This window comes from Bactrocera tryoni, chromosome 1 (genome assembly GCF_016617805.1).
Source record: "Bactrocera tryoni isolate S06 chromosome 1, CSIRO_BtryS06_freeze2, whole genome shotgun sequence".
NCBI lineage: Eukaryota > Metazoa > Arthropoda > Insecta > Diptera > Tephritidae > Bactrocera > Bactrocera tryoni.
In genome coordinates this window covers 55,420,648-55,492,736 of record NC_052499.1, presented here as the reverse complement: position 1 = coordinate 55,492,736, position 72,089 = coordinate 55,420,648, and the positions used below count along the sequence as shown (strand labels likewise).

The window sequence follows — 72,089 nt, the reverse complement described above, 5'->3', positions numbered from 1 at the left end:
CGACCATGGTATATACATTAAGGATAACGGTTTATTCTGGAATGTTCGGTCTCTTATTTGGGAAAGAGTCACAGTCCAGCTGGTTGATGTTCTCGTGAAAATAAAGGCTGACATCACCGCCGTCCAAGAAATGTGATGGACGGGACAAGGATTGAGGCGAGTAGGTCTTTGTGGCATTTACTATAGTGGTCATATAAAGGAGCTCAAATTCGGTGTGGGATTTGTGGTGTTAGAGAGGCTCCGTCACCTAGTACTAGCATTCATCCGACGTCTAACCCCAATCCGCATCAAAGCGAAGTTCTTCAACGTATCGTTGATTTGTGTCCACATCCCGCCGGAAGAGAAGGTCAATGTGACCAAATATGAATTCAATGAGCGCTTGGAGCCCAGCTATGAGAGCTGCCCCCATCATCTTGTCAAAATCGTGCTTGGCGACTTTAATGCCAGGGTGGGCAAAGAAGGTATCTTTGGCACAGCAGTCGGTAAATTCAGCCTCCATGAGGAAACAGCCCCAGATTGGTTGAGGCTAATCGATTTCGCTCGAGCCCGAAATATATTTATATGCAATACTAGAGTACTAGATTCCAGTATAATAAAATGTATCAAGCTACCTGGCTGTCATCCGACCGAAAGCCACCAACCAAATCGATTATATTGTGATAGACGGTGGACACGTCTCCAGTGTTTTAGACGTACGTACGCTCCGATGTTCGAACATTGACTCGGAACACTGTCTTGTCAGCAAACACAAAGAATTTGCGGCATCGAAAAGCTGCAATCACAACAAACAGCCGAACGATTTTTTACTCGACTTGCACTCATGCTCTCTGAAAACACTCATCAGCAACTCGGTATAAGCGTACGGTGCGACGGCATTTCAAACTTCTGCAAGCGAAACCATTGGTTTTCGTAAGGGTCGAAAGAACAGCTGGTAAGATGAGGACTATCGTGTCGCAGTAGAGAGAAAGCGGGCAGCCTACCTCGCAATGTTGCGATCGACCACAACACAAGAAAGCTGGGATAGATACCGAGAGCTGAGGAAGAAGAGGGAAGCGAGACGACAGGGGTAATGCTTATAAATTCTACGAAAAGAAGCGACGACTTACAGAAGGTTTAAAGAAAAGAGCATAGCTCCTCATGCGGATTAGTTGGATATTTATTTAATAGGGTGTCCAACGTTGCCTTCTGGGCAATTCTTTATGCGTTGAAAATCTTCTATTTTCATCCATAAAGCAAAAAAGTCGTAATAGTCAATGTTTATAATGTTGAATATTGTTTTAATTTCTCAAAAATTTATCAAAATCAAATTATATTAATTATAATAGATATTATAAACATCATATGTAACTATTATTTATAAAAATGTGCTTTTCCGGCCGATAAATACAATAAAAGCTTCCTGGATTATGTTTGAAGCTTTGATTTTATAAGTAAAAGCTTTGCGTTAAACTCCTGATGTCACTGTCAAGGAAAATAAAAATTTCTAAAAAAATACAAAAAACTAAAAAAATATATTTTATGACGTCAGCTATGTCCATTGGCGCAATATAAGCTAGCTTAGCCCATGATTCTAACCCTATCAGGGATCTCAAAATATAAACGTGCAAATCGTTACAATAGTTTACTGAAATTTATGGATTTTTTATGCATTATTATGCAATTGCATATAAAACTACATATATACACACATACGTACACACACTTTTATTAATTTTTTTGTTGCATTATTGGCGCTCTAAAAATACGCCTGCCCTAGGAAAACATATAGCCATATAAGCGATTTCATACAAATGCATATATGTACATACATATATACACAGGTGGATGTATTTTGTGGGCATTGGTTTGTTATTGAATTGAGCAAATGTCCTTCGGTTGAGGCGGCTATGTCGAAACGTCATAAATAGCCGCGAAACGTTTGAGAAATATGGCAGCGTGCAAATAAATCAAGCAACCAGGTATTTTCCTCAAAATGTATTTGTGCATATTTCGCTGCATTTAAGGCCTGCAGATTATTTATTAATATTTTTGCTTGATTTCTTACAATGTATGCAAATACATTTCTGCAATAATGCGCCTAATAATTTATATGCTAGGCAGTAATGCATAAATAGAAGATATTTTCATTTATCACGAAGCACACATGGGTGCATATAACATATACATATATGTGTGTGTGTATCATTCGCGCCACTTCGTCGTCGTTGATTTCAAGTGATTAATTAATTATGTGCGGCATGAATTTGTAAAACAATCAGTCTGCTGGGCTATTAGCCAGCTAATTGAGCAGGAAACTGTTGAGCAGCGCAGATTTCGTATGCACAGATGGAAGAAGGAAGCGAACAAAAATTATGGGAAATATATTTGAGAAGATTCGATTTATTTAATACACAATTGGTATATCGATTTTTGATTATTTCTAAATAATTATATCTAATACATATGTTGATTAGCTTGGGTAGAACTTAAAATGAGCAATAAAAATAGTATTAAAAAATTTATTAAATTTTAGGAAAAAAAGGACTTTGTTATTTAAAAAAATATATATGTGTTGTTTTTAGTGTTAGACGATAACACATTTTATATTAACTATCCAATAATTTAATTTAAAAATTAAATTTTGTCTTAAATTTACTAACTCTATTTGGAAAACATAAAAAAAAAATTTTGATAATTTTAATTTTCAGAAAAATAACCGTTCTTTAACATAAAACATAAATAAATTATTAAATTTTTATTTTTTAGAAAAACACCGTTGTTCGTTAAAGAAGTGAATAAGGAAACGCACAAAACAAAATACAAAATTTGTATTTTTAAAATAATAATAAAAACATAAATTATTAACTTTAAGAAAAATACAGTTGCTCGTGTAAAAAGTACATAAAAAAATTATTTTTACTGTTAAAATGATAATAAAAACATTAAAAAAAATTTAAGATTAAAAACCGTTGTTGGTTTAAAAAGTGAATAAGAAAAACTTAAAAAAATATTTAATTTTTATTTTTATAAGAATAATAAAAGCATGAAAAAATATAAAATTTTTATTTTTGTAAAAATACCGTTATTCCAGAAAAAGTGAATAAGAAAAACATAACCGTTGTTGGTTTAAAAAATCAATAAGAAAATCTTAAAAAAATTTGCTTTTATAATAATAATAAGAACATAAACAAATATAAAATTTTTATTTTTATAAAAATATCGTTGTTCGTGTAAAAAGTGAATAAGAAAAACATAAAAAAAATATTAAATTTTTAATTTTAGAAAAATACTGTTGTAAAGTGAAAAAAAAGATTTAATTCAAAAGAATAAATATTTTTATAAAAATATAATGAACAAAAATGTAATAAAAATATTTTTAATAATTTAATAATTAAAAAAAATTATTTTATTAAAAATATTTCAAAAAAAAATATTATTATTTTATTTTTTTGTTCAATCCAAAGTGTCTCAAAATTTTTTTTACCAACATTTCAATGCTTAGTTTGATATAAGTAGTTAAGTATACTCAAATATTTTAATGCAATTTTCAGCATTTGAAAATAAGAAACATATGTTTTCTGCTGATCGACAGCTGTTGGACGTCGATCGCGGCGAATTTGCGCTAATTCATCAGAGTTGACAAGCAGGATTTCACATTTCTAAGTGTGTATGTAGTGGTGATGAAACAATGGTTGACCGTTAGACAGCATGCTACATATCTACGTTATATGCGCGTATGAGCAAAAAAAAATTTTTTATGTGAATGTGTGCATGATTATATGTTTGCAGCTGTAGAAATGAAAGTCACTCACATTTTTCGCCGACATTTTGACGTATTCAAATGTGTTTTTGATTCTTTTCTAAAAATACGCTATTTCTATTTTATAATGTTGTTGTTGTTGTGCTGCCGCTGCTCGTTGTTTCGCTTGTTTTTATAGGTGTTTCGGGTTGTTTGCAACACAGGCAAATTGCCGCCTGTCAGGTAAAACACGTAAGTGTATTTTGAAAATCGATGTTTTTAGTTAGACAAAACAAGGACATGCAGGTTTAAAATTATTTGTAAAGAAATTTTTAATTTTGAAAAATTTTTGATTTTTTAAATTGAAAATTTTGAAAAATTTTTGACTTTTAATGCAGAAAAATTTTAATTTTGAAAAATTTTAATTTTGAAAATTTTTAATACAGAAAATTTTTTAAATATTTAAAACACACAAACACAGAAGGTGGCAAGCGTTTCGTTAAGTTTTGTTTAAATTTTTTTCGATTGCTTGCCGTTATTTCGAATTTCACTACCTTTTTGCACTTCTTGGTTTCTAAAATACCGATCTCCTAACGGTAATTACTTCACAGCACTTTAATTTCACTCGATGTTTAGTATTTGCTACTATTGGTTGTAATTATTCTTATTCTGTTAGCTCTTTGCGTCTACGATTAGCTGGGTTAATTGCTTGTGGACCAAACGTTTTATTCGCGACAATATCGCCACTCAACTGAATTGCATACAAAATTGCTGTGAAACTTTTATGCGAGTTCTTTTTCACATTCCGTTTTACATCGCGCTTTCTTGTTGATTTCGGCATTCTACAGCGTACTATTCATTCTCGCCGAGTTCGGCTACTCGCCGCTTCCAAGTGCGCTCCCGAACGCAAGCTTATGTATGACTGCTTGTTTGTATGTGTGTGTGTGTGTGTGTATGTTTCGTTTTTATTTACAAATATTTTTATTTTTAAAATTTGATTTCCTCTTTTTATTTACATCGCTCTTTTACTTTTATTTTCGTGTATTTGCTTTTATATACATACATACATATTTTTGTTTTTTACTTCTTATGCTTTGCTCTGCTTTTGCTTTTTGCTGACTTTGATTTGCTGTTTACGGTTTGTTGTTTCAATGCAATTGACGGTGTTTTTATTTTTATCATTGATCGCCGTGTCTTAATAAATTAGCGCAATTTTGGCTATCGATGTGCTGTTTCTCTTTCATGCTTTTTACTTTGCATTTTCGAGTACTTTCTGCTGTCATTTGGTGCACAGCTGATTTTGCATCGTCTTATAGCATGCTTTTGTAGATTATGCATTGATCGCTGTATGTAGTATAGTACACCAATTGTCGAATTTTTGGAGCCGAAAAAGAGTAGAAAGCTCCCTTATTCATAACTTTAAAAGGATTTATTGTAAATTAGTGGAATTAAATAAATACTACTTAAGAATTCCTTATATGCAGGATATTACCCAAGAAACATGAAAATAATGTTTCTCTGAATATTGAGAGATTTTAAGTTACTGTCAAAAATTTTCCATAATTGTCAGGTTGATTATCATGAAGTAGGCAGTAGAGCTTATATTTTTTTGACTTTTTGAGTTAGAAAATATCAATTATATTGCATGCAAATTTATAAGGATTTTTACATTGTGATAAAAAAGTAGACGGATTTTGTAAGTAAAACGTATAATATTAAATTATTAATCAATATTTATTTTGTCGCCCTCAAAGTAATAACCACCAGTTGTAATATACTTATGCCAATATTTTTTTCAGTCCTCGAAACACTTTTCATAAGCACTTTTTGGAATGGCCTTCTTGAGCGAATTTTGTTTTGTCTGTTCGATCGATTGAAAAGGGGTTCCACGGAGCGGCAATTTCGGTTTGGGGAACAAGAAAAAATCACACGGAGTCAACTCTTTTGAATACGGTGGTCGATCGATGGTAGTCATGGCGTTTTTGGCTTTAAATTCAATCATAATCTTGGCTCGATACGTAAGTGCATTATCATCGTGGAAAATCCATTAATTGTTATTCCACAATTCCGGTCGTTTTCGACGGATGTTCTAACGCAAACGCCTCTAACCCTCCGGAACGAATTCATGATGCACTAAACCACGAATATCAAGAAAACAAGGAGCATCACTCTGATTTTGTTGCGACTTTGACATGGTTTTTTAGTTTCGGCTCTTTTTTCTCTTCATTCCGTTGATTGTTGACTTGTTTGCATGTCCAATTCATAAACCCATGTCTCATCGACAGCTATGTATAATGCTCTCCATGAATATGGGATCGGAATTCGCACCATCAAGCTTGTCCAAAGGTACCTGTTTATGGTACTCTTTTTGAAACCAATTCAGCTTTAAGAGAACGAGTCGAGCAAGAACGCGTTTCATATCCAAGATATCCACCAAAATCATTCGAACGGACTCTCGAGAGATGTTCAGCTTTCTTGCCATCTCTCTAACATTTGCCTGACGATTTTCAAGCAGCATATCCTTCAATTTGTAGTTTTTTCATCGATTGAAGAGGTCGAAGGTCGTTCAAAACGAAGCATGCCTTCAAGGATCGCTCACCGTTTTTGTAGGCTTTGACCACTCGTAGGCTTGTGGTTTTGATAAAACTGAATCAGCGTACGGCTTTTCCAACATTCGCAACGGTTATGTTATGAACGGCTTTATTGAAATAACACAGATCACATAGATTAACCCCACTCTCATCTTCGTTTTTGAACATTCCTAAACCCACATTGAATTTCAGCATGAGAATTATAGTATTAATAATTTAAGAAATAGCTAACTACGAAATAATATTTCTCTGAGCTTTCATACAGATATCCAATATAGTTTTCGAAGAATTGTTCGCAAGTTGGTTTTCATGCATTAATCTCTCAAGTAAAGCTCTAAAATTTTTTTGAGTTGTTATTGATTATCTTCACTACACAACTCCTCAGTTCGACAAAGCAGCAATGATGCTTTAAGAACCCTCTTTCTAAAATTCAATTTCAAATATCCAATTTGAATATATGAAATCATTAAAAAAAAGTCAATATGAAATATACTAAAGTCAAATAATTAATTTTGAGTGTCGAAAGTTCATAGATTTCTGCTGGTATCTTCTATATACCAGTATACCATATGTTATAACCATTGTGCGTTAATTTGCACCATATAGGCATTGTTCATCTGCTCTGTTGTATGTTCTTCGGCATTATTGGCAATTTGCACCATTATCACTATGTCTACATGCCCCATTAAACTATATTGTAATGCTTTGCTATTATAATAAAATGTTTATTCCTTGTTAGCTGTCAAATTATGAGTGCAGGCGCATTTTGTTTGGCACTTTATGAACTCATTTAAGGCGGCTGACTCAGCCTTTGTGCAATGCCATGCGCCTTTAGCTCATTCTGCAGCTTATTGTATATACAGCTGTTGACAGCTAATTAGAAACGCTCCCTTTTTGTAAGGTGCTGATGAGTATAGTGATTAGATATTTTGATACACCGTTATTTATATTCCTAAAAACCTTACATTGTTTGTGTTACTCTATATAGTACTAAATTCGCGCAGTTTTGTAGTTGCACAGTTGAAGTTCTGTTAATTTTTGCCCAAATGGTAAATGCGTTACGATATAGAAGGTGTAGAAACAGTTGTTTTAAGAATTAAAATACCTTTTGGTGCTAATTTTTAGTAATAATATTATTGATTTCTGGTAAGGCGGTAGGGCAGCACGCAGGAAACCTCTTCTGACCAAAATTTAAAGTAAACAATGCGTAGACTTTTCCAACTCTTATTGATCTTGGACAACAAATCAATGGCAGTATGTTGTTTGGCGCGATGTAACCAAAGTTAATCGCATAGATCGTGATGGTCGAAGGTATGTTCGCCGACCAATCTATCCAGAATTCAATCCTCGCTATGTTTCACGCGTAGTGAAGCATGGTGGAGGATCAATCATGGTGTGGGAATTTTTTTCCTGGAATGGTGTAGGTCCGCTTCATACGATTGATGTAATTTTAAAAAAGGAGAAACACGTCGACATTCTAAAAAATGTCATTCTGCCATGGACTAAGAAGGAATTTGCCTGCTATACGGAAATTCCAACAAAATAACAATCCAAAGCATACGGGATAGTTGACACAAAAGTTTTTTGTTAAAAATTCCATGAATGTTTTGGAGTGGCCTGAAGGGCACACATCTGGGTTGATGTTTAAAAAGCTGTAGGTGCCGAAAATATCACAAATATGGATGTCCGTTTTGATGAAATTAGGACGGCATGGCAAGCAACACCAGTGGTGCGCTGTCAGATTCTTATAACGTTAATTCGCAATCGATATGAAGCAGTATTACGGGGTTTTCTACTTTAGAATTTTGAAAAGTTCGATTTTTTTCATATATTTAAAGTTTAGACCCTTAAAAACATATCCTCGAAAGGATTTTTAAATATTAAAATTATTTTAAGAGCTACAGTTACTTTAGTGACGCAGTACCTAGCCCGGTTCGGCCGTATCGAATTTTTAAACGCGTTTTTCTCGAAACTACTTTTTTCCACACAGTACCGGCATTATCTCAAGTTCTATACAACCGATTTACTTGAAATTTTGTGTGAACCGTCTTTATATAATCCTTTAACGTTCTTACCAGCATCGTGTCAAAATTTTTGTTTTTAATATTTTAAAAAAATTCAGGAATTTCAAAAAAAAAAAACGTAAAAAATGATTTTTATTTTCAGGCAGTCGCCATTTTTCAAAAAAAATTGTTTTCGTGTTCCCTGAAATAGGGACTATAACAGCATCTTTACTGATTAAGAATTTCTTTTGATTTTTTTTTTCAGACCACCAGGAGAGTCAAGATCAATGTCACCAGGATGCGCCATTTTTTTTTTACACCTGTCTCTCCCCCCCTCTAATTATATTAATTTTTAATATTTTTTTGTAAAATTTTTTTTTCTGTATTCTTAAGATATCAGTAAAAACACCATAAAAAAATGGATAGTAAAAATATTAAATGCCTTTGTTTTTACGACACTTTAAAAATTACCTGAAATTCATGCTTCTAGAGTAGAATACCCCCTTAAAGTAAAAGGGTTAAGTAACAAAATACTACCTGAAAGTAAGCAATTTTTTTTAATAACAGTATTTTTTGCTTATAAAATATTTTCGTTCCTAATTAGTCGTCGCACTCCAATCATTGATTCCACACATTTTTGTTAAAATCTTCAAAAAAAAAAAAATGATTTTTATGTAGCGTTTCTAATTAGCTGTCAACAGCTGTACATATGACAATGTACAGTACCAGCAAACAAGATTTGGAAACAGCAGTTCTTGTTATGTTTGTTTGTGAAACCGAACATTTGGTATAAAAATGTTTAACAGCTGGAATAAAAACTTTTATAGTATGTATAATAAAACAGGCTGCAAAATTAAAATTTTTTAAAGAAGAAAGTATTTTTCGTCAAAATTAATAATAGCTTTCGTGGGCAACATGCATACAAGGCTTCGATGCCATATTTGTAATGCGACCTTTTTTTCTGTCTGTGAGCATAAAATAATTAATTTGGCTCAGTTTCGTAGAATAAATGACTTAGCGATTTGAAGCCAATAAAATACCAAAACTTGTGACAGTAAAAATCCTATATATTAAGTTTAAGCTTTGGAATGTTTGGATAGAAATTTTTTAAAAACTCCCTCTCACTATAATCACTTTCTTTTATTTATATAAATCTTATTATCTCTCCCGCTGTATCTTCCTCTTCTTGTTGACTCTATCTATCTTTCTCTCTCATACTATATCTCTGTTTCTTTCATTCTCTCTCACTCTCTTTCATTCTTTTACCCACTGTCAAGCCGATTGCTATTCCTTTTTGACAAAGTTTAACTTTTCTAAGTCAAATTATTTACTATATGTTGAATTATTACATTTATGAATTAATTTATTAATATTAATTAAATATATTTCCAGCATCTATGTCTATACATTTACAAATGTATTTATAGCACTGCAATAACAAATTTGAAAGACGTTTTCCTCATCTCAAAACACCACGAAATCCCAAATAAAATTTTAACAATTTATGACTCCTTTTAATGTTTATAAATACAAATTCACAGGTATGCGGTCACCTCAATCATAATTATACAAATTTATACCTGCTTAATCATCAACAATACATATAGGCAGGCACATGTGTTATTTCGCTAACAGTTCTTTTAATTATTAATCTCACACAGCGAAAAAAGGAATATTGAGAAAGTTTTTTTTGAAATTAATGTTATTATTTTTGAATGTATGTGACTTCCACCATTCATTTGCCAATGAAAAGCAGAGAAAATGTTTTTAGTGGAAAAGGTTAAGAGTGAATATGGTTTTGTTCTTATGTCACTATGCGTTTTACTTCTAAACCGCTAATGAGTGAGCAATCTTAACTTACAAGTATGTTAAATCTTAAATCTTGAGATGAGTTGTGTGTGTCGTAGGTTCGCTAGATGGTTCAGTAAGTTTATTTAGTAATAAAAATAACTTGAAATATGAAAATTGTAAATCAATTTATTTAAATATATCTCTTATTTACATTTATCTTTTTTTTTTTTTCTTAATTGGCGTAGACACCGCTTACGCGATTATACCCGAGTTAACAACAGCGCGCCAGTCGTTTCTTCAACATTTATCTTTACAAATATATAAAAAGTACGTGCCATGTTGTTGTTGTTATTGAAACGATTTTATTAAAGTTAAGCACACTGTGTCCAGTTTGAACCAACTTAGAAGATAGGATGGTAAAAACAATTCGTAAATAAAAAATACAGTGACAGCTCTATTAAAAGGGCATCTCCATTAACTGGACAGAAAGGCTGGTAACCAGACATTTAAGAGGGTATTCTCATGTAATCACTTCGAAAAATCGATTTTTTTATTTTTATATTTTGATAGTAACACATATTGAAAACATGCTGTGAAAAATTAAGACCGAAATTCATAGTATTTGATAAGTTACCGCTCATAATCGCCGACGTGTCGTAAGCGACTGTCTACTAGGCGCCATGACAAGTCTGCAGCTGGTACGTTTCTTAACGCATTTTTCTCGAATCATAATTTTCTGAAACTGTCATGGTCCTAAAAAACAAGTATTCAGCCGATTGCTTTAAAATTTACATAAGTTATTCTACTCATTTATAGTTATCGTCCCTACCAGAATTGTTTATTTTCGAAAATATTTTCATATTTTTTTATACGATTTTTAACGAAAAAAAACAAGATTTTCGTGACTTTTTTTGAAATTCGACATTTTTTTTTTGTAATGAAATTGATTATATTTGGTAGGGACGATAGCCGCAGAACTACTGAATAATAATCCATTCGATTTTTTTATTTCAGACAACATGAACAGCCGCTATCACCATTACCAGTGAACTACTTTTTTTTGTTGGGGACTACTTTGATTTAAAAAAAGAATATATTAAAAATGTAAGAACCGAAAAAATTATTTTTTTGTATAGTACATTTCAAAATACAAATAAAAATATATTAAAAAATTAAAATGATTGAATTTTGTTGTCGCATAAAAAAAATTTTCCTAAAAAGCGGTAAAATGTATGCGTTCACATGAGAGTACCCACTTAAAAAGCAGCCTTAAATTCGTTATTTTTTCCAATGCAATTTATTTGTATGAACATATTCAAAATTAAACCACAAGTGCAATTTCTTGCCTTTATTCGTAAATAGAATTTTCACTGTATTGAATAGTTTATTATACGAATAATAGTATAAATGTATACCACTGCAACGCGTGGCCGGATCCCCTAGTAGTGCTATATAATACGCCAAATGCAATCCGTTATTTCATACTAAAGCCATTGATTGTCGATCAATACTAATAAAATATTAAGATCAAACTGAGTTGCGCCTATAAATATGCTTAGCAGATTGCCAAAAAAATGTGCGTTTCAATAGAATGAGAATAAAATATTAACTAACCAATAACTGACGACTAAAATTTTATTTTATTTTTAGTTTTTAGAGAATGATACTTAAAATAAGCACTATAAGCAAAGAAAAACTTCGATTTTTTGAAATTTGTTGATATTTTCCTCTAAAATTTGGGGGTAAATAGGTGGTTCACCGAAGTTATTAGCAATGTAAAAAAAGTTATTAAAATTACAATAAATGTTTATTGCCTACAAGTGCGCAGATCTGATCTTGGCTCCTACTCATTACCGATTATATAATCGAAAATTGTAAAAAGTTCTAGCTAACGTTGCTGAAACAAGGATTTCTAACAAGGAATTTCAATATTCACATTGTATTCATGCCAATATATTATAATTTCAAAACTTACTGCGAATATTTATCAGAACAGCTGAAGATCAGCTGTAAAGTAGCTCAATTCACAACAATATGCTTTTGTTTCGTACATTTCATTATTTGTAGATTTCTCCAAATTTGGCATAGCCAAAAATATTTCTACTTGGTTTCGAAGTAATATGCCAATAAATAGAATTGAGCCCATAAAGGGCATATAAAATTATTTAAATTCTGTTATCAATAACTGTACACGCAGTTCAATATGTGAACTTGTCATGCAAGACAAATTTCTGTAATTTTCATGTTACGTATACGCCAAGGCACACGTGCGCATAATCCAACACTCTCCCCGCAATAAAAAGTCGTAAATGTTTGCTCGAATTATTTTTGTATTAATCTAAATTTGTGTAAGAATAAAGCTTATCACTTTTTATGCTTGATTCACTTCGTTTTGATTCACCCAATTATATTTAGGACGCAATAACAATTTCATTTTCGTAAACAAATAAATGTGATGCGCGATGCACTTGAATGAAATGCAAATTGCCAATAACGCTCTACATATCTCTTGTTTTTGTATATAATTGCTATAGTTGCATACATATATGTATATAGTATATATTAAATTTACGTTTGCGCTAAGGCATGCAGAGCAGATGCGCTAATCACTTGCTATTAATTCGCATTCGTAATGCCAAATAAAATTCGCTAAAATTAACGAACCAATAAAATGTGACTTTCGATGAGTTTGGCATAGACTGCAATCACAAGTGACGTTTTATGTGATGATTTTCTCGAAGTAATTTTAGTTGCACTAATGATAACAATTTTAATTAAACATAAATTCGTTTTCATGGTATCTATTTTTGTCGAATTAAATACAAAAAGGAAAGTGAAGAAAAGAAAGTGTGATGCATGAACAGTTACTTTATTTATTATTATTATTATATATAATATTATATATAGTAATATTAATATATTCTTAAATTGTATCACTTTACTTATGCTTTCTGTAGAATTTCCTTTTTTTTTTTGCTGCAACCTAAGTGAGTGAAGCTTTTTATTATTTTTATACCCTGAACGGGATATATTAAGTTTGCCAAAAAGTTCTTAACACCCAATAGGAATTTTTGGAGACCCCAAATAATATAAAAATAAACTGAGTCGATTTAACCCGTACACCAGTTTAACTCCATTTGTCTGTGCGCCCGTTTGTATGTGCGCGAACTCCCTCAGTTTTTGAGATGTCAATCTGAAATTTTGCACACTTCCCTTTTTTTTGCAAGAAACTGCTCATTTGTTGGACCACTATAGCATATACTTCGCAGCTGCCATACAAACTGAACGATCGGAATCAAGCTCTTGTGAGGCATACCGTGTATTTGTGAAGGATATTCTAGCTTCGGTAATAATATATAAAAAGAGGTGCTTCAACTACAAAAATAATACAACAAAATCAGACACCAAGACCTTTAAAATTTTTTAAATAACAATTATTGAATTTTTATTTTTGATCTTCATCAAATCTTTCGGATCTCGTTCTTGCATCTATATTCTCCGAATAATTTGAGGAATACAGCCCAATCGAAAGCTTTCCGTTCAATAAAACGCTGATCACTGACAGCCGATTGTCATAGGAGTGCTTATGTAATCAGACGGATTATACAAGATAAGATTCTCAATATATTTAACATAACTTTTTATATACGTTCATTAGATATGGTTTTTAAGTTTTCTGTTACTTTTAAGAACGAATTGCTGTATTAGGAATTTAATCATAACAATTTATTTCTTTAAGACGAAAGCTACCGAGCTACCGCTACCGATCAAAGTACAATATAAAAGCCTAGTAAAAATAAATCTAATATTTTAAGTTTTCATAATCTGTAACTTTTTGCATAAGCGCGATTGGTTAACGCTAAATTACGTTAGAAAGATAAGATTTCGTACTAAAAAGATCTTAGACAGTATTGTGATGGCTTGACTCAGTATTGTTTGGTCAACGCTTCAACAATGGACAGCCGCAAAAAAATTATTTTTATTTCGCACTTTTTTTCCGAAGCACTTTTTTACCCTTCACAGGTGCATTTCTTTTAGTAGCTATGCGACCAGTTTGTATGGAAGCTATATGCTATAGTAATCCGATCTGAACAGTTTCTTCGCATATTACATAATTAGCTTAGAGAATAACCTGTGCAAACTTTTGTGAATATATATTGTCAAATGTGAAATTTTTCCATACAAGCCCTTGATTCCGAGCGTTCAGTTTGTATGACAGCTATATGTTATAGTTGTCCGATATCGACAGTTTCGACAAATGAGCAGCTTTTTGAAGAGAAAATGAGATGTACAAAATTTCAAAACAGACGGACGGACGGACTGACAGAAGGACAGACAGACGGACATGGCTAAATCGACTCAGCTCCACATACGAGTACTGATCATTTATAAAGTATATATACTTTATAGGGTCTCCGACGCTTCCTTCTGAGTGTTACAAACTTCGTGACAAACTTAATATACCCTGTTCAGGGTATAAAAATAAGAAAATGCCAATCAGGTGGCTGAAAATAAGAATAGTACCTATGGCTTCTAAAGGGAAACAGCCATGATGCGCAATTTTGATATCGTTGATACCATTCCACTGATATTTATATCAAATATACAAAGTATTGATGTCGAGTCCGACCTTCGAATTGGCCAGGAGCTAAACATGGCGCAAAAAGTCGTTTGGCACCTTTTAATTAGTTTGGATATAAAGAGAAGCTCCATGTATGGCTGTCACACGAGTTCACTCAAAAGTAGCTCAATAAATACTGAATTTCAAATTTCGAATCAATACTAAATCATACAAAACCGATCAGTTTATAAAGCGTATTACTACTGATCATAAAAAGTGTATCCCTTACTATAAAATCGAGAGAAAATTGTTGTTATTGAATCCCGGTGAGCCGTTGTAAACGATGTACAGGTTCGTATTCATTCGGCAAATGCTCAATGCGGACCTGTACTGTCAATAATTGCACAGCTCAAAGGAAGCAATAGCCCAGACGCAGTCAGGTTTATCCAATAGGAAAGACCGTGTCACATAAATCGATAGTAACTCGGCATACCTAAGCTTCTGGAGCTTGGTTAAGAAGTTCTTATTTATTCATACACATTATTCTTCAAAACAGCCACCAAATGACTGCTAGGAAAATTCCAGTTGATGACAATTGTTTTTGCTGTTGAAAAATTCGCTTTAAAAGAAGATAGAGAGTTTTCCCAATAGTGACCTGGGTTTCTATGAAAGCATCCTTATGAAATTACTCTCAAAATGGCAATAAATTATAGATCGAAACGATGCATATTAAGTCAAATTCGTATCGTTTTTACTATGTTAAATAAAACTCTCACATTTTATGCATAAATAATGCATTTATTTTTCCTAAGTCTACTTTATATATTTTCCAAAAAATGTAGATGTGAAACAGAAAAATATACGAAAACTATCTTACGCTACAATGAACCGGCGTAAAATTTATAGCGCTCATTTTATATGCTCTTTATTTGATAAACACAATGAGAATTGTAAGCAATGTAAGAAAATAAAGAAATAAATGAAATCAACAACTCATTTTTCACCCACTAATATTTTATAACACGACGTCTGTACGCATGTAGGTGTATGAATGCATCTACATATGTACAAGTATGTATTTAATGCTCTACTAGGAAATGTGAAAAACTGCAGCAAAAAAAAACACACACACACACAGAAGTAAATATTCATTCTTATTATCGAAATGAGAAAAACGCCAATCGGCATTTACGTACGTTAAGAAGCTACGTAATATTTAAAATTTTAAGTGAAATGTATATTGTTGGGTTGAAAAGAATCATTAATTTCCAAAAAAAAAAAAAAAATATTAATCAATTTAATTTTAATTAATTTAAAAAACTAATATGTTGAAAATATATAAGAGTAAGTAATATCCTCTAAAACATTATTTGTTTGTTTGCTTTGTCATTGAAAAAAGCGTGAAGGACTTGCATAAGAGTTTATGATCTACAAGATGATCTACAAGAGTATCAACAAATTGTAGAAATCTTGTTCAATTCTTTCCTAAGTAAAGAAAACCCTTTTTTTAATAACGGCTTACAATTCGGGGGATTATATATAGGAAGTTATGTAAGCTAATATAACGGATGATCTAAGCAGAGGTACACTTTTCAATAATCTTTTTTGACAGATCCCGCGTCAAGTTGTCATGTATTATGTATGTACGTCAGTATTGTTTGGCATTTCATCATGAAAAGACTTACGCCTGAACAACTTTTACGAATCGTTCAACTTTATTAGGAAAATTCACTCTCTGTAAAGAATGCGTTTCGCTCAACTTATGATCAACAAAATCGGCCTACTAACCGTACTATTCGCATCATCATAATCTTGAGACTCAACATTCATTATTGGATAATATTTCACCGAATAGACTACGTCCAGCATACAATGAAGAAAATATAGAAGACAGAGCTGAGAGTGAACACGAAGGTCGTAGAGATTCGATTCGTGGACGTTCGCAGTAACTCGGACTGGCGTATGAAATGACATGGGATTTTAATTTGAAAGCGCATAAAAACAGCTTGTGCAAGAACTTAAGCTTCTTGATCTCCCTAGGCGACATCGCTTCGCTATACAGGCTCTTGAAAAGTACCAAGAGATTTCCGACGTTTCCCAGCCAAATTTTGTTCAGCGATGAGGCTCATTTCTGGCTCAATGGGTATGTAAACAAGCAAAATTGCCGCATTTGGGATGAAGAACCACCTGAAGAGATTCAATAGCTACAATTTTAAGCAGAAAAAACAATGCTTTGATGTGGTTTGTGAGGCTGTGGAATCATCGTTCCACATTTCTTCAAAAGTGATGCCGGTGAGAACATAACATCAATGGCGACCGTTATCGCGACATGTTAACCAACTATTTGAAGCCAAAAAGTAAAACTCGTGATCTCGGTGACATTTGGTTTCAACAAGACGGCGTGACTTCCCATATATCGCATCAATAAATGGATTTATTGAGAGAACACTTTAGTGAGCAAATAATTTCACGTTTTGGGCCGGTGGATTGGCCACCAAGATCGTGTGATATCACACCGTTAAACATCTCTCCGTGGGGATATGTAAAGTCTAAAGTCTATACGATAAGTCCGCTACGATTCAGGCCTTGGAGCAAAGCACACGTGCGTCTTTCGCCAGTCACTAGTCGAAATGCTCATCGAAAATTGGACTCAACGGACCATCTGAGACGTAGCAGCGTACAGCATTTGACAGAGATAATCTTCATAATAAACATTTTCCATTAAAATTAAAGTTTCTGTATTTTTTCTTCGAAAATGTAGAAAACTTCGAAATGCATAATCCGTTATAATTGTGTTAACGGTTCATTTTGAACATAGCATAAATTGTAGATACATAGTTTAAATTTTTCTGCACATGGCAGTTCGTTCTCAGTCTCTTATTAAGTTGCTTCTGAAGAAATGTTAGATATTTTACGAAATTTTCTCTTTCATAGAAAAGTAAAATATATTTATCACCACGTGGCAACCACAATGTGTGATCTATAATGGCATAAAAATTTGTAATAATTTTTTAGGTACATTTTCGAAGTAACGGACTTATGTTCAGACTTTTTAACCTTTTACAAATATTTCAATATTCGATTTCTATTTCAATAATTGCCTTAATTTGTGTTACAACACATTTTCACAGGGCTTAATTTTCAAAACATGAATATTCCCCTTAACACTTAAAAATACACATAAAAGATACTAGGCAATTTCTTATTTTTTTAATTTAAATTTTTAATTATAATTAAGTATAATTTTTATTAAATGATGAAATTTTGGAAACTTTTGTTTTCCGGAATCGCTTGTCAACTATTCTCGCACTTTAATTTGGACCACATCTTCACACCACGACACCACGCTCCATTTTACAAGCAGCTCACTTTTTGAAACACACAAATACATACACACATGTGTATATAAATGCACACATGCGCGAATGAGAATTTTGAAATGTTTTTCGTCGAACAACCGGCCGCTGCCAACAACGCCGTGCAATTTGCGTTTCCTCAATGCATTGTTGTTGTTATTGGCAGCGTTAGCTTTTCTTCTTTTTTTGATTTTTATTTATTGTGTTTTTTTTGCTCAATAAATTGCGACACACACAGAAGGCCTCCACTCAGCAACGGCGCGACGACACCCACCACACCGCATCCATTGGCAAATATATGTGCGGTGTGCCGCGTAGCGAGCGGCAACAAATTTAAATTGCACACATTTGTATATATATTTTGAAAATTTAATTTATATTTTTAATATTTCGCGTGTATATTTCATGTTTTTCGTCGAATATTTTCCATATGGTTCACAAACGTCAGCGTCAACCGTTATAAATATATGGAACTGTGCAAACGCATTGTCTGCGCTGGATTATTCATCGCCGGTTCGATATTTTATTTTTGAAAATGAACTTCTAGACTTTTCAGAAAATTCGACGAATATAATTGATATTGCTTTTCTGTTTAAAAATCAACTAAAAATCATAATTTTTACCTTTCCATTTCGATCTTTAATAATTTTTTCTAAAAACACGCACACTTTTCAAGTTAAATTGGCGTTTTCGAAAACTATTATGAAACAACCGCGTGATTTTGTTGCTGAACTGCTTTTGCCTCCTTTCAAAACTCGCACTTCAACACTAAAATTGCGCACAAATAGGGCATTTTCACAATTTCACAACTCTTTGCGAAGTCATAATTTTCTATACAACACCTTATTGTAAATACATATATATGTATATGGGTATATATGTATTTGGAAAATGGAATTGTGGAAACTCGGGCAAAAATTACACGCGCTCTGTTCGGTCTTGCGTACCGCTCTCGTAGTGGCTGCTGAAGCGACTGAGTAGTCAAAAATACATTTTTGAAAATTCAACTCAAAAAATTTCGAATTGCGTGCAGCATTGTTGTTGTGATCGTTGTTGCGCTGTGAGCAAAGAGTTTGGCCGCTGTTTTTCCATTTGCACTTGTCAAAATTTTGGTAAATTATTATGTGGCAGTGAGATTTTAGCAATACAGTGTTGTGGAAGTAAACAGCATACTTGTAAATTTGAGTGTACTTCGTGTGTAGCGAATTGTAAGACATACTCAGTACATATGCTTGAAAGTTATGGTCCATCCTCCATACAAATGCTATGTACGAAAATACCCATTGTACCATACCCACACTCTAATAGATGGTTGGAATGATTTAGCAATATCTAAATCCTTGTTATCTATTACAGGGTTTTCAATAAGAGTGGTACAAGAACGCTAAATAAAACAAGTAAGGAAGGGCTAAGTTCGGGTGTCACCGGACATTTTATACTCTCGCATGATAAAGTGATAACCGAGATTTCATTATACGTCATTTACATATTTTTCAAATACCGTATTTGTATAAAGTTTTATTCCGCTATCATCATTAGTTCCTAATGTATATATTATACACAGAAGGCATCAGATGGAATTCAAAATAGCGTTATATTGGAAGAAGGCGTGGTTGTGAACCGATTTCACCCATATTTCGTACATGTCATTAGGGTGTTAAGAAAATATTATATACCGAATTTCATTGAAATCGGTCTTGTAGTTCCTGAGATATGGTTTTTGGTCCATAAGTAAGCGAGGCCACACGCCCATTTTCAATTTTTAAAAAGGCCTGGGTGCAGCTTCCTTCTGCCATTTCTTCCGTTTTTTGTAAAATTTTAGTGTTTCTAACGTTTGTATGTTGGTTATTATCGGATTTCTTCCATTTTTGAACTGTATATGGAAATGCCTGAAGAAAAGGCTTAGAGTTTGGTTGAGTATAGGAAATTTCCGAGATATGTACAAAAAACTTAGTAGGGGGCGGGGCCACGCCCACTTTTCCAAATTACGTCCAAATATGCCCCTCCCTAATGCGATCCCTTGTGCCAAATTTCACTTTAATATCTTTATTTATGGCTTAGTTATGACACTTTATAGGTTTTCGGTTTCCGCCATTTTGTGGGCGTGACAGTGGGCCGATTTTGCCCATCTTCGAACTTAACCTTCTTATGGAGCCAAGGAATACGTGTACCAAGTTTCATCATGATATCTCAATTTTTACTCCAGTTACAGCTTGAACGGACGGACGGACAGACGGACGGACGGACAGACAGACATCCGGATTTCGACTCTACTCGTCGCCCTGATCACTTTGGTATATATAAATGACTCTTCAGGACTTACAAACAACCGTTAATAGCAACATTGTTGCGAGAGTATAACAAAAACGGTTTGGCATATCAGTGAAATTCTTTCTTCCTGTGAAAGTACATTTGATGCCATTATATATGGAACTTGAGATCTTTTGCGTGGCCACCACGGGCACGCTTGCAGAAGTCCAGACCCTGCACCCTTTTTTCGACGGTTCAAGCATGGCTGCAACTTCACGTTCGATATTCGAAAAAAAATCATCAATCGTCGCTGGCTTGTTGGCATAGACCATAGACTAGGCGTAGCTCTACAGGAAATAGCCTAATAGGCGTCAAATCGCACGACCAAAGCATAATTTTTGGGCGATGCAAGGGTGACTCATGAAGTACCTGTGAATTGCTGCCTGACCAATAACGCATATTTTGATTATTGGCGAGGCCATTCATCCAGAAATGAGCTTCATCGCTAAAGATAATTTTTCGATGAAGATCCTGATCATTTTCAAGTTGTTGCTCAGCCTAATTCAAGAACATACGACGATTATGGAGGTCAAAAGGCTTCAGTTCTTGCTTCAATTGAATCTTGTAAGGATGTAGGTCAAAATCTTTTCGCAAAATTCGCACAACGACGTCACAGAGAAGCTCAACGCTTGAGAACGACGTGTGAGAGACTGATTTGCGTCACTTATTTGACTCACTAGTACGGAAGGATTTAGAACTGTGTGTGTGGATTCAAATTTTACCACTAGACGCTCAATTGTTGATCTGACAGGACAATTATGACCACCATAAATTGGACGTAGCGCTCTTAAAGTTGTGGCCACTGACTCCGAATTTCGGTAGTAAATTTTAATAATTTCTACTCGTTGTCGGATCATATACCTTTCCATGATGAAATAACAAAACCTCAATGAAGAGAAATGTCAAAAGAGCGGAAAAAATATGGCGTCGTTTGCTGTCCGTATTGGTCAATTTTATAGCGTTTAAAGCGCGTTATCGGTAGGTTGGGTTGTGACCTGCCATTGGGCGAACCACCGTCCTACAGTAGAGTGTGAGTAAAACGCATGCGTATTTTATATATATGTATATATATGATATATGTATATTTTTTTATGTTTTTATGTAATCTTTTTTGATCGCAAAGTCTGCCGCCTGCCTAAATGTTAACTGAGTTGGAGCAACTCATGGAAATATGATAGTACAGTACACTCAAGATATCCATATTCATGGTAATACCTGAGGTTCTAAAGATAGAATCAGTAAATAGACGAATCACATGGCGATCTTAACCGCATTTATGTTTAGATGTAATTCGCCTCTTTTATATCAACTAATGAGCGTAGTTGTCTCTTCAACACTCGTAGCCTTATAATATTACCATCATGAAAATTATGAGAAGTCCATAAATGCTCTATGCCCATCAAATAATGATATTGTCGAATCCTATTTATGAGTATTTTATTGAAGTTGAGCAATTTTCATATAATGAATTTGGAAAAATAAAAGAAATTACTTGAAGAAACTGTGTTAACTGTCTTTTAAATCTTGAAGTATGGAATGGTGGAGCCCATTTTGCGAAGTCTTAATTAAACTTGGATGCTGTAACTTCATAGATAAAAGGGGTATCAGTTTTGTTTAGGGCGTTTCTTGGCTATAAGGTTCCGAAACTTAAACATTAATTATATACTAGTTCAATAATAAAATCGCGAAATGATTGGAAGCTTTCTTCGGCTCAAGCAATCGACAAATAAACTTTTTGCCCAAACAATAAATAGGAAACTAAAAAACTTGAAAAATAGCCTATTCTAATTATCAGTTCATTATAGAGTTATAAGCGACATATACATTTTGAAATTCTGAATCAACAACCTATTTTTTAAACGCTTTCAATATAATTTATGAACTTAAAATTATTTAATAATTTCAGCTAAATATCATAAAAAATATTCAAAAGTATTCTCGCGAGATCAGTAGGGGTTTTTTTTTATTGCTTTCACTGTCGTCACACAGTCCAGATAGCCACATTTATTAAGTGAAAAAAGTTTTTATTACGGTCCACACCTGAGAAGTCGCTCTGTGGCGTCTATGGCCGCAAACTGGCACACAAGCTTGTCAGCAGCCCAGTACACGTGTGACATATATCGGATGAGTCAACAGGCGATCGTCAAACGTTCGGCCGTCAGAAGAAGAAGAAGCAAAAAAAGTCCAAAAGGAAGTGTTTGGCTGACAGCCAGCTTTCGGAAGAAACGAAATTAGTTGGCAACGAAAATAGGCACTAAAAACAAAGAAAAAAAACACATACGGTAAGTGGCGTTAAAATTGAGCGATAAAATGTGAGCGGGTGAGAGTGTGCAGCATAAAATTCCAATTTGAAAAATAAAAGTTAAGCTAATCCAACTAAAAAAATGTAATTAATTAATATTAGGTTTAATTACATGTAATCATTGAACCATCTTTTTTGGAGCTATCACGCGAAACGGTTCAACTCAAAAAAGCTAACAATTCTTAATTATCGACTTGCATCAAAGATTCAACTGAGTCATCTAGGCAGGCGCCTAGTGCTCTCAGGAGCCATTCGCTCAAATTTATGCCCATACATTAGTCTGTAATGGGTGATTCATTCAGGTGTTTAGTTTCGAAAGTTCAAAATAGTACAAAATGTCGAAAAGTTTTTCGGAATTTGTTGGATCAAGTCTGTTAAAGAGGTCATTCAGTTAATCTCTCTAGTCATTAGGAGATTGTTTTCAGTATATAAAGCAGGTAAACGATTTCAAGCCTCAAAGTCGAGTTAACTAATCAGGGAAACTGCAAATGAAATCTTTAAAAATTAGTCAATTCTATGATGTCCATCGGAAAACACGATTATTCGACTAGCTTTAAGCAGCTTTCACTGTCTAATCAATAAATGATTAACAGCAAATGTACGGCCCGTTTTTTTCTTTAAAGGCATCAGCAGAAGGAGCGGAAGATGGCGCCAGCCATTGAACGTATAGAGCGCGTGTCACGTAGCTATCACTGTCAACCTCCTCAGCTAGTGCCAAACAGTCAAAAGCGACACAAAAAATACAGTGAAGCCTGAGATCATCAGATCGTTACGTTGACGAGGCGTTTAATAGCTGCGAAGCATTTAAATTTCGTCTACGTGGTGGGACGCGCCTTGATTACTAGTCGGGGCGGTGCGCATACGATTTGTTGGTCTATTAGTGCCGTTGTGAGCTATGACGACTCAGGAGGTTTCAATAAAGTTTTGTTAAGAGCTTCTACTATGTATGTATTCATTAGTAAAAATCGTAAGTAAAGGTAAAATAATAAGTAGCGACTTCTGCTTGCTAACTATTGATACTCAATTAAAATGTGTGCCATAGCTAGAACTGTGGAACTTGTAATTCTAAGAGGTTTTTTTTATAACAACCAGTGTTATCTTTTTACGGCAAGATATTATCAGAATTTATAACCCCTAAGTGCTTGATATTGACTTCAGGTCGTACATTTTCCTTTAGATGATTGGCAGAAATGTTTATTTCATTCATTATTTTTATCACCATTTTATTGGTTGGCACGGTATTTGTATCGATGAATTGAGCATTCGTGCTTAGAAAGCTTTTTAATATTATTTACGCTAAAATAATTTAATGTATAGTATGTCTAAATTGAAAGATATCCGTTATTAATTTCGTAATTCAAAATCTTGCACCGAAGTCATATTAACCAAGGCAAGTGTTTATCGGTGGTATGGTGAATGCAACTGAAGTCGTAGATCACACGAAGGTGAATTTGTTGAAGGTTGTTCAAACTCAGTTGTTGTTCCGGAGACTATTGATGCTGAGCGCAAAGTCATCGTGAGATTTAAACAACTATAAGCATTAGTGGGACTAGCATACATTCCATCGTATGAAAATTTGATTGTTAAAAATTTTTTCACGTTGGATCCCACACAATTTGTCAATCGCTCAAAAAAAGGGCTTGTGTCGAGTGGTCAGGAGATATCTTAACAAAATACGAAAGCTTTGAAACACGTCTATGAAATCGTGAGAGATGATGACATGTGGACTTATGCGTGTGTGCCAGCTGAGGCGAATCGAACAAAACGATCGAACAAAAGTTGTTCGCACAGGAAGTACTTTCTAGCAAATGGTTGTTGAACATATCGCAACCATACCACTGGATCAACCTAAAACATTTGCTTGCCAGTTGTCTTTCAAGTAAACAGGAAAACCCACCAACGAAGACGGATCTCTATTCACCATGACAATATGAGCTCTCATACATCCCTTGAATCAACTCAATTGTTGACAACTTAAAACATCGATTTGATGAGTAAAGCACCGTAAGGTCCAATAAGCTAAGAGGTCCACGTTTTGCGACACCTGAAAAGGCGGTTGATGCGTCTAGAACGCATATTTTGGATCTACTTCAATCAAAGTGGCAAATGTGCTCCGGAAATTAGTTCAAACACATTAGTTCAAACACAATCAAAGTGTACAGATCTTATTAAAGAATATTTTGAAAAACAATTAAATGATTTTTAATGATTAAAATTTGTATCGCTCTCTAATCGCGAAATATAAAAGGCAACCTACGTACTCTGTTTTATATACAGAGAAAGATCGGGATGAGCTAACGGACGTTCTTTTAGGCTGATGTTTCCATTAATTCTACTCGTTGGCCGGTGCCAACATATTTTTCTGTTTATTACGGACAACTTATAATGCGGACAACTCTATTAACCGGATAGAAAGACTGATCCCGCCTGTGTCCGCTTATGGGAGATTTCACTGTATCACCTAAAAATATTTATTGTCACCCTCGAATTAGCTTCGCTATAGTTCCGAAAGAACGAAAAATATGCCATTCGCCGATTCGAATAAAAATGCAATAAAATAGGCCATGGAAAGCTCACTAACGCAGTTACTGAAAATTATGAGTTCCAAAGATGATGGAAAAAATTATTTTCATAACTTAGATTTTTCTCTGAATTTTTTGTTAAGGGATGGGAAACCTAGGTCTGAAAAATATAATTTCAATATCAATTCACGCTTCCCTCCCCGCTATCTGGGTACTATATATTTTTCTTTAAAGGTAATAAGGAATATTTCAAAATTTCAGCTGACTCAGTGCCACATGCAATTTTTCTATGTTTCAGTTTTGCCTTCTGCAGTGATAATTGCACACTAAAGTCCATAAATTTTATTATGTTTTTTATCAAATTTCGTTTGTTATATCTAAAGATAAGTTTTTCATTTGCGTATTATCACGCTTATCCAAAGTTTTGACTAGTTAAATGGTTCCAACGTCGCTAAACTTGCATTAAATACATTAAAGCTATACACCATGAAGGTGTTTCTTTTACTAGCCATACTTTTGTGTGCCCACGCCGAGGCCAAATTAATCAAGTATCCAAAGAATTACGTAAAAAGTACGATTGAAGGCCGTGTAATTGGAGGAACCAATGCCACTTTGGGTCAGGCGCCTTATCAAGTGTCCTTACAAACATCGTACGGTTATCATTTCTGTGGTGGCGCCATAATCTCCGAGAATTGGATCGCAACTGCTGGACATTGTCTTGCCAATAGATATGCCAGTGATATAATCGTCGCTACAGGCACCGTCGAATGGCAGAAGCCGAACGCCACTTATTATGCTAGCTCCATACATATACACTGTCGCTACAACAATCCGAGCAGCCACAATGATATCGCGTTGATACGATTGAATTCATCTATTGTGTTCAACGATAGAACCCAACCCATAGCGTTGCCGACGGAGCAGATGACGGAAGGCGATGAGGTCATACTGACGGGTTGGGGTACAACTGAGTTGTACGGTGATACACCCGACAATCTGCAGATTGTGTACTTAAAATATTTACCACACAAAAGTTGCAAAGAAATGCATGATGACGATCCATATTTGGATGTGGGACACATGTGCACATATACGAAGTATGGCGAAGGTGCGTGCCATGGCGATTCGGGTGGCCCTTTGGTGAACGATGGAAAATTGGTCGGTTTAGTTAATTGGGGTATGCCCTGCGCCGTCGGCTATCCAGATGCGCACGCGAGTACTTATTTCTATGCGGATTGGATTCGTCGTGTAACGAGCGGTACCACGAAATGTTTTAGTTGAATGAGTTAAAATATTATTGATAATATTGAAGATGTGATTGGAAATCAAGGAGAAGACTTAACAAGAAAGTTAAAAAAAAATTAAAATATGACATTGTTTTTTTTTTAAGAAGCCTTAAGTTTAGTTATAAGCGAACACCTGATTTATGTTGGAACCTTCAGAATTTTTTCAGCAAAATGGTCTTCGTCGACGTTGTTCTAATATTGATGGATAATGTTAATTTATTCTTTAAATATCTACCCATATCAATCGAGTTCCTTTTGATAGCTGTTGTGTGTGCATTGAAGTTCTATTAAAATACAGTTTCCCGGATCAGACTGTGGCTTTTGTGGATAAACCTACAGCTCCTTTTGAATTGCAACATTAATCTTTGTCAAAAAAAGTTCTTAGTTAGGGTTTCTGCTATAAGATCCTAAGCTCGATTACTTTTAATATAGTTGGGTTACCGTTTCCCAAGCTCTATGGAGTTGTTTTCAAATAAGTATTTCTTCAGTTCGGTATAAAGTAATCAAAATGGGTAGAACCGGTTTTGAGGCACGGATTTCATTGATTCATTTTATTTTGGAAAAATTATGGGATATTGTCCTTATTTGGATTTCTATTGCGAACAATAATACGTATGTGATTGTAATTAATATTTATACTTGCTTTAGATGAGCATTGTATGTAGCCTAAGAACCTAAAATACAGTGCGTTCAAAAACTAACGTTTCTCCTTTCCGCGATCAATTCGGTGTAATTTTTTTGCGAACTAACACATCACCGTGGAGTAGAAGAAGAAAATTGAAAGCTTAGTTTAAGAAATGTTTTGCAGCAACCTTTCTAACGAAGCATCTTAAAGATTCCATATGGACAAGTGAAAAATGCGAGGTAATTAAATATGAGTTATACGTTTTTGAAGAGGTGGTCTGACCATTATGAAGAAATTGGAAGCATTGATGACAAGCCATAAAGAGGGAGGATTCACAAGACATCTAAGAGTATGAATAAAGCCATTTCTCCTTTTTGAGAAAAAAAAACATAATACTCGGTCTAAGAAAAGCTAAAAAAATTTTGGTTGAAAAAGAATAAGATATATCTTTAATACAATATGGGAACGACTTTGGAGATTTGGCAAACGAAGCAGTATGTTATTGTAATCAATCGAAATACTTTCAAAAACACACATTGAAACAAGTAAGGAAGGGCTAAGTTCGGGTGCAACCGAACAATTTATACTTTTGCAACTTGCAGGAAAATATCCTTAGGTGTAAACGTCAACCAGAGGCGCGGATACCAATGTATAACTCATATGTATAACTCATACTGGCGACCTATTCGGCATAAGGTTTGTTAGAGAAACCAAAATCATATATAGATAGTAGTTGGGATAATATTGTCCTAATTTTATATATTTTTGCTAGTAACACATACTATTAACAAACCACAGACTAAAAAATGTCCCCTGAGTTTCATTAAGGTACAAAGGTCAAATACAATCACCAATCATAGGAAGAAAAGTCAGCCGAATGTTCGAAAATCCTGATTTTAGTTGTATGGGAGCTAGGTCAAGACTTCACCCGATTTTATCTAATTTAGATACAAGGATACACTGTTATGAGTAAAATACTCACTCTCATTTTCTTTGGGATAACTCACATATTGGTCGATATATGCGGTAGAAAGTCACCTTTGAGTTTGAAAATTTATATGGAAGCTCAGAGAAATATTGACCTATTCAACCAATTTTTAATATATTGCTATCTTCTTCTTCTTCTTAATTGGCGTAGACACCGCTTACGCGATTATAGCCGAGTTAACAACAGCGCGCCAGTCGTTTCTTCTTTTCGCTACGTGGCGCCAATTGGATATTCCAAGCGAAGCCAGTCCTTCTCCACCTGGTCTTTCCAACGGAGTGGAGGTCTTCCTCTTCCTCTGCTTCCCCCGGCGGGTACTGCGTCGAATACTTTCAGAGCTGGAGTGTTTTCATCCATCCGGACAACATGACCTAGGCAGCGTAGCCGCTGTCTTTTAATTCGCTGAACTATGTCAATGTCGTCGTATATCTCGAACAGCTCATCGTTCCATCGAAAGCGATATTCGCCGTGGCCAATGCGCAAATGACCATAAATCTGCTATTGCTATCAGGAAAAGATTTTCTCTGAATTTCAATTGTAGTATATCCAAAACATTGACCGATATTTTCGGTCGAAAATCAACTATAGATATTGGGGGCCAAATTTTCTCTACTTGGGAGATTGAAAAGTTTTGGTTAGATTTGAGAAATTTTTAGTCATAAGGTGACATACTTTAAAAGAATTGTTAATGCAAAATTGTTCCCCGTTATATTAATTATTTTTTGATCTTTGTACTTGAAAGTGAAAGAATCAAATGGAATTTAAAACTATGTTATATGGGAAGTAGGCGTGGTTGTAATCCGATTTCGCACTGTGACACAGGAAAATGAGAAAAATGTCATGTATTAAATTTAGTCGAAATCAGTCGCTCTGGTCGATATGTGATGCCATCTCCATCGTTAAGTTTTCAGACCGGCTCCCATAAATCCTTCTCACACCATTTCGGAGGTAAAATTTATTGTCTCTCGCTTTAGTTATTAATTAATCGCGCTTTTAGTAATCTTTAACAGTACCGTTATATGGCAGATATGGGTTATCTTCCGATTTCATCCAACGGTATGGAAGTTGGTAGGAGTTCTTATAATATTTGCGCTAAACAAATTTGATTGTTGTAGCTTTAGTCTTTTGGGAGATATGTATGTATATTGTATTAAACTTACCAAAGGCGAGGCTACGCCCACTTTTTCATAATTCGTTGCCCTTGCTACTCCGATTCCTTTCGCCGCACTAGAGTTCTATATCTTAAATGAGTGCTTAGTTATGGCACCTTCTTCCGAAAGCTTTGGGAACCTAGGTGCATGCTGCTTGGATCCCTTTTTATCGTCCTTTTCAGGCAAGGAAACAAAAAGAGGAAGCGGTGGGATGCCGGCCTTGGTTAGGTAGCTGTTCACAAGAAAGTCGGTGTGAGCTGGGGCGTTGTCGTCGTGCAACTTCCAATCGGCTGCGATATCTTGTCGGACCCGATAGACCCTTCGTTTGAGTCTCTTGAGGACTTCCACGTAGAACTTGGCGTTGACGGTTTGTCCAGGAGGAATAAATTCATGATGGACGATGCCTTTGATGTCAAAAAAGACAATCAGCATCGTTTTCACTTTGGATTTGCTCATTCTTCCGGTCTTCATCAATAACCACTTGCCCTCCAAAAAGGCCTGGTGCCACCGAAACACACCACATCTTGCTAAAGCAACATCTGAGTAAGCCGGCTTGATCATATCAAACGTCTCTGTCGCAGATTTACCGAGTTGCTCCTGACTTTCCAAGTACTCGGAGACAACTGAACAGCCGCTCGTACATTAGCTAGAAACGCCCTCCACCGAATCCAGTCGGTGCGCGCACGCTCCGAAGTACAGCCGCGGCGGAAGAAAATCAGTCCTCTTACTTTCCGGACAAACCCTGTATATATACCCCTATATCTATCTCGATTAGTTTTAAGAGTTACTTACAACCGTTAAGTGAACAAAACTATTATATAGTTCTCTGTATCAACATGTTTCAGGAGTATAAAAAGGCGTCATTGAGCAGAGGAAATCATCAACCAATTTTTGTATTGTTCAGCCCTTTACACCTGTCTATGAAATGGGCAAATTTTCAAAGGAGTCTTAAATACCTCAAATGTTTCGAAATGTTTGTCTTCTCATGGATATGTGGTTTTGTGGTGCTTCACAGAAAACTTGAACGCCGTTGGAATAATAACATTTTTATACTCTCGCAACAATGTTGCTAACGAGAGTATTATAGTTTTGTTCACATAACGGTTGTTTGTAAGTCCTAAAACTAAAAGAGTCAGATATAGGGTTATATATACCAAAGTGATCAGGGCGACGAGTAGAGTCGAAATCCGGATGTCTGTCTGTCCGTCCGTCCGTCCGTCCGTGCAAGCTGTAACTTGAGTAAAAATTGAGATATCATGATGAAACTTGGTACACGTATTCCTTGGCTCCATAAGAAGGTTAAGTTCGAAGATGGGCAAAATCGGCCCACTGCCACGCCCACAAAATGGCGGAAACCGAAAACCTATAAAGTGTCATAACTAAGCCATAAATAAAGATATTAAAGTGAAATTTGGCACAAAGGATCGCATTAGGGAGGGACATATTTGGAAGTAATTTTTTTGGAAAAGTGGGCGTGACCCCGCCCCCTACCAAGTTTTTTGTACATATCTCGGAAACTATTATAGCTATGTCAACCAAACTCTACAGAGTCGTTTTCTTCAGGTATTTCCATATACAGTTTAAAAATGGAAGAAATCGGATAATAACCACGCCCACCTCCCATACAAAGGTTATGTTCAAAATCACTAAAACTGCGTTAACCGACTAACAAAAAACGTCAGAAACACTAAATTTTACGGAAGAAGTGGCAGAAGGAAGCTGCCCCCAGGCTTTTTTTAAAAATTGAAAATGGGCGTGGCGCCGCCCACTTATGGACCAAGAAGCATATCTCAGGAGCTACTAGACCGATTTCAATGAAATTCGGTATATAATGTTTTCTTAACACCCTGATGACATGCCACGAAATATGGCTGAAATCATTTCACAACCACGCCTTCTTCCAATACTAAAGCTATTTTGAATTCCATCTGATGCCTTCTTTGTATAAATACAGAGTATAAACATTAGGAACCAATGATGATAGCGGAATAAAACTTTACACAAATACGGTATTTGAAAAATATGTAAATGACGGATAATGAAATCTCGATTATCACTTTACCATGCGAGAGTATAAAATGTTCGGTGACACCCGAACTTAGCCCTTCCTTACTTGTTTGTTAAGGGTTTAGTAAAGACAGCTGAAATGCTTTATGACAAAAATAACTATTATTGTATACTCTAAGAAGATAATGATCCAAAACATTGGAGTAGACTCTGTAATCAAAGGCAACAAGACAACCATATTCTTACTTCAAATTGGTCATCATCTGATGTCAAAGATTTCATTCGGCTACACCAGGTCTAGAGTTCGATGATACTTCTTTGGACTCAAGACTGTTCCAATATAACACAATTTTAATTTCCATATGATTCTTCGTATACAAATCACACACCAAACGATATGCTGGCTTAACACTTTGCACAAATAGAAAGATTTATTAGATGCTATCTCAAGTCTAAAATTTTTGATAAACAGTTCATTATTATTTAAGCCTCCTGATACCGTGTATGTGGACGTCTGTGTCTATAGCTGATGATATCTTATTTTAATTCAAAGATGGTCTTTTCCTTATCTAATATAAAAGTTTTCGAACTTCCGGTTGACTTTATGCAGTATATACCAGTCAACCTGCAAGGTTTCTTAATGATAATTATATCTTCTTCTGGTAATAAAATGTTGCAATACCAAAAATCTATCATACCAGGTCAAGGAGTAATGCCATATATATATTATAAGGATTTCGAGTTGGTTTTATACCGTATAAATCAGTCCTTATATTAGATTAGATATCAAAATTAAGCAAACGCATACTATATTTTAATGCTGAAAATGGTTAAAACTGGTCAATAAGTGTCTCAGCTATCATACGTTCTACAAATAATGATTTTGGTTATGTTAGCAGACTTTGTGACACATATGTATGTGGGTCAGTTTTACAAGAGTGCAAGGACTCTCCGGAATATAGTGGTGTAATATCACAAGTTAACGCAGTCGGTCCAGACCTTCTCGTAGCCCAAATATGTCCGATGTTATGATTTCTGACTTTATTGCTAACTTTTAGCTGTTTATGGGGGTCAATAATGGATGCCTGGTTAATATTTTCTTCATATACTCAAGATATTACATTTAGTCTTCTTAGCCTTATGTTAAAATAAAGCTTTTCCAACGCCTGCAAGTATTTCCCCTGCTTTGGCCCTTGTAAACTGCGAGAGTGTAAAATGTTCGGTTACACCCGAAATTAGCCTTTCTTTACTTGTTTTCAGTCAATTATTTACTAACAAAATGAAATCCCAAGCCTTTAATGACGCCAATTGACGCTTCCCTCCTCGTAATTTAAGTATACATTATCTCTCATAGGAAATATGAATATCAAAACATCAGCTGACTCAGTGCCACATGCAATTTTTGTATGTTTTTGTTTCGCCTTCCGCACATTAAAGTCCATAAATTTTATTATCCAAATTATGAGTTCAACGATAAAATTTTGTTAGTGATATCTAAAGATAAGTTTTTAATTTACGTATTATCAGGTTTATCCAAAGTTTTCTAATGACCAGTTAAATAAACTTTCATTATAAACGTTATAGCTATACACCATGAAGGTATTTCTTTTACTCGCACTACTTTTGTGTGCCCACGCCGAGGCCAAATTACTCAAGTATCCAAAGAATTACGTAAAAGGTGCGTTTGAGGGTCGTGTAGTAGGAGGAACTAATGCCACTTTGGGTCAGGCACCGTATCAGGTGTCTTTACAAACCTGGTATGGCTATCATTTCTGTGGTGGAGCCATAATCAACGAGAATTGGATCGCAACTGCCGGACATTGTCTTGCCAATAGAGATCCCGAGAATATAATGGTCGCTACAGGCACCGTCGAATGGCAGAAGCCGAACGCCACTTATTATGCCAGCTCCATACATATACACTGTCGCTACAACAATCCGAGCAGCCACAATGATATCGCGTTGATACGATTGAACTCATCTATTGTGTTCAATGATAGAACCCAACCCATAGCGTTGCCGACGGAGCAGATGACGGAAGGCGCTGAGGTCATATTGACGGGTTGGGGTTCAACTGAATTGTACGGTGATACACCCGACAATCTGCAGATTATATACTTAAAATATTTGCCACATAAAAGTTGCAAAGAAATGCATGATGACGATCCAGATGTGGATGTGGGACACATGTGCACATATACGAAGTATGGCGAAGGTGCGTGTCATGGCGATTCGGGTGGTCCTTTGGTGAACGATGGAAAATTGGTCGGTTTAGTTAACTGGGGTATGCCCTGCGCCGTCGGCTATCCAGATGCGCACGCGAGTACCTATTTCTATACGGATTGGATTCGTCGTGTAACGAGCGGTACCACGAAATGTTTTAGTTGAATAAGTTATTGCTAAAATAATATTGAAGTTGTGATTGAAAATCAATGAGAGGACTCAATAAGAAAATTAAAAAAAAAAAATAAAGTAATATAATAAAATAATAATAGTTTTTGTTTGAAGTGGCTGTGAGCTTTGTTATAAGCGTACATCTATTTTTTGTCTCTTTTTTAGAATAGAATAAGAGATATGGTCCTCGTCCATATTGTTTTCTTTCAAAGCAAAACATTGTTTACTACAAATTCGGAAACATAATTGTTGAATTCCTTTTATCTCGGGTTTTCTTTCAAAGTAATAATCACCTTTATTATATTTAAGAATGATTCCTAAAAAGTTTTAAATAAAATACGGCGGAGCTCAGGGAGCATGTAATTTATATCTTAAATATTTATATAGCTCATAGTCAGGGTTTGTGCTATATGATCCCAAACCTGACTAGTTATAACTGGTTATAATATAATCGGGTTTTCGTAGCTCTATGTATTTGTGTGCATCTAAGGAATTTATGAGGATTTTGAGATGCGGGCCTCATTGTTTCGTTTTATTTTGTCGAAAATGTATGAACGGGCCTTGATGTTGAGTTCTGTTTCGAACAACAGCATCATGTGTTTGTTAAGCATCCTTTGGATAAATTGAATATAGCTCACGTACCTAAAATAAACCAATGACTTGACACTGAGTGTTTTATTTGTTTATATATGTACTTGGTTTTCCAAATCCAATTTGTTGATTATGGCGTGCCTCCTGAAAAATTTTAAATAATTCCCAAATATCTCTAGTACTTGGCTTTCAAATACAAAGGGTCTCTGACTTTTTGTGGAAAATTTACTGAACTTAACTGATTCCCTAAGACTGTCAGATGTTTTGACTAAAAATCATGTGTAAAGAGTTACGGTCTATGGATAATGAGAAAGCTGTGAGAGACTTGAGAAAAGATGGCACATAAAATTTCTATGGAAGGAGTGATTTAATCAAATTTGGCTTTCAAGTTTGTAGTCTATATACCCAAACTAGTTCCTCAGTTTTCGGGATAATGGTCTGAAATTTTGCACACGGTCTTTTCTTTCTAAGAAGGTACTCACGGAAAAATTAAATAATAAAAACCAGATTTTTATATGAACAACTTATTTATTTCACAAGATATCTTCAAGAAATTTGGGACAGATTGTTGTCCAAAGTAGCGCTATAATTTTCGATTTTTTTTTAGATTGAACCACTACAGCATATAGCTGCCAAAAACTGACCAATAAAATGCAAGCTAAGAATATTTCTATACTACATTATGCTATAATAAAATGTACGTTTGAACGTTATTATGACTTCAGTGCAACTGAGGTTAACTTTTAACCTTGTTTTTTAACCAATTAATTACCAGAAATTTAAACAAAATATCAAAACACCAATACTCAAAACATTTAACACAACTCTCTACTGAGTGAGTATATTTTATTAAAATTTTTCCAGTATTTATTTTTTACTCCCAAATGTAGGATAATTACTAGCTTCACAGTGGCATGTCTTGCATGTGCCCGACATGACGCGACGTATCCAATCACGATAGAAGTAAACACTTGCATATGCATCTGGATAGCCCACAGCACACGGCCGGCCCCAATTAACGAGGCCGACCAGTTCACCGCCACTAATCAAAGGACCACCAGAGTCACCGCTACAGGTACCTTCACCTTCTTTGGTGAATGTGCAGATGTGACCCGCATCGAGTATCCCCTCATCCTCATATACTTCCGCACAGCGCTTGTGACTCATGTGCCGTAATGTGAGTTTCTGCAATATATTTGTGCTCGGACCACCGAAGGCCATGTCACCCCAACCGGTGAGTATAGCTTCAGCGTTGTCCTCTAACGGCTTCGACGCCAATGGTATCGCTTGCGTATATTGATCGAACACGATGGAATCATTCAAATGTATGAGTCCAATATCATTGGCAAAATCTGGATTATCGTAGTTACAGTGTGTATAAAACTCGTCGGCGTAATAGATAGCGCGCGGTTGATCCCACTCCACAGTGCCCGTTATGATGCGCAGATAAGGCGGATTGTAGCCATCAATGCAATGTGCCGCGGTTATTATCCATTGTTTGTCGATTATGCTGCCACCACACCAATGCCCGTTATATTGGCCTTGTATGGATATTTGATATGAAGCGAATCCTGGATCGGCATTTGTGCCGCCAACGACGCGTCCTTCCTGCTGAGCGCTGGCATTTACATTCTGACGCGCTAACAGACGCTCACTGGGCTTGATCAAGCGCTTAGCCGTCGTTGTGGTGATAATGTAGAGGAGTAATATCGAAATTATGCGCCGCAAATGCATTTTGGAGTTATTTTTACTGAATTTGGACTTTGACTTTCGCCCACCGAATCGGACAAGCGTTTGAATAGCTTGAGTTGAGCGAAGTGACTGAGTGGAAAAACCGCTGGTGCTTACACCGATTTATCTCATTTTGTACTGCTCATTTATGGCCGTGGAATTATATCCAAATTTCGATAAAATGTAACTCTATACACAAGCACACAATTGCATACATACATACACCTATCGGTAGTGAATTTATCTACCCAACAAGCAATAAAAATCTACTAAGGAAGAGCTAAGTTCGGGTGTAACCGAACATTTCATACTCTTGTAACTTGACAGGATCAAAAAAAGGGAATTACACGCTCTCAGCCGGTTTTTCTATAGTTAATTCTTCAGAGTTTTAATCACAGTTGAATTTCCATAACTCTAAGTTTTCCATTACTCGAACTCTTGAATTGGCAATAGAAATCAAACTCGAAGTTTTCTAGTCGAGTATTGTGATTCGAGGAAGAAAAATTCAACTTTATTAGAAATAAAATACGGTTAAGTCCGTTAAATATTATATTCTATTCTATTAATATTTTAGAGACTTAAGTGGTCTAACAGTCGATATTTTTATTTACAACAAAAAGGGAACTTGATTCGAAAAAGAACAAGTAAGGAAGAGCTAAGTTCGGGTGTCACCGAACGTTTTATACTCTCGTATGATAAAGTGATAATCGAGATTTCATTATACGTCATTTACATATTTTTCAAATACCGTATTTTTGTAAAGTTTTATTCCGCTATCATCATTGGTTCCTAATGTATATACTCGTATTATACAGAAAAGGCATCAGATGGAATTCAAAATAGCGTTATATTGGAAGAAGGCGTGGTTGTGAACCGATTTCACCCATATTTCGTACATGTCATTAGGGTGTTAAGAAAATATTATATACCGAATTTTATTGAAATCGGTCTAGTAGTTCCTGAGATATGGTTTTTGGTCCCTAAGTGGGCGACGCCACGCCCATTTTCAATTTTTAAAAAAAACCTGGGTGCACCTTCTTTTTGCAATTTCTTCCGTAAAATTTAGTGTTTCTGACGTTTTTTTTTAGTTGGTTAACGCACTTTTAGTGATTTTCAACATAACCTTTGTATGGGAGGTGGGCGTGGTTATTATCCGATTTCTTCCATTTTTGAACTGTATATGGAAATTCCTGGAGGAAACGACTCTGTAGAGTTTGGTTGACATAGCTATAGTAGTTTCCGATATATGTACAAAAAACTTAGTGGGGGGCGGAGCCACGCCCACTTTTTGAAAAAAATTACGTACAAATATGCCCATCCCTAATGCGATCCTTTGTGCCAAATTTCACTTTAACATCTTTTTTTATGACTTAGTTATGACACTTTATAGGTGTTCGGTTTTCGCCATTTTGTGGGCGTGGCAGTGGGCCGATTTTTCCCATCTTCGAACTTAACCTTTTTATGGAGCCGAGAAATACGTGTACTAAGTTTCATCATGATATCTCAATTTTTATTCAAGTTACAGTTTGCACGGGCTGACAGACGGACAGACAGACATCCGGGTTTCAACTCGACTCGTCACCCTGATCACTTTGGTATATATAACCCTATATCTGACTCTTTTAGTTTTAGGACTTACAAACAACCGTTATGTGAACAAAACTATAATACTCTCCTTAGCAACATTGTTGCGAGAGTATAAAAACGTTCATTTCGGTTGTACCGAAGCAACTTAACAAACATAAAATAAAACTTACAAGAACTTGGTTTTGAGCTGTCAGTTTGTATGGCAGCTCCGAGACATAGTAATCCGATATCGGAGTTTCCGACCAATGAGTAACTTCTTGAGGAGAAAACTAGTCAAAATTTTAGACCTCAATCTCAAACTTAGGGACTAATTCATATATACAAACAGACGGACATGGCTAAATCAACTCAACTCGTCATGCTGATAATTGAAGTATGAATATGTTAACTGAGCGGTGTCTCTCATTACGTGTTTGGCTAAAAAGTCAGTCGCAGTGACGCTAGAATGTAACGGTGCATTATCGGTGTATAAAATCATGAATTTTCTGCACAAAACTCCGGTCGTTTACGACGAATTGCTTCACATATACGCGTCAAAAAGACCAAATATTTTTCTGCATTGACCATTTGACCTGGTGGAACGTGTTCAAGGTGAGCTACACCAAGGTAATCAAAGAAAAGGATAAATAACATTGTTTTTGACTTTGACGTGGGTTTTTCGGAACGCCATTTGCTAGATTGTTGGACTGTTTTGACGTCATAATCATCGACCGACGTCCCGTCAGCAGTAATGTTGGCGCTTTATGTGTAATATAGCAGACTACCCGTAGTATTCGCTGAATATAAACAATACTCCTGTCCGAACTTTTTAATTCTCTCTGGATTAAATATCTAAACCGCTCCTAAATAAAACTTCAACTCAATAGAGGAGAGGTTTTGCTGATCTCCAGTTTCTACACAAAGGTCAAACGTCCGACTGATCCCAGCCTAGTCACAGAGAGCATGCAGGATCGCCGCTGACGAGTCCGTAGAACTTTTAGTATCCAATGATTAAGATGCTATAGAATACATTATAAATTGAATTAGCTACTGAGAATAGCATTTACCAATGAGGGAGGAGCACTTACTCAAACCCAACAGAAAAAGAAGATAGAAAAATAAAGTATAAAAAACTAAAATTTAGACGCTAATTTTAAACACATCAGCATCACAACAAAAATATTTCGATATACTTACATGAATCAAAATGATATTTATTATAATTGTGAAATAATTTTTAAAAACTAAAAAAATCACAGCCACTTTTCGTCGCAACAAGACCGTTATGCCCGCTGACGCGTACATTGCTCCAACGAACGTTCAATGAAGTCCCGATAGTATATGACACTCGCATGCATATCCGGCTTGCCTCTCGCACAGGGTGCACCCCAATTAACCAAACCAACCAACTTCCCCTTATAAACTATCGGACCGCCCGAGTCGCCATTACAAGCGCCCTCACCCTCTCTACTAAATGTGCAAATGTGTCCAAAACCAACACCCTCGTGATTCTCCCAACGCTCTAAGCACTCCGCGCGGGAGACAACCGTAAAGTTTTGTGTTTGCAGCAACTCCGTATTCGGCTGGTTCAACAGCGGACTACCCCAGCCCGTCATTGCAACAGGATCGCCAGCATTAAGTGGTTGCGTATGCAACTCAATCGGTTGTGTGACATTATTAAATGAGATGGTGCCGTTGAGACGCACCACAGCAATATCATTTTGATACATCGGCATATCTTGACGGCAGTGACGGTAGGCGAGCTCCGGTCGGAATGTGGCACCCGGTTGACTCCATTTATTCGTGCCAACAACAATACGTAATGATTCTAGTGAAAAATCTTCCACACAATGGCCAGCGGTGAGTATCCAACGCTCTGATAAGATGGCACCGCCACAAACATGTGAATCCCAGATGGTTTTGATTAGCACTTGATAGGGAGCGGCACCCTCCGCCACCGCCACACCGCCCACGATACGACCTTCAATTGATGTGCCATTGTTTTCATTGGCATCATAATTTCTATATTCAGGTGGTATACGTAGAGCCTGCGTGTATTCGCCACAAATACTGAGACAAACTAAGAAGAGAAGCGCGTAGGCATCGCTTGAACCATACGGTTGCCACATTATGTTAACACGCTTCGCTTGCATGCAACACTTTTACTAGCGACACCAACTGCTACTGGTCTACACACAATATAAGTAAATATGACTTGAGTAAATTTAGAAATTTAGTTTTATATGCGGGAATTCATGCAGTCTAATAGTAAGTGGAGTGTGATCGGGTTCACCAGAGCTTATTGCTTCGAAGATAATAAATTTATCGTTTACGAGCCCCATATGCATGCACCTATATTTATGGTGAAATACTTGTTTATTGTGTACCAAGCTGTAATATCAGAATTACCAACAATAAACTGGCATAGACGGTCTTACTTTAAAGCGTTTGGTTTTATTGACCCCATAATTGGTATCATATAAGGTAAGGATAATAAGTCTATCGACAATGTAGGTATTTATATTTATACTTGTTGGGTTTTTGCAATTCTGCGTCCAATAAAATATCCAAAAGTGTCCAAGAAATGGTCAGCCACTGCAGAAGTGAGATAGATACAGTAATTTTTGGCTTCGCTGATAAGCCGAAGATAATAAGCCAACCTTTTATCAATATATGTATATTGAAGGAAAAAAAAAACAATAACAATAATAAAACAAATTTTAGTAAGTCTGCCGCGTCATTTTATTGGTCAAGTAGTTCTGAAAAAGATTAAACTGTTCGTCACGGCACACTTCTTAGAAAATTTGTGAATATTTTATGATATTTTGCTTGGGCGTAGATATGTACTAAATTTTATTATATTTCAAAAACTATAAATTTGTGAAATAGGCGCTTAATAGTTTGGCAATATTTTTATCTTCGACATGAAACTAGTACTTTTCCTAATCCTATCTATGCTATCAGAGTTAATGGGGTGCACAATAGTATATATACATACATAGAGGGTTTGTCCGGAAAGTAATGGGACTGAGTCGATATAAAAAAAAAATTATTTAACTAATCGTTACAACTATTTAAAAACTTCCAAAATAGGCTTCTTCTGCGTCGATGCAGCGCGGCAGCGCTATTTTCAAGCATTGAAGGCGTCACGGAAGGTATTCTCCGGAATAACCTTAAGAGCAGAGGTGCATGCTGCTTGGATCCCCTTTGTTGTCTCAAAATGCCTGGCTTTCATCGGCCTCTTCAGGTACTGTACTCAACGTTCCTTGACTCGTCACCAGTGATTACGTTATTAAAAAAATTGTGAGTCACTTTCACACATTTTCAAATTTTCTTGGCACACTTCCACTCGCCACAATATCTGGTCGTCAATAAACACCTTAGGGACCATCTTCGCGCACACCTTGCGCATGTTCAAGTGCTCCGTCACAATGTCATGAACCTCACATATTTTGATAAATTTAACATCTGGACAACTAACGAATACATAGTCGACTGTCTGACACTTTGCGCACATGAGTCACATTGTCGGTGTTTGTCGAAATCGCACGTCTCCCAGCACGGTCTTCATCGGCGACCTCTTCCCGGACCTTCAAAAAGGCCTGATGCCACCGAAACACACCACTTCTTGCTAATGCAACATCTGGGTAAGCCTGCTTGATCATATCAAACGTCTCTGTCGCATATTTTCCGAGTTTCACATAGAATTTTATCGCGTACCTCTGCTCTAACGAACGCTACATTTTCGGCTTGCACCACTCACAGAAACACGTCCCTCAAAAATGTTTGTCCTGACTCTCCAGGTGCACGGAAACAACTGACCAGCCGCTCGTCATTAGCTAGGAATGCCCTCTACCGAATGCAGTCGTTGAGCTCACGCTTCGAAGTACAGTCGCGGCGGAAGAAAATCAGTCCTATTACTTTCCGGACAAACCCTGTATATATGTATACTATGTTTACAGATGTGTGAATATTAGTTTATTGCTGTGTTGAACGGGCTGGTAGTACCCGAAACGCAGTTGTTTCAATATGAAAAGTAGTCCGGCTTCGAGAACTAAACACTTTATTCATTATTTTTGGTAAGTAAACTATGTAAAACAGAGAAATTCTTAACAAGTTAGGGAGGGCTCTTCATTTAAAGAGAGAGAGAGAGATAGAGTTCGTGCAGATATTGGTTGTGGCTTTGTGCAAGACGTCGATTGTCCGCTATATACCGCGTAAATTGTCGGATGTTGTCAGTATGATTCAGATAGCGTTAGAACGTCAAAAGGATTTTTCTTCCTTTGGGTAGAATACGTCAAATCACGTAATGTAGAATTGGCTGTCGTTAAACTTACAAATACTCCTTCAAACAAGTAGTTCTAACTTTTTAGTATAGATTTCTCTCAATTACTTCCGTGATCTTTTTTATACTCTGAAGAGGATGTATTACCGAAACGGCATAGCCCACATTAAAATATACAGCGGCTATTAATAGGGATGACGTGTTTTTGACAGCTTGTGGAGGACATCTTTGTTTACCGGTTTGAAAGTTGCTCAGTGCCATGACACGTTTCACAATTATTCTATATAATCTAATAATCTTCGCCCAAACAATTATCTTTCTGGCTTAATAGCTTCGTCAGCAATCAAAATTGTTGCTATTGGGGTAAGTCAAATCCTCAAACTATAACCGAAATTCCAGCCCAAACGCTATACCGGTTCATTGAAGATTGGCGTTAATGGAGAGTGGAGAGTTATGAAAACGGAGCCGTGGTGGCCATTTGGCCGACATTTCGTTCAAAGCATAAGTGGCTTAATTCTCTACATAAAAAATGATCCGAATGTTGAACTAATGTTGATTTAGTCACCCGTTTGTCTGTCTGTATATATGCGAACTAGTCCCTCAGTTTTTGTGATATCGATCTGAAATAAATATCCAGTTCTTCTTTGAAATCTTTTCTAATTGTGAAAGTGCAATCGAAGTTAACTTTTTTCTTGTTGTAGGTCATATTGGCGGTAAAATTTGTTCTATCGTATGCTCTAAGTTCGAAGGGTTTAATTTCAGTAATACTTGTACATTGCCATTGGAATAAGTTTCTGACTAAACTAATTTGTGATAGAGAACGCGATGGTCCGAACCAGTTCATCTCTCTCTCGCATAAAAACGCATACATTTATTCATTATAGATATTGATCTTATCGCCCAAAATTATTATCAAAACTTTTAACTTCCGTCGATCAAGTTTAAATGCATTGAATTTATGATCGAAACTACTTGAAGCTCCCTTCAATAATTCTTATCCAAATACCAAACTGTGGACCTGATAAAAGCGATATTATCGCTGAGTAATAAAACCATTAACATAACGGTTAGATAAGAAATACGAGATATATGACTTTGGTAGTATCGACAATATAAAATTTTAAGTACTATCCAAACCTTAGAACAGATTGTATTTGGATATCCAGCAAATAACTCGCAACAGAATGTGGTTTTTTGCTAAACTCAACATATTTTTTACCATTTTGGTAGCCGTAGCCATTACTTGCAGCTATGCGCTACGTATGCACGGTGAACCTTACGAAGGATTACGTTACCGTAACACACGACCCACCGAAGCCAGTGCTGCTGCTGGCGCGACTGGACGCATAGTCGGCGGACAAGAAGCTATCGCCGCATCATCTCCCTGGCAAGTTAGCATACAAAACCTTTACGGCAATCACTTTTGCGGTGGCGCGATCATACACGATCGATTTGTGGTGACAGCGGCAAGTTGCGTCAGTGGACTACAAAAGAGTTGGATCATGGTGGTGACCAGCACCAATGATTGGATGGGCGAAGCATGGTGGTACGCAGTATCGGCAATTCATGTGCACTGCAATTTCGATAAACCGTTATATCATAATGATATCGCGCTCTTAGAGCTAGCCACACTGATCGCTTACGATGACAAGACCCAGAACATCACAATCGCTGATGAGGACGAATTGGTGGAGGGTGAAACACTTACGATGACCGGTTGGGGTAGCTCTGTGGAAGGAGGAGCTTATCCTAATGCATTGCAGCAGTTGAGCGTGCAGTATTTGCCCTACGAGAAGTGTCGTAGTGCATACGGTGGTTCGGAAGATGTGGATATGGGACATTTATGTACCACATCGCCAGTCGGCCAGGGCGCATGTCATGGCGACACCGGCGGTCCGTTGGTCAATGCGAAGGGACAACTGGTCGGTGTCGGCAATTGGGGTATACCATGTGGTCGCGGTTTTCCCGATGTATTTGCTAAAATGTCATATCATGCTGACTGGATACGCTCAACCATAAATGGCTGTCAGCAAACTTAACAAAATAGTGATTCATAATTTGTAAAAGTGATACTCTAAAATCTACAATTGTTTGTGGATTAACTATGAATAAAACATGAACTAACTGGTTTGAAGTTTTATTTCGCAGGGTGTGTGTGTAAATATATGTATGTATGTACGCTCGTTAATTGTACGAGTATATGTTGATTGATCTATTCGATGAACTTTGTACCGAAAAAATCCTTATCTATTTAAAAGTAGTTAAAAAACGGGCGCAGAAGAATTTCAACGGGAGATCAGAAAGATTTCAGTAATAGAACCGATTAAATTAGAATGTATTAATTGCTTTATCGATTAACTAAAACATGCGATTTCGACAATACTGTCCGCAGGTGTATAATGGAAATTTCCCTAAAAACAAAGAAATTTAACATGGCGGTAATAGAAGTACGTGACCGTTGCTCGTCTGGTGCTAAAAAAAAAGTTACAGACTAACTGATAAGGTAAGCCAGAACTTTGCAAGATTTCCATGCCTAGATAAAATAGTATATATAGTATATATTTAGTAAATTTGAAGAAGTGTATACAAATTCGGCCTGCGAAAGTGGGTCTTATATATAAATCATTCATAAATGATAGTAAACGGATTTCTCAGAGCTCTCTGTTGATTTCGAACTTTGTGTTACCAACTAGTCGCCTCTAATCTCTATTCTTTTTGGACATGCTCGTTACGAACAGTTCTTGCCAAAGGGAAAATTATGCTAAACTGGTCAACAAAATCATTGACCAAGCGTTGGCAGGATAACTCCTTACAGGATCCTCTAAAGTGGAAAAAATGAAAAAATTAGTTAAAAACTTAACATAGAATTTGGAAAAGGAAAAAAAAACTGAGAATTGGATTTTTGGCAGACATTTTTTCAAAAAAATTAAAATTTCGCGACATTTCTTTTCAAATAGTTATAATTGAAAAAAATCTTTCGTTCAAGTCTTTAAGAATTGTATCTCAAAAACCTGTGCAACATTTTATGAAGATCGATTAGTAGCTCTGGAGAAATCTTGCCAACCGACTTCAAAAACACAGTTTCGAGCAAAACGCATTTAAAGATTTGAGTGCGTAGCTTAGGTAGCATCCAGCGCACAAGTTCTAAAGGTCGTATCTCCGAAACTATTACTCGGTTAAACTTGAAAATTTAAGTCAATAAAAAAATCGTTTTTTGAAACCCGTTAACGCATGTAACCCCTTAAGTTAGCCGCGAAGGTATTGTTGGAGACCCCATTAAGGCTCAGCCGGAGACGATTTAACCATGTCAATCGGTTTGAATATATACGACGTAGTCCCTTAGTTTTTGAAATATCGATATGGAATTTTGTACACGTTTTTTCCTACGAAAGCCGCCGCTCATTTGTCGGGATCGCTGATATCGTGCCACTGTAGCATACTGCTGAGCGCACAAAATCAGGTTCTTGTATGCATAACTTTTTTAATTGGTGAGTTATCTTCCCGAAAGTTGACGTGGGGATTTTGGGGAAAACTTAAGTATACCGCCCCAGGATTTCAGGAGTAAAATGGGTATGGTCGGATAAAGGAGACTCTCTAGATCAAACAAACAGTCGTCGCACTCGTGACTTGGTTCCCACGTCACTATTGACAGCTATAACTTCGAAGTCGTAGATAATTTGGTCTATCTGGTAACCAGCGTTGGCACCAACAACAACGTGAGCAGCGAAATTCAACGCAGAATGATTCTTGTGTCAGGTGTTACTTAGGACTGTGTAGGCACTTGAGAAGTAAACTGCTCTCTCGACGAACAAAGACCAAACTCCAATAGTCACTCATCTCCGGCCTGCTGTATGGGGCAGATGAGTCGACGTTACTAGTTTGCGATAGTTTCTGCGGAAGATTTATGGTATTTTGCGCATTGGTAACGGCGAATACAGTAGTCGATGGAACGATGAGCTGTACGAGATGTATGACGAGATTGATATAGTACAGCGAATTAAGAGACAGCGGCTCGGCTGGTTAAGTCTTGGCGTCCGAATGCATGAAAACACTCTAGCTCTGAGAGTATTCGACGCAGTATCCATCGGGGGGAAGCAGATGAAGAAAAAGACCTCCACTCCGTTGGAAAGACCAAGTTCAGAAGGAACTGGCTACACTTGGAATCTTCAATTGGTGCCAAGCGGCAAAAAGGAAGAAAAGACTGGCGCGCTGTTGTTAACTCGGCTATAACCGCGTTAGCGGTGTCTACGGCAATGAAGAAGAAGAAGAAAACTCTAAAACAGCCTATCTGCCCATTCGTGTACGTACTTCGGTACAGTATTTCCTGGTGGTGACTCAGAAGTAGTAAAACATTCTCTCCGCTCTCTCTTTCTCTCACTTGCATGGGGAAATCCATTACGTATTGTTATTAAGTAATTGGACAATGCCAAAGGTGAAATTTCTGAGATTCTGAAATTTGACAAAATCAATTTCGGGTGTGGTATTTCCATCGCGTTCGTCTATGCGATTAAAACTTCGACAAAAAATTCTACTTCACCTAATCACTCTGTATTCCAGACGTCTCAAAATTTACTTATCACAATCATATATTTAAATATATTACACTCGCGCTAATTTGAAATTAAACCAAACGGTACTTGAAATGAAGTTTGGGAAGATTAAAAGCAAGAAATGATTGCGGTTACCTTCCACTCAGTCAAAAGATACAAAGTCCAAAGTGAATACGTACACAATCTAGGGCAATTTCATTCATACATAGTTATTTTCTAAGAACTTGGTGTATTTTTCAAAGCATTACGTATAAGCTCCTAGTCATTGCCTAATTTATGGATGTTATGACTAATCAATAGCTGTCTGTTATTTATTACTGTTTTCCAAACCATAATTATTAGAGATCATATCAGTAGTCGAAGCGATTAAAAAGAAAGGTTGTGTCTAAACAACAACAAACAGTGTGGCCTATACTAACACGCCTGGCACCTGCAGAGGCGAAGACCAAACTGCGTGGCCCACTGCCGCTGAGCAACGTTCCGTTTCGTTGGAAGCTCGTAGAATGCGATAAGAAAGTGAGCATTCGTTTGCGAATGCTTCCGCTAGAAATTATCAGTGTGGCGCACACAGTAGTACATCCCTTATCAGCCGTATTGAATTTAGTCCACATGTTAGCTATAAAAGTGAAAGTATCCCACTGTTTCAAATCAAACCAAATTCAGTTACCTTAAAGTAAACATACGTGAGCGCGAAGTAACGGAAAATGTTTAAAGTAGCAATCATACTTTTCAGCGTTTTAACGCTCCGGACAAATTGTGAAGCGCGTGGCATCAATGCGACACCAAACAACGTACCCATTCAAGGTCGCATTGTAGGCGGTGATGAAGTGGCGCTGGCCGCAATACCCTACCAAGTGGCCATAAAAAACACCTTCGGCGAGTTTGTGTGCGGTGGTTCCATTGTCGCACCGGAATGGATCTTAACAGCGGGGCATTGCATGGATTGGCCTAAACAATACCTGAAGATCGTCACTGGCACTGTGGAATGGAATAAGCCCGGCGGCGAATACACTGTGGAAGACGTGAAAGTACATTGTCTCTACAATAAACCAACGTATCACAATGATATTGCCTTGGTGCGTCTGAGCAAACCGATTGAGTTCGATAGCAACACTGCAGCCGTGGAATTGGCTACGAGTAATACACTGAAGGACGGCGATAGTGTGGTGCTCAGCGGTTGGGGCAGCCTTAAAGCTTGGGGTAATGCTGTTAGCAAACTGAATAAAGTGAGTTTGAAGTATCTGGATCACGACACTTGCTTGACTTCGGTCAAAAATCAAAAATTCGTCGGCGATGGTCACATTTGCACATCGACTAAGGAGAGTAAAGGTTCTTGCAGCTACGATTCTGGCGGCCCATTGGTCGATGCCAATAACGTACAAGTTGGTGTTGTCAACGGTGGTGAACCATGCGCTATCGGTTATCCGGATACGTTTGCCAGTGTTGCCTACTATCATGATTGGATTGTCAGTACCATCGCGGGTAATAACGCTTGCTAAGTCTTCGGGTGACATGGGATGTTATAGGAGTTGCAGAAATATGAAGAAATTGCCATTCGCGAACAAATATTTAAGTTATCACTTAGTCTTTAATTTTTTATACAAAACTTTAGTCACAAAAACTATATTTTAAAACATTAAACTGAATTTATTTGATTGAACAATTGAAATGTTTATATTTTCCTGGGAAATTTCCGTAGAGTGGAAATATTTGTAAAATAGATTGTGTCGACTGGATAATCGAGTTATATACTTCTATTTCTACCTGGAATATCTCTCACGATCATTTCCTAAAACGTTTTCGGAAAATGAAAACTGTTAAATTGTCAGCATCTAGTTACTAATACCATAGTATATCAATATTGACTGGAAATTAGTCCTTTCGAAATGTCTGAGTTCGTTATATACTCATTGAAAAGTGAAGTTCAGGGTTCAAAATGTGCCTCTTGAGAGAATGTGATGAAGTATTAAATCCCAATCACATTGAAAATATCTAAACTCAAAATACACGACCTCTTTGGAGCTATGGAGTATCCGAAGTATTTTTTGCTGAATAATACAGCGATATTGTTATCATCGGCCTCAACACCCGCGCTTAGTTCTACTTTGACTGGACAAGACAGCAAAGCAAGTAGGTCTGGCAGTGAACGAGGGCAAGACGAAATATCTCCTGTTATTAAACAAACAGTCGTCGCACTCGCTACTTGGCTCTCACGTCACTGTTGACAGTCATAACTTTGAAGTCGTAGATAATTTCGTGTATCTTGGAACTAGTGTAAACATCACCAACAGTGACAGCCTGGAAATCCAACGCAGGATAACTCTTGCCAACAGGTGTTACTTCGGACTGAGTAGGGAATTGAGAAGTAAAGTCCTCTCTCGATGAAAAAAAACCAAACTCTATAAGTCACTCATAATTCCCGTTCTGCTATGTGGTGCAGAGGCTTGGACGATGACAAAAACTGATGAGTCGACGTTGCGAGTTTTCGAGAGAAAAGTTCTGCGAAAGATTTATGGTCCTTTGCACGTTGGCCACGGCGAATATCGACATTGACATAGTAGATTGTTATAAAAATATTTATCGTTTAAAATGTAAAAAAAATGTGCAAAATTTCAAAATCTATATACTATACATACATATATATAAAAAAAAAATAATTGCTCTTAGTTAGTCTCAGTAAAGCTCGAGAACGGCTGGACCGATTTAACCAATTTTGATATTGAATTATTTTGAGGTTTAAAAGGTGAATAAATATGGAAGTGCTTGGCTGCTTTCGTTTTTCCTTTGATGTGTCTCTCGTCGTTCAAAAAACATATTGAAAGAATAGTTCTTAGAATTTTCATATCTTTCTAACTACATATTTATTCTGAGGTCAAAAATAAACTTGATTTTATCTCATTTCAGTTTTTAACTATAAATCAGTTTATTTTTATGTGGATAGATAAATTTTAAGTTTTGTCACAAATTAAATTTCTGAACACAATCATAATGTTTCATATTTGACAACCATCAGATGCTTTGTAATAGTGACATTTCAAGTTTTGTTGTCTACAAGAAAAAAATAGTCATCTCCCTCATTTTCAATGAGATAACTCTCATATTGGCCAATATATGCGGTATAAAGTCACCAAGAAGTTCGAAAATATTTCTATTAGGTATATTGGGACTAAGAGAAGTATTGGCCAGATTCAATACATTTTTGACACACAGGTATACTATTATCATAAAGACTCTCTCCGAATTGCAATAATATATCTCACAGCTTGACCGTGTTCTTTTGTGATAGTGATACTTTACTGCTAAGTGCGCGAGAACTTTTCTCACTTTGATTAAATACATTTAATCACAGACAAGATAGTAGAAACAGATCAAGAAAATAGTCATATTTCTATGACAGAATTGCGTTTTTCAGAGAGTGACAATGAAGTAGGTGGGTTTAGAGTTTGACGAGTTCGTGCACAACAATAGCGATCATGACATAATGTCATCCTGGAACGAGCTGCGTATCACTATGATCTGGCAATAGATTATTGTGCCGACAAATCAGTAACAATTGTGAAAATGGTAATAATTTGTAAATATTGTAAGGCGTTAAAATACAGTGGGGAATCCACTGATTCTTGTTTTACTGAAGGTGAAGTAAAATGCCACAATTGGTACATCCACCAAATCCTTTACCCTCTTTGTTTTCCGAAATTGGAAGTGATTCTAAGCATTTCTTCAAGTCAGCCAAAAAACACGCCGTTTTTAATAAAATTTCAATTTTTTTGCAAAATAACCTAGCCTTAGAACACTTAAATGCGTATAGTTCAGTTGAAAACATCCACATACAATTTTGTTACAGACCTGTGTTATTAGCTGGAAATTAATTACACGGAGTTCGAACGATGTTTCGTTGCCCATATTAGAATGCATCTCAAGGATCTTAGCCACAACTGTGCTGTTAACAGATATTATACGTTGGTTTGAGATACGTTGGTTCGATATTATGTGAACAAGTTTTTAATGAGTCTGCAGTGAAAAACTCATATGCCTTTCGTTTGTGTCTTTTCCAACAGTTTCTACAAATCGGAACTCAAAAAACTGCTACTGATAATATGAACAGGAAACACTTGAAAGTTATCTGTCCTGGCTAGTTTGTGATTTTTGCCTAGACAGAATAACAATAATATTCATTTCTTTCGTCTGTTTATATTTTTAGTAGTTGTGATTAATTATAAACTAAATATTTTGGGTAAATCAATTATATAGATTCAAACGTTTTTATATTATTTTTTATACGTCTATTTTTGTTTGAATATTATGAATTTAGTGGCGCTTCTTATCAGAAATGCTTCATGCTCACCAGGAAAATAAAATGCGATATAAACAGAAGCGATAAGCCATATTAAATACAATTTAAGAAAGACCTAATAAAGTTTTATTTTAAGTCCATAAAATATCAAGTAATTTCATGATCTAGTAAATAAGTTTGTATCAAATATTTCCGCACTTGAAAACAAGAAAGTAGAGATAAGGTATTAGCATAGTTTTGCCACAAGTAGCGAGTTATTGGGAGCTTTTGGGCAAAGTACAAACTATTTGCATGGAAAAGAATACTTAATTTGCTGTGAACTAATTCAAAATCTTATTATAATGGAAGTTTGAAATTTCTTTGTATGACTCATTTAAATGCGGAAATGTTCAAAGTCAGGTACCAAAAGTACCAGCGCACCTACGCAGCTTGGAAATAGATACTTATGTACAAGTATAATACATAGTAGAATTTCAGAAGAAGACTAGCAATGTTTGATAAGATAAACCGAAATTGGTTCGCTAGCATTTTATATAAACAAATGCAGATTCTGAAAATAACTTTAAACTATTTTCTGTAAAAATTACGAAATATTTATTTCGGTAGACAACTAATAAGAATAGAAAACAAAACAAGTAGGGAAGCGCTCAGTGCGGGTGTAACCGAACATTTTATACACTTTCAACATGTAAATGCCAAGGTCCGGGAAATACTTTCAGGTGTTGGCGAAACTTTAAATTAAAATTTTTGCGAAGAATTCAACATTCATTGTTCGACGGACTGGTAAATAGATTAAAAACAAATTTGGTAACTTAATAACTTATATTGAAAGTCATAGGCTCACTTAGTTTTTAGCGTCAACCAAGTTTATATTCAAATCATCCTCAAATGAGATATACATATCTGACATAAACTTAATCGGAGAGGCTAATTTTAGCATATTGAGTTAATGTGGAAAACGTCAATCAGAGAATCGAAATTCCAACTCCATTCATACTCAGTAAACCCACATAATTTTTAAGGAAAAAAATTAAAACGAACAATTTTATTGAAGTATCAAAAATTTTGACCAATCTGAATGGTTTTGCCATAAAATCCGGTGAGAAGTCGGTAACCATTATAAAGGGTATATTGGGGCCCAAGCAACTAATGAGCAGGCCACATTAGTTTTGAAATTGCTAAGGTATACGTGAGAACACATTGCCAAGCAATTTTATAAATATATAACTCACTATCTGACCGACATGTTCGACATAAGATTTTTTATTAATCGAAAATAATTATATGTAGTATTTGGGAATTTGAATAATTCACGGACTAATGGCACATATTTTTGGCATTACTACATACTTGTACTAATAACAGAATAAAATGCTCTCTGAGTTTCACTAAGGTACTTTACATACTATCACCAATATATGGAGTAAAATCTGTCGGATGTTCGAAAACTGTCATTAGAACAAGAAAAAACGTTAACTTCGGCTGCACCGATTCTAATATACCCTTCACAGGTGCATTTCTTTTAGTAATGTCAAATGTGAAAGTTTTCCATACACGAATTTGATTCCAATCGTTCAGTTTGTATGGTAGCTATATGCTATAGCTAACCGATCTCAACAATTTCTTCCCAGATTACATTGTTGCCTTAGAAAATAATCTATACCAAATTTGGTGAAGATACATTGTCAAATGTGAAAGTTCTCCATACAAGAACTTGATTCCGATCGTTCAGTTTATATGCTAGCTATATGTTATAGTGGTCCGATATCGGCCGTTCCGACAAATGAGCAGCTTCTTGAAGAGAAAATAACGTTCGCAAAATTTCAGAGGGATATCTTAAAAACTGAGGGACTAGTTCGTATATTTACAGACGGACGGACGGACGGACAGACAGACAGACGTACACGGTTAAATCGACTCAGCTCAACATACTGATCATTTCTATTTATACTTTATAGGGTCTCCGACGCTTCTTTCTGGGTGTTACAAACATCGTGACAAACTTAATATACCCTGTTCAGGGTATAAAAAGACACTCTCTCATTTTCATTGGCACAGGCATACATTATCAGAAAGAGACTTTCTCCGATTTGCAATAATATAATATGTAACTGGGGACATGAACAGTTATGGTCTGATTTTGACAATTTTGACACTTCAAATGACATACCAAAGGTAATATTTGTGGAATATTTTATCTGAATATATTCATTGATACTGAGAAGTGTTAGAATCATATGAAATTTAATATTCTGCTATATGGGAAAGGGGCGTGGTTGCGTCCGGTTTCGATCATTTTCAAGTTGTAAAATACAAATAATATTTTTATGCACCGAATTTGATTTAAATCGGTTGGGCAGGTTCCGAGATGTGTTATTTCATCAAAAGTGGGCGCTGCCATGCCTATCGTAATTTTTGACATCGATTAAAAACAGCTCTTGTACCATCCCGGATGTAAAATTTGAAGTTATGAAACTTTCAGTTGTTTTTAACAAAATCGTTGTATGAGAATTGGGCGGGGTTATCATCCGATTTCACCTATTTTTACACAGTCGTAAGAAGAGTCGAATAGATTTGTCTTGTTCAAACTTCAAAGCTTTAATGCTTTGGGAGATATGTACATTAAACCTATTAGGGAGCGAGGCCGCATCTACTTTTTAATGATTTTCAAACCAGAGGGGGCATCTCTTAATGCAATTCGTTGTACTATAAAATAGCTTTGTAACTTAATGCAACTTTGTTATTGCACTTTATATCGATTAATGATATTTTTTCGGAGTGGCAGTGGTTAGATTACGCCCATCAACAATACCGAATTTCTTATGGACCCAAGTTTTATCAATATATCTTAACTTTTACTCAAGTAACAGCTTGTACGGTCGGATTGACGGACAGACTAACAATCACCCGGACTTCAAAGCGTCCCGTCATTCTGGTCATATTTCCATACAAGAGCTCGATTTCTATCGGTCGGCTTGTATACCAACTATATGGTAATATGGTCCGATCTGATCTGTTTCTTCAAATATTGCACCTTAGTCTTAGACAATTATCCATGTCAGATGTCAGTTGTACAGATATCTTGTCAGATGAAAAAGTTTTCCATATAAGAACTGCAATTCGAGCGTTCAATTTGTATAACAGCTACATACATATATGCTCTATTGATCCTATACCGACGGATTCGACAAATGAGCGGTTTCTTGGGCAGAAAAAGGACGTGTGAAAAATTTCAGATTCATAACTCGAAAACTGAGATATTGGTTCGCATTTATATGAACGTATGGACAAGATAACTAACAAAGGTATTTATGCTATTATTTGTATAACGGATAAATAATAATTAGAAATAGACTTTCAATTAAATACAATTTTAATCAATCCTATAAAGTTCACCACAAGATTAATTGAAATTCCTACAGGGTATTTATTGAAAACAATCTTAGGCAAATTAATTTTGCATACTTTTTGGGGCTAAATTTTTCTTAAACTCATAGTGCAACTGTGAACCGTATCTTTGAGAAAGCATGGATATAGTGTGTGCTATATATAGCTCAATTATTTCTTTTAATTACGCTCGTGACATCGAAAGAATTTGTCCAAATTACGCCATATTATCAATTTGTTTCGGCGATGAAAATTGTATTATTTCTATTATTTATTTTTTTTCTGAATTTTTCATTTTAACTAAACTTCCTTATTATTCTTCTCCTTTATTGCTCAATTCTCCAAAGCCTCTACCTCAGTGGTTGCGGCTAATTGAGTGCGTATGAAGTCGTGATAATAAGCCACACTCGCATGCACATCAGGATAACCCTTTGCGCAGGGCAATCCCCAATTGACCAAAGCGACCAGCGTGCCATTATGCACCAGCGGACCACCTGAATCACCATGACAAGCACCTTTACCGTTATCATTGAAGGTGCACAAGTGACCCACATCCACGTAGCTCGACAAATTGTCAGTGTGTGCTGCGCGACACTCTTCATATGGCACAACACGTACAGTCAGTGTCTGCAGGACATCCGGTGTGGAGCCGCCCAACGCCATGGAACCCCAACCGGTGAGCACCAACTCATCATCCTTCTTCAGCGGCTCGTAAGCATACTTCACCGCCTGCGTGTGTCCATCATAGACAATCGAATCGTTCAAGTGCAAGAGCGCAATATCGTTGGCATATGGCGGATGGTTGTAGTTTGTGTGCATCACAATGCGGTCGGGGTAGTAGTATTTGCCAGTGTTGTTTTTCAAATTTTGTGCGCCAGTGAGGATTTGTATTTTAGGAGCTGTGGCGCCCGCCACACAATGTGAGGCGGTGATGATCCAACGCTGATCGATGATGGCACCGCCACAGAAGTGACGACCGCGTAGATTCTGCATGGAAATTTGATATGGCGCCAGTCCATCGGGTGCCGCTGCGCCACCGACAATGCGTGAATTTGTCTGTGGTGGATATAGAATTTCATTTTCGTCCTTTGTGACGACGCGACCACAGACGGCAGCGAGTAGCGCCAACTGGAGTGCCAGTAAACCGATTATTTTGCAATGGTACATGTTCTGTGCAATGCGACAACTGGAATGCTTGATTTGGAAAATAGTCTAGACTTTTATAGCTCATAATTAGAACTTTTGGTATTGAGGTTAAGTAATAAAAATGCAGCTATTGGCGCTTGTGGCGTGCTTATCGCCACCTCGCCATTGACTTCTATACCGGCGAGGCATAAGAGCCCTGCTGTGAGGAAAATAATGTTTAGCGAGTGAGCACAAATGTGTGCAATGCGGTATTCACTTAAAAAAGGGTTACGGTTTCAGCCCTGAAGTGATTGTTGAAAAGTAGGTTTATTTTAAAGTAGAGTAGTGCGTTCCATGTTGTTATTTCGAGGAGAAAAACAATAACTTCACTCTTCATTATGTCATGTCTTTGCGTTAAATATACGAGCACACACAGAGAACATTATGATAATTGGGCTTTAAGAGCTTACAACTTTATTTTATACTTCATCGGAAGTTCGGAAGGCAACTATATGCATACACATATGCTATCTGAACAATTCGCGCGCTATCTATAAAAGAGTCACAACTCATGCGGACACTAAATACATAAGGATCTTGGAAAGATATCTTAGAAAATATGTTGTGCTGAATTCCGTGAAGACAATTTGTCAAATAAAAAAGTTTCTCTTACAGGCACTTTATTACGGTAGTTTAGTTTGTATAGCCGCAGTGCCACAAATTAGCAGATTCTAAGGAAGAAACGGACGCATGAAAAATTTCAGAAGGACAACTTCGTATATACGTACCTAACTAGACTCAGCCCGTCCCGCCAGATATTGTATAAGGTCTCCGATGTTTTCTCTGGATTCTACAAATATCTGGCAAACTTAATATACCCTGTTATTTTACTATTTTTGTCTATTTATATACTTAAATATAATTTGTATTAAATTGAACAAAGCAAAATCATTAAAATATCATCCTGCACTTTTCATATGATCAAATGTGCAATACAATTCAAACTACCGAAATATTACGAATTCATCCTACATAAGCTTCAAAATGTTGCACTTTGTTTACATGAACAAGTTGAACATTTTGAAGCCAACTAAAGCCAAGCAGCGCTGCCGGCGGCTCGCTTCTCTGCTGCTACTTTTGTTAAAGGTTTTTGATAGCATATATTTTATAGAAAACGAAAAAAGACTCACCTTTTACGTAGATTATCATCAAAACCATATCTCAAGCTGACATTCATTTCATAATTTGCATAATATTAAAACTTTTACATACAAAAACACGCATGTAAACATTTGACTCTGCCTGCGCAGCACACTCTTTGACACTTTACAGCTCCTTTGCCAATTAACTTAACAAACATAAGTTCTGCACTTACATTTTTATTAAAAAACCATTATTTAATGCATATTAAGCACAAAACTCTAAATTAATCGAATATTTTTGTGCAAAATTCACAATTTTCATTAATTTTACACGAGCACGTCGAAACTTTCTGCACGAAAATTGAAATCACGAAGGAAACTGAATGATGCAAAGGGTTGCATTTGCAATGACAGATGGTTAAATGTGGTAGCCACTATTTTTGTGCAAAGAAGTTTATATAAAGGTATGTAGGTGCATACATTTTCAATTAATTTTTAAAATATAAAATATGTTTCTTATAATAAAAAAATATAATTTATGTGTATAATATATTTATAATTTTAAATGAATAGATATATTAATAAAAATCTTTTAGAAAAATAATAAAAATTATAATCAAATACAAATTTAGGGATTTTCACAAATAGTTAACTTTACTAATTTACTTTAACCACAGAATGAAAGATTTTGAACTTATTAATAGCAAAACTGGCTCACTTCTCACAAGAAATTTGTTTAATTGCCGCTATTTTTTAAAAGAATTCTTATCGTTAAATTAATTTTAACTAAATGTGTAGAGTTAGGATTTATTTTTTAAGTATTTTGTTACTAACATATAATATATTACATATTTACAAAACTATATTAAAATATGAAATATAATAGCGGGATTCTGTAACCAGTCTCTAGTCTCTATTTGAGACATTTTGAGGCAAAGTCTCAATTTGAGACTAGTTACTATTCACTAAACAGTCTCTAGCGTTAGTCTCAAAATATTGAGACCTGGTAGTAAGCAGGTCACAAAACTAAAAAGAACTCTTGTCTGCCATTTTGAATATACTGAATAGAGATCATCATAGATATTAATCGATTGTCGTTTCTTTATATTTTGTAAGCAACTCAAACACGAAAAGGTTAAAAATAAATCAATTTTACATAAATTTCGTAAATATTATGAAACAAAATCAAAATATATTTTTATTTTCATTGATAATTATGTTTTTTGACTATGTTATAGAAAATTTAATATTTGTTATCGACATATTTATTTTCATTCAAGTGTAAAAACATCTCTGAATAATGAAATGTAATAGATTTTGTGACTGTCACTTACAGAATAGCAATATCATCTCAAGTCTCAAAAATTGTCTCTAACTTAAAATCTCAAATTTAGAGACTTGAGACTGTCTCAAGTTACAGAATCGCACGGTAATTTTACACTACAGCCATAAACAATCTATTACAAAAAAGTTGCCTATCAATTTTTGAATAAATTAAAGGGAATAATTATGCAAATAAATACAGATAATTTCAGACAAAAATATGGTGGCACCGGATGATCTGATTACGGCACGATTTTACATGTCCTAATATTTTCCAAAAAAATTAACCTTAAACTGAAATTAATGGCGCGATTCTGTAAGCAGTCTCTAGTCGCTATTTGAGTTATTTTAAGGTAAAGTCTCAATTTGTGACTAGTCACTATTCACTAAACAGTCTTTAGCGTTAGTCTCTAAATATTATCTCAAATTTGAAACCAGATGGTTAGCAGGTCACAAAACTGAAAAGAACTCTTGCTTGTCATTTTGAATATACTGAATAGAGATCATCATTAGATAGAAATCGAATATCGTTTTTTTTATATTTTGTAAGCAACTCAAACACGAAAAGGTTAAAAAAAATCAATTTTACATAAATTTCATAAATATTATGAAACAAAGTAAACACATATTTTTATTTTTATATATAAATTGTTATAGACAATTTTATACCATGTTCAGACCGATACTTAATCACACGATTTCCGCTGTTGAGTGGTTTATCCCACTAATCTTCTAAATTTATCAAGATTTCGCCATACAAAAATGACAGTTCAAAATCACTTCATCGGAGTGATTAGAAACTGATCCACGCTAAATCTCTCTGTGCAGCTCTGATTTTGCGCCATCTACTTGGCAGCATTGGAAATCAATTACATTATCACAACTGATTTAGACACTACAAAAAGGAAAAAATGTAAACAAACAAATTTTTATTAAAGCAATGAATCTCATTTCTGCTGAAAATCGACTTCCCAAATGAAAAAATGGGTCCATTATTTCCATTATATGGAAAATATTTAAAAGAATACGGCCTTTATTACAAAATACTATATGACAATGTTTTCTTTTGATAAATATTGAGCGAGGTAAGTTCTTGAATGGCAAAAACAGCTGTTTTTAATCTTTTCAACGGCAGTAAGAACACTGATGGGTTATGAAAGGCTTAAATGTAATCTAATCTTTTAAATTTTCGGTCCGAACATGGTATAATATTTGTTATCGACATATTTATTTCAATTCAAGCGTAAAAACATCTCTGTATAATTAAGTGTAATAGATTTTGTGACTGCCACTTACAGAATAGCAAAATCGTCTCTCAAGTCACAAAAATTGTCTCTAACTTAAAATCTCAAATTTAGAGACTTGTGACTGTATCAGAGCATTGAATCGCACGGTTATGCAGGAATAATCTATTACAGTTTTGGCAGCCGCATGTAATAGCTTTGACCGACGCGCTGGCAGCACTGTTTCTGTAGTTGCATTGCACAGTTTCCGCCGCCATTTCAAATGTCAGATATTCGTTTCCCATTCGCCTGCGTAAAATTAGTGAAAATTGTGAGCTTTGAATTTAAAAATTAAAATTCTAAGTATTTAATAACAAAGAATGCCTTTTCCGTGATTTAAGTGCAAAATATACAGAACAATAGTTCAATAATAATTTATAATAAAGTGAAAAGAGCAAGATGAAGAGTATTGGTGCTGCGGTTCATCAAAGAGATTTTGCTAAAATGCTTGTACGTGTACACTATACTATCTATTTGAGATTGCGGAAATGAAGTTGTGAAGTAGTGAAGTTTAATACAAAATATTAAGGGTAAGTAGGAAAATATCTTTACATTTATTTTAAATGGCAAATACAAATATCGGATAAAGCTAGTTTTGCTCTACGGCAGCGCTCTCTAGCGAAATACCAGCCTTCTAGAATTCATCTCATAGGAAACTGCGGTTCATAACAATTATTAGCTGTTCGGAGGCAAGTTAGATTAAGTAGGACCCGTCATTTGTGAAATAATTTCTAGCAAATGTGAAGTTGCCCATTATATTCTCATAAATGACGTCACAAGAACAACGATGTCGAACATAGATAAAACGCTGCTGAGAGTGTTAAATAAAACTATTCAACTTAAAAATGATTAAGCCACTCCAAATATTTTTTTTAATAATATCTACGGGAAGGTTAATTTTATTTGCAAATGGGCACTTAATTTTCTACAAACTTAAAACTAGATTAACAAACGAAAGTTATGGATTGATTTCTTTAACTCTCTCACATAAATTCATAACAACTAACATGAAGCATTCATTAGCAAAATGAAGATTTTTAGTACTGATTCAGGGGTGGTAAGTACTGACCACTGGCTGGTGGATTGATGGCATTCGGAAACTGATCTTCGTATGAACCATCTTGAGCTGCCGGCTGTTGTTGAACCAACTGCTGCTCGTCTTCCACATCTTCCTCCTCGGATGCATCGAGTGAGCCCACAACCGATGTGACTGGCGCTAAACCTTCATCGGTAATGGTGGAGGTACCACCCAAACTGTCGTATTGCGATTGGATTTGTCGCTGTGCATTGGCCGCCTCCTCGGGTGTGCGATATTTAATGAAAAACACTTCGGGTTTGTTAATGTGTTGTGGCGCCTCTTGTATGGCATCCTGCAAGTCAGCGGCTGAGGTCTTCTTCGACAATACATACACAACAGTCTTTTCCTCGTTCAACGCCTTGGCCAGATTGACAGCCGCAGCCTTACTGGTTTGCGCTGGTGTCTTCACGAACAGTACATTGTAGTGTTTGCGTGGTTGAGCGGCCAATTGATTGAGTTCATCCTGAACCTCCTCCTCATTCTCCTCGGGTGCTGAGTGTATGAAGAAACTCTTGGTGACTATAGCCTTCTTTGGCACTTTCACGCGTGATCGCAAGCGGCGTGACTGCTTGATAGCGTTCACAGGTGCAATAGGCAATGGGAAGTTAGATGGCATCGGTAATGCTGCTGGATGCTGTGTCAAACGTCCGAGGGGCTGCTGTAGCGGTAGTGATTGTACTTGTTGTTGTGGTGGCAGTGACTGTATATGCGGCAGTGTTTGCAGCTGTTGTTGTGGTGGCAGTGACGACAATTGTTGTTGCGGTAATAAAGGCCGTCTTGATTGTTGCAAAGGCGGCGGATATTGTTGACTGGGTTGAGTTATTTGCATCGGGTTGTGAATGCTACCTGGCAGGTGTTGCGGCTGTTGTTGCTTCAGCTGTTGTTGTTGGGATAGCGAGTTGATTAAGTGCGAGATCAATGGTTGTTGGGCATCGTTAAACAGTGGTTGTTGTTGCACTTGGTAATTGTAGCCATTTCGGAGAGAAATATCCGCGGATGCCAGTGCTGCCAGTGTCAGCGAAAGAGTCTGTAAATTGAAGATTTATATAGAAATATCTTTATTGTGAGAATCGAATATATGTAGAGTGGGTTCAAAGTAATAATTTAAAGTGATTTTTTTTTTTTTACAAATTTTAGACGTAGTGATAAATAAGTATACGGACAGATCCAAACTGGATAAACGAGAAAGAGATGTTGTCTTTTTAGAAAAATTAAATATCAGTATTGTGTTCCAACTAGCAGATCACTGCTTTGACTTCCAAGTGAAGATCACACCAATTAAAGAAAGTCCTCTGATAGAGAGGGTGCTTACAATAAGAGTGTTATTCATATTCACAGGTAGCCAAACGGCTTTGAAATTTCTTAGGGTATCATCGAAGATAGTGAAACAATGTCTTGATCTACGAACGGACCTAACACACTATTTCACGATAAACCTGCTAGGGGTTACAGGACACGGAAATATTCTAGATAACTAAGAAACAGTTGAACTAGACAGATCATGCACCATATTAAAATTAGAGTCCTGGAGTGAATACATCTGGTTACTTTTAGATATTTAATCGAAAAATTTGTTATAAATATAGCCAGGTCTCGGTGGAAACAATTATCTATTGAAATCCATAATCAATGACATAAAAACTTTAGCTGAAGTTCTAGCTAGTCGCTTTCTTTCTGAAAGGGAGGCTAGCAGATTTGGCATGCCAAACAACGATTACTGTAAAAGGTGTCAAGAAGTAGAAGAATAGGGTACAGAATAGCTACTAATGGAATGCTAGACGTTACATAAGAAAAGCATAGCAACTATCGATCGCAGTTTTTTGACAATTTTTTGAAAATTGCATGTTTGTTTGCATATTTTAATAAACTTAATCAATACCAAAGGGTTATTCAGAGAGAACATGATAGTGCCTAAGTTTCACAATGTGCATTTTAAAGGCCTAGGTACGTCGTGAAACATCCACCCTTCCTATATCTAAATCATATCTTAAAATAATTTAGTTTTCAGTTTTTAGCATACAAGGACTGGTTGAAAAGTATTAGGTTATGGTGAGTTCTGACTATTTTCGAAAAATTTTAACTTTTGTTTTTGATTTGACAAATTTTAAAGCGTAACTAACAATAATTTATTTTTAATGTTTTAGTTCGACCACTTTATTATGAAAAAAAATTATTAAACCGGCTTTAATCTATAGTGGAAGTCAGTTGAGCTGACATTTCTCAATACAAAGCCTGACCCAATTGAAGCTATTGTTCGATTAAATACAATTATTATGATAATTTGGTGTTGACACCTTTGTAGGGTGATTATGAAATTTAGTTTTTGTTATGTTATAAAATCGTTTTGATGTATGTAACTCAACAAGCGAAGTTATCTATCTACCTGTTTTAAACTGTCAGCCGATAGCATATGGATGTTTGTGAATAATATTTGAATGTCAAAACTATACATTGTAACAAAAAAGTACCCGGAAATTAAAAATAAAATTCCCCGTGTAAATGATATGTCAAAAAAAATTGTTTTTTTAAGTTGGTAGGACTGTCCTTAATTACTATGCACAATATGAGCGCGATCTGTCAACCAGTTTGTTTACAGAAGTTGCTTAAGTCGGTACACCTCAGTGGTGCGTTGCGATTTTTACAATGTATAAAAATATCGAAAAAAGAATTTGTCTTAAATTTAGTATTTCTAAGCAAATTTTCGGTCGAGAATCGTTTCAAATATTGGAAAAGTATTACGGTGATTCAGTTTTATCAAAAACTCAAGTGGTACAAAGCCTTCAAAAACGGTGCAGAGATCGTTGAAGACAAGCCTCGTTCTGGACAACCTTCGACCTCTTCAACTGTTGAAAATATTAAAAAAAAATTAAGGACATGGTACTTAAAAATCATCAGGCAAGTGTTAGAGAGAATGACAAGAGAGCTCGACATCACTCGCGAGTCCTTTCGAAATTATAGTAAATATTTTGCGTAAGAAACGTACTTGCTCAACTCGTTCCGATACAACTGACTTTTTTTCCAAAAAGAGCGCCGTAAACAGGTCTCTTTGGGTATGCTTGATCGTGCGAGTTTCGATACCACTTTCATGGAGAATAGCCGATGAGACATGGGTTTATGAGTTTGACTTGCAAACAAGTCAAGAGTCATCGGAATGGAAGGAAAAAATGAGCTTAAACCAAAAATCACGCCAAAGCTGCACAAAAATCAAGGTGATGCTCATTATCTTTTTCAAATTTTCCGGAGAGACAGAGGTAAATAAGGAGTTTTGTTTGGCTGTAATGAGGCGTTTGCGTCAGAAAATAAATTTTCGACAATAAGTCGAAAATGGTCGAAATTGTGGAAGACAAAGTCATGGATTTTCCACAATAATAATGCACCGAGCCACGATTGTGGCTGAATTTAAAGCCAAAAACGCAATGAGTACCATCGATCAACCACCGTATTCACCAGATTTGGCTCCGGGTGATTTCTTCTTTTTTTCTTATTTCCCAAACTGAAATTGGCGCTCCGTGGAATCCTTTTCCAGCCGATCGAAGAGATAATACCAAACTTTCGGAAGGAACTGAAGGCCATCATAATGTATATTCTTGGTATGATTATCTGCTATGATAAAATGTTTTTAGTTTCAGTATTTGAATCTACGACTCGATAAGCAATAGTCATATCTATACATTTATTTTTCTACCAAACATTATCAGCCATGCCTCACTTGTAATTTGATTGATAATTTGATCATAATTCACAAGAATTTTGGCGAATTAAATTCGCTGTTAAATTTTCAGAACAACATGCTTTGTAGGTTACTTTTTCTCGTTTATGCACTTTCAAGTGCTAACAACGGTAAAATATGAAGTTTGTTTCTAAAAAGTGCAGTTCTTTTATGTTTTTCAAGCTTTCAACTTAAACTTTCCAACTTTCCAGCTTTCACAGCCGTTTTATGTTATTATTTCTTTGATTCTCTTTACACAGCGGAAACACAATTCAACGAATATATTAAAAAAAATTCAAAATAACTACATAACACTCAATCACTTATAATTTCACACAGCCACGCACCACAAAGATCTTCATCTTGTCGCCTAGTTTGATGCTAAAGTTGAGTTGGTTGAACGGTTGACTTTAAGAGTTGACCACTCTAGTTGGACTGTGAACCACCTGCACTCAGTTCATGATTTTTATACCAGCATAAAGCTTAGCATTCACCAAAACTGGCGCATATGCGCTGAACGCATAACAAAATGAGCGTCAAGCTGAAGTGACAGTGACCGTCTGGTGCGTCGGTGACTGTTTGGTGGCGTCGTCTACGCACCTTACAACTTGTAATCATATGCACTCTATAGGCAACCAATAATAGCGCAACCTATAATCATAACAACAACACAAACAATATATGTATGTGTGTACACTCACACATTTACCCGCTTTAATGATTACAATGACAATGTGCTGCGCATAAAAGGTTTTACAAATCAAACCGTCGGCGAGAAAATCACAGCTTTAGTAGCATTTTAATCAACCTATAAAGGTGTATATGGACCAGACAATAGTGGCTCAATTAAAAAGCTTCGATTTGTTGCAAATATTTTGCGGATAATGCGCGCCTTTCGCACTGCTAAAATTAGCAACAATAAGCATAATCAAAATCAATTTCAATAATTCGCATGTTCATTTTAGAAATGTCAACCTTCTGATTTATAGATACATATGTATGTTATTATCGAAAAAGAGAGAGGGCACGTGGAGAAGGGAACAGTGTGAAACATTTCCCTGTGTGGTGTAACAGTATTGTTAGTACTATCTATCTGAGACAAGCGATGACTAATAAGTTTATATTTAAGTAGCACACATCTTCTCAAATTAAAATCTTAGAAAATTCGAGATACTGATGTTGTCGGGACTCTTTTATAAGATCTGTTTGGAAGCAAATATATCTTGAATTTCTAGAAGATGTAAGAAATCTTTTTCTTCTTCTTGATTAGCGCAGGCAAAGTTGAAGAAGTTCTGGCCCATCGCTATTAGTTCTTTGTTGAGTGAAACTCTTTTTTGCTCTTTCTCTGCTACAACATTTGCTCCGCCGACGACCTCGCTGGGCTCTGTTCAGGGTGGAATCTTATTCGCCTATTCCGAAGCATAGAAATGGCCTTTGAGATCGCTGGCAACTGGGTGGAGAATGTCGAACTAACTGTTAATCGGGAGGAAGCAGAAATTGTTTTTTTCAAAAGAAGAACGAAAACAGCGCCATTCAATGCCTTCTTCTTCTCTTTTAGGAATAAAACTATTGTTCTTACGAGCTCTGTCAAATATCTCGAATTTATCCTAGATATAAAATTTAGTTGGAGAGAACACATTGGGAACAGATCTTCCAAAGCTCTTCGAATCTGGAACTCCTACAGAATAGATATTGAGGTTTACGACCCCACATGGTCTATTGGTTCTATACAAGTGGATGGACTTAACGAAAAAGTGCCGTATTAAACCCCTAGAACAGCTGCACGGGCCTGCTTGCTGGGGATTGCGAGTGAAATGAGAACTATGTTAGTAGGCATAGGAGGTTACCTTGACATTTGGCTAATACATACACAAGTAAAGTATGAGACAATGCTTACAATCACCAGCATATGACTGTAGGCCATTGGAGCCAGGCCAAGCGTCACTACTGGCATGGTATCTTGCTCAACTTTGTAAATGAATTCGAATTAATCTGGTACTGCGGCCGAGTAAAGGAGACATTCGTATCCTTTTCATTCCCCAGTATAGATTAATAGACCAATGGTTCAGTGATCGCCAATTCAACAGCAAAATATATATATTCACTGACGGATCAAAAGGTGAAACTCGAACAGCTTCTACAGTAGTAATCCATACACAGAACGCAGCTTCAAACTAAATGACTACAATTCAGTATCGCAAACCGAAATTGCGGGCATAACAGAAGATGCTAAGTGGGCTTCTGCTCTAACCAACAAGTTCATAAACAGTCTAGAGGATAGCCACAAGCAATTAAGGCTAGCGCCAATACTAAGTCTCACTGCGTTAGGTTATGCAAGCAGGCAATAACTATATTTTTAGTAGCTACCTCGGTTAATACTACATGGGTATCCTATCATAGAATAGAAATAGAAGAAAATAAAAAGACAGATGATCTTGCCCGCTCGAGATCAGCTCCAGACACAATTATGCTAAGCTGCCCCAAGTCATTAAGTTCCTTCAAAGGTTGCTTAAAGCAACGTAATCTAGATGAACATCTCAGGCGTTGAAACAGTAGCTACACAGGGCATACTACTTAATTACTTTTGGGTAGTGTCGATGGTGGATAGACAAAAAAGCTCGTGCTGCTAGACTAAAGTGAGCTTAGTAACATCATAGTGGTCACTTTCAGGGCAACTACCCTTAAGATGTCACCTTCAGAAAGTGGAAAAATTGGTTTCGACGCAATGTCGAGCATCAGCGGAGGATGATGAAAAGCTGGAACATCATCTATGCGAATACCCAATCGTCAGTCTGATGAGAAGAGATAAGGGGCAGCTGGGGCATTAAAAAGGTTGACCTATTGATGGCCTAAGTGCTGCTAATTCGCCTACCTTTTCAACCAACATCCGGTAATTATTGGAATTATTTTTTCCGCACCAGGTTCGAGTCTGGAGAGTCTTAGAAGTCACGGAATCCTCGACTATTTTTGTGAAATGTCTCATCCTGAACGTATACGCATATATTATAATATGTCACATAGTTTAATTAGTAAATAACACCAAATAAAGGATTGTCCTTTCATAATCATCGAACAGAGAAAAAAGATCTTGCGCAGAAAAAAAAAATTATAAGTATGATGACAAATCCACTCTCTTCTTTAAGGTCACTTTAACAACACTTTGAATTGAACTGGATTTTACAATAGGTTTGGACAGAAATTGCAAATGTATGCAAAAATATATTTTAAGTAAAAACCAGCAACAACTGATGCAAAAAACCCATTGTTGACTCGGCTATTGTCCACCGAAACGTTGCTATAAAGCTCTCTCAAACTTTGGTTGGGCGCCTAGCGCTCTCTAGATGGCATTGTTTTCGAATCAATGGGTTTCTTATAAACCATTTCGATTTTTAATAATGCTATTAAAGTCAAAGTCATATATAAAAGTGATTTATAGTGTTCAATGCTTTGTGGCTCCCACTGTCAAGGCGCTCACATTCAATGGCGATAAATGAGCAACGTGGCACTTTTACCTTATACATATATGTAGGTATGTATGTATGCACTATTATACGATGTATTATAATGGTAATTACAAAATCGGTTTGAGTGGCTCTGGTGAAGAAATTCGGCTAATAATCACTTACCATTACTTTCGGCTGATTAAAAATTGGGTTAAATTAAAACAAAATGTAAATGTATGGTTGAGTGAAATTAAGCAAAATATTTTTCTTTTGCTCAACCAGGAAATTTAAATACTATCTGACCTGTTGCATAAAGAAATGATTGAGACCAATGGTGTGGGCTATTGGAGACTTTTTCTTTTGTTCATTAATCATGGGTTAAAATATAACACAGAAAATGAAACAAACGAGAATTTGTAGAGCAGAAAATCATAATTTCTCAAATTACATCATCTTGGTATTAAGTCTCTCTTTTTAATACTTAGTGAAAGAGTTATACGCGATCGCCGACTGCGCTAAGAAAGGTCCCACAGTGTTGCAACGATTCCTACTTTCTCTATTGATGAAACCTAAAACAAAATGATCGTCAGAAGATATCATCCATACAATAACCTATGGAGAGAAAAAAATAAAAATGTTGAAGAATTTTGGTCGTTTTTAAACTGCTAAAACTAAAATCTGTACGGTTAGAAGCATATAATTCCAAAACTAAAACAATATTGTATTTGTTTTAAAGGTAAAACCGGGAAAAAATTTAAAAAATCTTAAAGTTTACATTGCAGCCTTGAATGTTATCTGCTTAAATTGCATATACATTACAAATATTAAATTACGGTCGATATATTTAGGATATATAGTATATTATTCGATAAGGAGACTTGGGTATCGACTATCTCTTAATCTAATTGCGACTTAAATAGCCTTGTTTTAAATAGACTCAACGTCTTTGAAAATTATATAAAATATGTCAGTGATATCTGTAGTATAAGGCTCAACCACAATCATCTTAAGTAAGAAGAAACGGCTACCAACTCCTTTTTGCATACATTCGGAATCGGCTTGAAACTATCCATAAAATAATCTACATCGGAACAGAATATTTTTGTTATGATTTTTATGATTTGATGATTCTAATGTTTTTTCACCAACAAAATAATTCGTCATACACACGTGGCTACCTTGGTGCAAGAGATTCGAACTATAGGGTCCACTAACAAGCACGACATGATGTCAAAATGAAACAAAACACTCAAAATTGGTCCTGTCATTTTGTTATGCAGATAAGTTTATGTATCTTATGACTTAATGTCAGCCAAATGATCAACACGGCTCTGTTTGTATATATCCATCCGATTACACCAATTTTCGATAACCCAGCATTTTGGCTGGGATTTCGGTCCGCTGAATGTGTGTCGTGGAGTATGCCTTTGATTTAACATATCACCTGAGAAAATAATCTAGAGGCGTTAAATCGTATGATCTTGCCGGCCATTTGTCTAAGCCATTTCTCGAAATTAGACGTGAAACATGAGAGAGCGCACCGTCTTGTTGAAAAAAAAATCGTCGACGTCGTCTCAAATTACGTGGATGAAAGTCGGGCAACATAGTGTTATAACGCTCGCTATTGTTTTATGGTAACGGAACTTCTTGCCTCATTAAGAAAGAAATAAGGCTCGATGATGACGCCATACAATGACCCCGAATCACAAGAGTATTTTACTCACCTCAATAGTGATAATTTTGTTTATAGACGAAACCATTGAGACGGAAATGGGTCTCATCTGAGAAGATGATTTTTGGATGAAATTGAATTTGGGAGCTTTTCGGGAAATGTGAATTTGCGTAATAATACTGGACAAATTCCAAACGGTGTGCCAAAGTGAAATGGGACATGACGAAGTGGCAAACCTTTCTAAACACACTGACGAAATTGGACACAAATCCTTAAACAAATATGGCCATCAAGTGCTATCAAAACATGTCATACATATTGGTATAGGGTGAATAAATGCATAAAAACATCCTTACCAAGCTCCCGGAGAAAAGACGATAACACCAAGATAACTCAAAGTGAAAAAGTGAGATCTTCCATTCGACGCTCAGCCACATTAGCCTAACCTAATTTAACGTACTTAGCCTAATTTCACCTATGTACATATGTATGTCATTCCCTACAAGTACACATATTATCATTTCAAATTTTTATTATTATTAATTAAGTAAAAATTGTGATTAATTATATCACGCACATTTTCTCAGCAGCATAAATTAATTAGGTTTGCAAAAACCATGAAAGCACATTTTTGCAACTTCCAATATTTTTGCTACCAAAACCGAGCAACCGCACAAGCGGATTGTAAATCTTTGACCGTTGACATTAATGCTTTGAAACGGGTTTTCGACTTTCTCACGCCAATTGTCTATCATTCATTGTATTTTGGGCAGGTTGACGCCGAGCATTGCGTTAACTCGCTTTATGCAAATTTATGAACGCATCTTTCTTCGAGCGCTTGCTATGGTAATAATCGAAATATGTAAATTTAGCTAGAGATTGCTTCAGCTTCGGTTGCAAGCTCGGGGTGTTTCATGTAGAGGGGAAGTGATTAATTTTTGTCACAACAAATCAATGCGCAGTGCCGTTTGAGGCGAAAATGCATTTATGAGAGGTGCCTGTGATGGTATTGTTATGTTTGGCTACAAACTGCGTAGACCGCATAGGAAGAAAAAACAACAATAACTAAATGTTTGCACTAAAATAATTAAGAAATTAATAAGTTAGTGGCATGAAGAGTTATGAAGTAGACGTAAAGCAAAGATAATTTTTGTTTATTGATATAAGGTGAGTTTGATAAGTCCGAGACTACTTTTTAACGAAGTGAAATGGAGTTGTTTTCTCTAAATAAAAGGGAATTTGTACTTCAAATTTGCTCGAAGTCGCCTAGAAAAATAGTTCCACGAGCTTATAAAGAACGTTAGGTATCCTCTGTTACACCAAGAAGAGAACAGTGGAAAATACGCTTATACTTTTAATCACAACACACCTATACAAAGTTATTTGTGGTTGAATTTCGAGCAATAATCGTTTCTAGCCGCAGGAAAATCAACCATCAAGGATTGTTATGCTAAATTTAGACGTGGGGAAGTGAGCACCGAAGACAGCGAACGCAGTGAATGCCAAAAAAAGTCAAGTCGATAATTCGGAGCAGTGTTTGTAGATGTTCAGGCATAATAAACCCGAGTTTTTGCATCGATATGCAACTCTGCATGAAACATGGCGCCCTCATTTCACTCCGAAGTCCAATCGACAGTCATCCGAGTGGACTGCACAGTCGGTTGGCAAGGTTGTGGCGTCTGTATTTTGGAATGCGTATAGAACGTAGCGTATATCCAATATCTTGAAAAAGTTGGGACCATTAACATCGACTAATACAGATCATTATTGAACAGTTTGAAGGACGAACTCGTAAAAAAACGGCTTGAAGAAAAAGAAAGCAAGACCTTATCACACGATGGCAAAAATCTATGAATCGGGCTTCGAATTGCGACAATTTTTTTTAAGTCATTAAGAGTTGGGTAGTCGAAAAAGTCTTTTCGTATTTCTAATCAAAACTAATTTTTTTTTGCTTAAAATAATAAATAAATCAACAAATATATTCCATTTTTTTCGAACACTTTTTGACATTTTTCCGCTGGAGACATTATTCCATCAGTGTAAATCGAAATTTTGAAATTTGCAGAACGGAAGCGAGCGAACCATTGCTGTGCTGCACGAATTGATACAGCATCGTCTTCGTAAACTTCACAAATTTCATTGGTGGCTTGTGTGGCATTCTTCCTTTTTTTATACAAAAAATCAAAATATACCGAATTTCTGAATTATTTTCATAAATTTTTAAACAGCTGTAAGTCTTTTTCAACTGCACCGAATTTAATTTATTTTTTTTTGGCTAAATGAAGCTTAAAATTTCACCTTACCAACACTATATGATGTGATACAATGTGATTGGTAGCACTGGAGATACATATATGTACGACTGCAACGAAATCCATTGATAAAATACGATTGGGTAGTCTTACCCAATATAAATTTTAAAATATCAGTGAACTGTCAAACCAACCTCGCACATTGCCTATTTAATACGAATGGACGTTTGTAGTAGCCAACTGATTTTACATCAATACTTTTTAATTAAATAGTATTATTGATGTAAAACGATTAACAATAACAGCAAAAATGTCATGAACATTGGTGTGGTCAATCAATTAATGCTTAAATTTAATTATTTTATAAACTATTATCAGATTTAAAAGATCATTTGTCAAATTAATGGAAAACAGTTGGTTTAATGGAAATCAAATTAAATCTTAAAGCCTTTAAGGGGAATGCATTTCAGCAGTGTTTTGTTAAAATATTTAATGAGCCTACTGCGTCAGCAACAATGTTAATAGTTATACTATACATTTAAAAAAAGTTTTGATGTTCTATCTGTAGGGCTAATTGATAAGTACAGACCTTGGTGTACCCATTTTTCTTTGAGCAAGATATTATCAGATCTTTCAAATCACTTAAGGGTTATTATTTAAATATTTTATTAATTGTTTTTGTCAAAAAAAAAATAGGAAATCTAACTAGAAAAAATCAAAGCTTACTTTAACCACCAATCTACGTAAACAAACTATTCCAGAAGCCTTTGAAAATGATAAAAAAGAAAGAAATTCGTATTAGGATGAAACTCATCGGAAACCAAAAATAAAATGACAAACATTAAGATAAAAATAATTTAGAGGCATTCTGTGGTCGGGAAAAGGAAGCCACGCCTTCATCTGAATTTTTGAAGGCTTATAATGGTTTATCCCGACTACTAGTCCTATAGAAAAAAGTTACTTATATGGGAATGTTTTGGGCAATGAAAATAGCAATCATCTTCGTATACAAACTTATTTCACATAACCTCAGCTTTTGGGTTTTTTTATTTTTAA

The 72,089-nt window shown here is 35.9% G+C and overlaps 9 protein-coding genes across 9 annotated transcripts in view; 4 read left to right on the top strand and 5 right to left on the bottom strand.

Annotated features, from left to right (window-relative positions):
* LOC120766878 (filamin-A) overlaps nt 1–4,458 on the bottom strand; it is a 113,496-nt gene extending 109,038 nt beyond the window's left edge. Inside the window, exons 1-2 of the mRNA XM_040092611.1 lie at nt 4,273–4,458; nt 3,792–3,954 (exon numbers count right to left, since the gene is read on the bottom strand). Of these exons, the coding sequence (XP_039948545.1) occupies nt 3,792–3,806 (15 nt within the window). The 5' untranslated portion in view covers nt 3,807–3,954; nt 4,273–4,458. The remainder of the gene's footprint in view (nt 1–3,791; nt 3,955–4,272) is intronic.
* Nucleotides 4,459–25,640: 21,182 nt separating this feature from the next.
* On the top strand, nt 25,641–26,491 carry LOC120782627 (chymotrypsin-2-like). The gene has a single exon (XM_040114995.1). The coding sequence runs from the start codon at nt 25,641–25,643 to the stop codon at nt 26,433–26,435; it is 795 nt and encodes a 264-aa protein (XP_039970929.1). The 3' UTR covers nt 26,436–26,491.
* Nucleotides 26,492–32,801: 6,310 nt separating this feature from the next.
* On the top strand, nt 32,802–33,667 carry LOC120782186 (chymotrypsin-1-like). The gene has a single exon (XM_040114329.1). It carries the CDS (start codon nt 32,802–32,804, stop codon nt 33,594–33,596), a length of 795 nt encoding a protein of 264 aa, XP_039970263.1. The 3' UTR covers nt 33,597–33,667.
* A 1,335-nt stretch (nt 33,668–35,002) lies between these two features.
* LOC120781673 (chymotrypsin-1) lies at nt 35,003–36,003 on the bottom strand. The gene has a single exon (XM_040113898.1). It carries the CDS (start codon nt 35,925–35,927, stop codon nt 35,061–35,063), a length of 867 nt encoding a protein of 288 aa, XP_039969832.1. The 5' UTR covers nt 35,928–36,003; the 3' UTR covers nt 35,003–35,060.
* A 2,751-nt stretch (nt 36,004–38,754) lies between these two features.
* LOC120782870 (chymotrypsin-1) lies at nt 38,755–39,620 on the bottom strand. The gene has a single exon (XM_040115413.1). It carries the CDS (start codon nt 39,617–39,619, stop codon nt 38,774–38,776), a length of 846 nt encoding a protein of 281 aa, XP_039971347.1. The 5' UTR covers nt 39,620; the 3' UTR covers nt 38,755–38,773.
* A 3,290-nt stretch (nt 39,621–42,910) lies between these two features.
* Nucleotides 42,911–43,922, top strand: LOC120782303 (chymotrypsin-2-like). Its single transcript, XM_040114513.1, has one exon. It carries the CDS (start codon nt 42,960–42,962, stop codon nt 43,812–43,814), a length of 855 nt encoding a protein of 284 aa, XP_039970447.1. The 5' UTR covers nt 42,911–42,959; the 3' UTR covers nt 43,815–43,922.
* Nucleotides 43,923–46,993: 3,071 nt separating this feature from the next.
* LOC120782209 (chymotrypsin-2) lies at nt 46,994–47,931 on the top strand. The gene has a single exon (XM_040114367.1). It carries the CDS (start codon nt 47,030–47,032, stop codon nt 47,822–47,824), a length of 795 nt encoding a protein of 264 aa, XP_039970301.1. The 5' UTR covers nt 46,994–47,029; the 3' UTR covers nt 47,825–47,931.
* A 6,408-nt stretch (nt 47,932–54,339) lies between these two features.
* LOC120772847 (chymotrypsin-1-like) lies at nt 54,340–55,173 on the bottom strand. The gene has a single exon (XM_040101704.1). It carries the CDS (start codon nt 55,171–55,173, stop codon nt 54,340–54,342), a length of 834 nt encoding a protein of 277 aa, XP_039957638.1.
* Nucleotides 55,174–59,916: 4,743 nt separating this feature from the next.
* Nucleotides 59,917–64,075, bottom strand: LOC120767046 (bromodomain-containing protein DDB_G0280777). Its single transcript, XM_040092899.1, has 2 exons — nt 64,014–64,075; nt 59,917–60,984 (listed from the first exon to the last, which is right to left on the bottom strand). Exons 1-2 carry the CDS (start codon nt 64,026–64,028, stop codon nt 59,917–59,919), a joined length of 1,083 nt encoding a protein of 360 aa, XP_039948833.1. The 5' UTR covers nt 64,029–64,075.
* Nucleotides 64,076–72,089: the final 8,014 nt, after the last annotated feature.

Excerpts from the sequence above, each read along its gene's own strand:
- LOC120782627 (XM_040114995.1), top strand. The coding sequence starts at position 25,641 with ATGAAGGTGTTTCTTTTACTAGCCATACTTTTGTGTGCCCACGCCGAG.
- LOC120782186 (XM_040114329.1), top strand. The coding sequence starts at position 32,802 with ATGAAGGTATTTCTTTTACTCGCACTACTTTTGTGTGCCCACGCCGAG.
- LOC120781673 (XM_040113898.1), bottom strand. The coding sequence starts at position 35,927 with ATGCATTTGCGGCGCATAATTTCGATATTACTCCTCTACATTATCACC.
- LOC120782870 (XM_040115413.1), bottom strand. The coding sequence starts at position 39,619 with ATGTGGCAACCGTATGGTTCAAGCGATGCCTACGCGCTTCTCTTCTTA.
- LOC120782303 (XM_040114513.1), top strand. The coding sequence starts at position 42,960 with ATGTGGTTTTTTGCTAAACTCAACATATTTTTTACCATTTTGGTAGCC.
- LOC120782209 (XM_040114367.1), top strand. The coding sequence starts at position 47,030 with ATGTTTAAAGTAGCAATCATACTTTTCAGCGTTTTAACGCTCCGGACA.
- LOC120772847 (XM_040101704.1), bottom strand. The coding sequence starts at position 55,173 with ATGTACCATTGCAAAATAATCGGTTTACTGGCACTCCAGTTGGCGCTA.